Consider the following 72,089-nt stretch of genomic DNA (forward strand, 5'->3'; position numbering starts at 1 on the left):
ACTATAACGGGAGTGCGGAACCCGACCAGCGAGAGAAGAAAAAACTATAGATGAGATAGTTTCGTTGCTCTGGTCGTCTCTTTGTAGCTCTAGTTATAGGTGGTGATCAGGTACTTAAGCTCATAGAAACGGAATGTTACTGAGAGAAGGTAAGGCACTACCATTACTTCGCCTTGTGCTATAGAGTTCAAAGAGCCGGACGTAGGTAGCTCTATAAATACATCACCAGCGTAAGTTCTTTCTCTCGAGTTCTGCATGCTCGAGTGAAGGAGTTGGGAAGTCAAAAGATGCTCCGAAGGAAGATTCCCACCTTTGTTCAGCTATTGAGCTGAGCGCACTACACTAGGTCGAAGTCCGTTGCTTGTCATTTTCAAGGTGACTCGAGACATTGGTTCACACGTGGGTTCGAATCCCAAAAGCCGGATCGCTTACTAATCGCGAATATAGTTACTCGCTCGATTTCTAGGAATTAGAGTTGATCAAAAGGAGTTGCTTGTTTGTTACTCGCTTCCTCGGAACCAGAACTTAACCGGATGTCGGCGACCGGACCCCAATCGTTGAACTCGCTTTACCCACCGATAGGAACTTTGATTAGTTGGTTTAATAGAATATTGATTTCTATTTCTTGTTGCATCACATCGTTCGCTTGCGGCTGAAGTGGAGATACGGCGGTAGATCCGGAAACCAAGCAAGGGATAACATTTCTTAACATCCACACCCATACCGCCTATCTAGGGGGCTTCATGGATAGATGCGGGCTTTCTTTGTGCATATGGTTTAATGATTCATACATACCTTCTCTTCTCGATGAATATCCCTATTCTGGATCTATTGCCTTAGTTCATAGCATAGGTTTCGCTTGAGGTGGAGCGCTAAGAAAGAGAAAGCGTTATCGCTATACGAAAGGAAGGGGAAGATGCCTACTTAACCGTATATCTGCCTTTGTGGCTGAGCACAAGAAATGACACTCTACCTAGTAATAAGCATAACAATAGCAGCACGATTACCTTGACTTTCCTTCTTAGGACTAGAGAGATAGTTTCTACTCTGGTCCCGGCACTTGTCCTATCATACCTTCTCTTGTGGCTTTAGACTGTGTATATACTTGACCTTGCCAAGCGAAGCCCTATTGGAATCCGAGTCGGGGTCATTGTTGTTACAGTTTCCCCTTTTGGTAAAGGTTGGGTTGAAGGGATTGGGATTGGCTTATCGAGATGTGCGTGTATCTCATATCGTTCTAGTGACTCCGCTTTCTGACCAGGGAACTGCTATCTCAAGGATAGTCAAGTCCCGGATTCGAAAGTCGACATGATACGCTTGATTGGTCTGGCATCGCCGGTTTCGCGAGATCACTTATGCTATTTCGAGAACAGAACCTGGCCCATGGGGAAGAAGTAGTAGCCAATGCCGAAACTACTTGCTTGCTTTTACTTTCATGCCAACAAGTGCTTTCGACTCGAGAACGAGTACATACGCTTTCTCCGATGCTTGCTCTTGTTACGAGCTTCTACCCGCCCGAGCACTAATACGCTTTCTTTCCTCGAACAAGTACCTTTCCTTCTCTCGAGAATGCCAACTGCTTCCTTCCAACAATCCAATACGAATACGAATGATTCCCCGGAGTAGAGTAGAAATGAATTCATTCACATCTGCTAGAAACCGAGCCGAGCTATGAACCGATCTAAGAGCGGACAAGCAAGCCTATTCCTATTGTTTTGGGTGGCAGATTCCATATGTTATTTCTCATTGCGAATACAGATTCTTCTTGTACCGTAGTAGCTTTCTGACTTGACTCGATAACAGCTTTCGCTTCCCCAATCCAAGAGATTCGTTTCCACACTTAAGATCCGCGATTCGATTCGTGCCGGTGCCGGCAAGAGATCCTGTTCTGTTGGGCAAGGGATTTGATAGCTATCAAGCCAGCCGCGTTAAAGCACTCGCATCTGTTTTCTTGCTGGGATGGACTAGTGCCGGAGCAAGCTTTCGGGGTTCCCAGGTGGATGGATCAAGACTGCTCTTCTCTGCGAGGAACGATCCTGTGCAATACTAGAGTGCTCCTGTGCAAATTCTAGGCCAAATGAGAAATATCTCGTAGACAACGGAAAGGAGAGGCCCTTCAACGAACGGACCTTTCTACTCAAGGCACAGCTCCTAAAACATATAGGATAAATCATACCAGTCCGGGCCGGGCCATGGTGAGAACCACGAACTATAGACTTTCAACCGGAGAATCTCCTCTGTTCTGCTCATGTCTTTTCATTGCTTAGCTTTTCCATTCATATCCTTCATCCAAAAGAAAAGGAATCTCCCTTTGTTAGAAGAAAGCGGGTTGTTGTTTTCGAGGATATGGTTATAGTTCTTTAGGAAGAAGACAGCTCACTTCCCATCATCATATTCGAATTCGAAGGATCCCGCACTTTGTAGCCTTTACTTCTCAACTACTTCTCTGCTCTTCTTGGCTCTTTTAAGACTGCTCAATACTGCTGCTCTACACAGCTCTTATCTCCAAAACCGAGGAATTCTTTGCTATTCTTTTCCGACCTTTCCTCGATTGATCGACCAGGATTGGGAATTAGCGACTAGTTATTTGAGGAAAGTAGTCAACAAAAAGCACTTGACTTGGATATACCCACAACTCCAATCAAATAAATGAGATCACATCCCTTCCCACCCCGTCTTTCAACGAAGGAAGCTTTACCGATTCCAATACCGGATATGCGAGATAGTGATCTACGGGGCTACTACTACATTGACTTATCTTGCTAGGGACCTTTCGACTCAAGGAAATCCCAACACCCATTCTATACTCACTCTTTCGGGGAGAGCCCATAAACCGGATACGAACCTATATCTGTACCTTTACAAAAGATAGCCCTAAGCCGGAAAGGAGGATTACGAATTCATGTATCCCCTAATTCGAATATCGAAAGCTCAAGGAAAGGTTTGCTTCTAGTGAAACTGAATGGTTAAGGAGGGCGGGCAAAGGAGGTATATGTAGAGGTAGCAAGTGTAAGGTAGGAAGCTCAAGCTCAAGGTGTTGAGGCAAGTGAAAGGGAATGTATAGGTAGCTGGTAGAGTCATGACAGTATTCTAGTAGGTAGGGATTTGTGTTGGTAAAGCTTAGCAGAGGTATCCATGATTGTAGGGATAGTCATTGGAAAGCCTGCTTCTTTCTAGTAATCTATATAGGACTAGTCATACTTCCTTATTGGAATCCCTATTTCTTGTTTGTTATTCTAGTTGGATTCCTCCCCCCATGAGCATGAGATCAGATCCATTTCCATTGCACGTGTGTGAAGACTTGTGATAGTTCTTGGCATGCATGTGTTTGTATTGCTTTTGATTGTCCACTTGTGGTGTGGTACATGGATAAGCATCAGAAAGGATGGGTTCTCGTAATATCTTCCCTTGTTTCTTAGGATTTGAGTTTGCTTGACGGGTTCATAGGTTGAGGTGGAAAGGCCTATTTGCTTGCCGGAGATAGAAAGGAGGCTAGGGAAAGGGAATTCTCTCGAGCAAGGGATTGAGTGAGATATGCGGCAAGCAAAGAAAGATGGAACCCGCAACCCGGAAACTACGAAGCCTATCTAGCTTATACGATCACGAAATGAGAGAAGGAGAACGAGAACATCCACGGAAGATAGTGATTCCAGATGGCGAGGGTTCTTTCCCTATCAATCTGCCTGACCCATCAAGCTATTCAGCGACAATCCAGCCAGACTACTTTAAAGGGTGCCACTAGACTACGACAGAAACATAGCCCTATGACAAGGATACCCATCATTCCTATTCAAGGACTGGTCCAATTCTCTTCATTCACCATATTTAAGGGGATGCTTGGGGGCCCATGACATCCTTCCTAAACAGGAGCTATTGATCCAACACCTGAGCCATATTTATTGCGAGGAGCAATCCGGTTGCTAAAAGAGGAAGAGCTTCTAAGTTCGAGTCGGGATCCCGAGATCAAGGGGTTTCCACTTATGCCCGGACCGGAAGTAGCATATATGAATTAAAGGGAGATCTAATCAACCGAGCTGGGTGAGGATTCTCGAGATTATGTATTGGTCATTGGCTACGGTGAATATAATTAGGTTCGCTGATCATCCAATATGACCCGCATCAGGTCGCGCATTAATTAAGTGGTGGGCTATACAAGTGGGAAAGTACGGGCAGTTGCATGTTTCCTTTGTTTCAAAACAATGTGAAAAAGGCGGGTGTGATGAAGTTGGGAGGAGGGGGCAAGGTATATAGAATGTGAACAATGGGTGGAAATCGGAGAATAGTGCCAGAACTGCCGTTGCACAAATATGAGAAATCAAGGGTTGTGGATGGTGGAAAATATCGAGTTGTTCTAGTTCCTGGCCTTGGTGGTTGGCCCATGCCCGAGGGATACTATGGCGCATCTCTTTCTGCGGGAACTAAACAAGTTGCCAATAATAATAGATATCCCATAATACTTTAGGGCAAATCCGGACGGGATATTCCTCGATTACAATCGTTAGCACTTGTCATGTCTGAGTCTACGGCATATGTGGATATCAACGATGGTGTTGAGAAAATAAAAGCACTGTTTCACACTGATCAATATCAGCCTCTTAGCCGTGTCGTAAATGAAGGAACCTTTTGATTGAACAAGCAACCCGTCTGAACTCCCTTTTGAGAGTAATCTTGAAGACAGCAATGAGCCCAGTTCTGGCTATTCCTGATTACAACAAGTCTTTTGTGATATAAACTTATGCTGCCAAACTTGTATTGGTGCTTGCAACAGGGACAACGGCTTATCGCATCACCATAATAAGACAATTCTCATGAGTTTTCCCTTTATTAGATTGGTTTTTCAAGTGGAATCTCCCAATAGGGAGCTCATTCCCCTTCTAGTAGGTGTGTTTTCCAGTTAGTGCCCTCTTTTTATTTTCCCGGATGGACCTCATCATTTACAGATTGACAGATTGAATGAATATGGAACTTGCTTTCCAGAACAGTCAACTAATGGATCTTACTCCCCCTCAAGTTCAAGTTGGAGTATCTCTTTCTTATAGTATAGTTACGATTCGCATTCGTCTGTCCTCGCTATGACTAGAGGCCTAGAAACAGTATTGGCTGTCGCCACTGCGTTTGGCTGCCTCCTTGTCTTTCAATCTCCCCATTGGTATCAGTATAATATAGATATTGCAATCAATCGATCTATATTTTACTCCCAATCGGATTATGAAGTATGCTTTCTCTAGATTGACGAATAGTGGAACGTACCTATGGTCTACCTAAAAATACAAGAAATCCAATGAAACCTGGGAACAAAACTCACTTTTTCAGCCGCTGCTACATTACTTGAATCGAGTCAAATCTTGTAAATGAAAGTATATGATACTGTCTGTTCGTTCTGTTAGCCGCCGAGATAGATGAAATATTATGATTGGAAGTGAGATTGGAAAGGGATACGTACTCGAAACCTGTTCATGCTAAACTACGAGATGCATGGCGTTTTCCCGCCTCTTTGTCACCGGTAATGCCTGTTGTTTTCTAAAAACATAGCTCAAAAGAGGGACATAGTTAGAAGGATTGCTGAAGAGAATTCCTGCTCTGGAATGGAATGAGAAGAAAGCTCGTATTTTCATGCTTGATGCTCCTCTTCGAGAGGGATCCACTGATTCTATAGATAATTGGGCACTTGGAGGGAGCTTTCTCTTGGCCAGTCTTTGGCCATTGGCAACGCTTACCTAACTTCTCGGTAGTACTATTCTCGACGAGTATTCCAACGCTACGCTATGTTGAGTTGATACCATCCTGGATTAGCCCCATCATAGGCTGTGTAAGGGATGCCATCCCTATTGACTGGAGGATTTGCATCAATTTCCTCAACATTTCGTGTCCCTGTTGCAATCGACTAGACCAGGACTCGCTTAACAACCACCCCGGAGCAGAAGTGGAGAATGCATTGTTCGCCCTAAAAGAATTATCGTCCAGTAAAGATAAACAGCTTGACCGAATCAACTGAAAGAAAATGGTAACTTAGCTCAGTTGATAGAGCGCCCCTCTTTTTAGGGGCTGCGTGTGGTGGAGTATTTTTTGTTAAAACCAATTGCACAAAAGTACCCCCATTTTAGAGCGGACGCGACAAGAGACCCTACCGATGATATTTCTAGGGGAGGTATTTAGGACACTCTCATGAGAGAGATGCTATTTTCCTTTCACTTTCAAACGTCCAATCGAGCCCAATGTAACCCAAGTGTCACAAAGACCACATGTATTCACCGCATTATCTATAAGGGGGGCGCGCCGATACAGACAGCTAGCTTAGTTTGGTCATAGGAACAATAGTAACGAACGTTCCTTCCGAACTAACCACGCGTGGGTCTTAAGGCGTGAATCGGTGACCTTCTGGTTGTGATTGAGATATTGACTTATTAAGAAGACGTTGTGCATCCGGCAGGAATCGAACCTACACTGTATGATTAACCCTTTTTTCCTTTCCTGGTTTGCAGGTTCCGTCATCATTCCACCATGGAAGCTCCCGGACCACCTTTTCAAGCCAGATAGCTAGCGATCACTCTGCAATGATCCCTGTTTTTCGTTCTATTGAAATCCTGCGTCGAGCCGATGTTTCATTGATCGATACCGGGCACATCCATCACATCAACTATGGAACTTTTCATACGCGTTTTCAAGTTGCATTTCGTGCTCTTTTTCGTCGCCAGCTAAATCAATCAATTTGACAAGATCGTGCATCAATCAGTGCCCGAGGGAGCAGAACACTGCAGGCCGCAATGAACATGCCCGCCGCATCTCGGATAATTGCTCCAGTTGCGCCAATTCCAGTATCCGGACAGAAAGCAGCATCCACGTTCACTTTTACTGTTCATAATATGGTAAATTCCGAGGTGAAGGATGCCTGCTCAGGTCATGATATTACTGATCCAAACTATGCTACACCAAATCTGAATCCTGACTAGTTAGCGAATCGTGTGCTCTGTGCGAATGTCTTTATTAGTCTATTTAAGCCCAAAGGATCTTCGAATACCGACTGGTCGTCCCAATCCAATCTCCCATCTGCTTATTCCAATAAAGCCTATTCCTAATGATATTTCTGTTCTTCCATCAAGAGGAGATAGTTATCGATAAAGCTAAACTAAACCTGTTGACATAGAATGCAATCGAAATAGAGACAAGTAGGCGAAAAAAAGACCGAAAACAATAATAAACTTCTACTCCCTAGGTGGTTATTTGCCGCATAAGACAGCGGTGGAAGCTGAAGGAAAGAGTGGGCTTTGAATCTAGGTATGCTTTCTAAGGATTGCGCTGCGCCTAGCCTACCTTTACGAACATACCTCTGTCTTTCAAACAAAGCCCTGTGTGTGGAACTACTTATATTTGTTTTCTAATTGCTTTTATCGGGCCATCGAGAAGTCAGTCAGCGGTTGGCTTGAGTCCTCAAGTTGGTCTGTAAGACTTAGCAGGTATTGCTTCCGAGCTTAACACAAGGCAGAACCGGGCTTCGAATAACAGAATACACAAGAAGAGGAATTCATCTTTGGATTCGATCGACACCGTGGCTCAACTGCCCGTGAACCAGGGGATGATGATCGCGGTAAAGGTACATATTCCTTTCCTTACAAAAACGAACCATTTATCCAATCTGCAGCTGTACGCTGAGAAGGAAGGGGCAGCAGACCCGACCGTTGCTCGTACTCGGTTTTCACGGAGGATTTCTCATATATTGGATTCACCATATTCAGTAGCTCTCCTTGGCTCTATAAACCATTGCTTTCTAACTTAACTACTTATTGCTCCAGGTGCCGTAACTTCTAGGCGAGATTTGGCTTATCCGTCCTACCACATTTGACTCTAGCGTATTGTTAGTTTTCTAACTTAGATTGCCACATCCATGAATCTTATATGGACTTGGTGCAGCCCCTTGTGCATGCCTGTTAGTTCTGTTCTATATGAATGGGTAATCAAGTCGGTATTATTATATCATTCATGCAATTTCGATTACTAGTGTATCCTTGATCAACAAACCAGAGATCTAAAATACTTCCTCAAGAAAGAGTGTTTACCAATTCTATATAGATTCGAAACTTGTGATAGAAGCCCACATACCCACTCTTCTATCCCACTTCAACCAGAATCCCGGTTAAAGTGGCCTCGTGATAGATCACTACACCATCCATGTTCTATTAGCCCATAACTAGGAATTCCACATTCTAAAGATGACCTCATTAGTGGTGAATACAGTAGTCATTCTTGTTATCAGAAAATTTGAGACCTATTACGTACTTCCCCCATTCTTTATTAGCTACTCGTGTGAATAATAAGTTAGTATATCTCATTGCATTTAGTTGTAGTTCGGGTGGGAGTTTATCTAGCTCATCTAGAATATGAAGCTTGATAAGATCAAATATAACTACTCTTTGCCCTTCACTAGTATCCGTCTGCTTGACGAAATCAATTAATCCGGCGTCTGTTGAATCAAAGTTCTCCGAGATTTCCCGGAGACATTCGTTTTTGACAGCATCCGCGTCTCCCACGTAGGCACATAATTGCTCATAGAGCGGTTTAGTGAATTCATCGTTTTTGAAACTCTCAAATTGCTCGTCAATTCTAAAATCTTTTATTGTTTCGGCATATTGCCGAATATGTTCCTGACACTCAGCCGTTCGGCTGAGGTCAATACTTAAATCGCTCCCACCCCCTTGGTTAACGCTATCACTATCACTATCAGATGATAGCATTAGATGAACGTGTGGGGCTTTGTACGTTTCCTCCCCCGAACGGGAAGGACTTTCCAGTTCCGTCCCTCCCATGGGAGCACAGCGCTCACGTCCATTCCAGGTTTCTTCCAAAATTGCCCTCAAAATATGATAAGCAGATTGCGAAAGTGATATAATCCATTCGATTAGAAGTTCCCTAGCTTGATCGGACGCGAAAAAAGAGGGATCAACTTGTAAAAAAACGGTTGCTACCACAACAGCCGCTAGAGTGAAAAGAAGCCTCCAAATGCAATAATAGTTTCCCCTTCCCCTTTTTGGGGAAGAGGTTGAGGAGGAGGCTCCTCTCACCATGGTCCCCCTAGGGAAAGTGGAATTGGTTTTTTTGATTCGGGATTTAGTTTCCACCGTCATCGCTTTCTGTTCAATGATCACTGTTTTCATGATCGAATGACAAAAAAAGTAAACTATTTCTATAGTATCCCTAGATGGGATGGGATAAGTGATTCTTTTATAGGATTCCCATGGGATCGTAGAATCACCTAAGGATGGTATAGGTATTTGTGATCGATCAGCTTCCAGTATGACCGAAGACTTTCTATCTGCATTCAGAATAACCACACAATCAGGTTGTTGGTTCAGCCCAAAATGGATCTTCTTCTTTCTTGAACGGAATTTTTTTTTATTTGCAAAAGAATTGGTCAAAAACGCCCCGATCTTCCATTGAGAATCATCGAAACAATGAGAATTCACATTTCTTAAATAGCTTCTTAAATAGCTCGCCATTTCTTCCATTATCTCCAAATAAAATAAATGATTGGTCTTTAAAAAGAAGGAACGGCCTTTTTGACGACTGGGAGATCCTATAAAATGAAGAGCGTTTCGTAAACAAATCAGTGTCTTGTCTGAATCGAGAATAGCAATTCCATTTCTTGAACCACGGATATAGACTTTGAAATGGTGATCAGCTACCCGACGGCCGAGATGTGCATTCGTACAAAGTAATTTAGTACATACTATCGAAACCCCCAGTACCGAGAGCCACGATACGGAAAACCTTCCAGAGACGCCGCCGCCGCCGATCCCATCTCGGGGGATCCAGGAGATCGCCTCCGGCACCCTGCCGGAGAGGGGATTCATCTCCCGGAGGACTCTACGCTGCCATGGTCGCCTCCGGAGTGATGAGTGAGTAGTCTACCCCTGGACTATGGGTCCATAGCAGTAGCTAGATGGTTGTCTTCTCCCCATTGTGCTTCATTATCGGATCTTGTGAGCTGCCTAACATGATCAAGATCATCTATCTGTAATTCTATATGTTGCGTTTGTTGGGATCCGATGAATAGAGAATACTTGTTATGTTGATTATCAAAGTTATATCTATGTGTTGTTTATGATCTTGCATGCTCTCCGTTACTAGTAGATGCTCTGGCCAAGTAGATGCTTGTAACTCCAAGAGGGAATATTTATGCTCGATAGTGGGTTCATGCCTGCATTGACACACAGGACGATGTGAAAGTTCTAAGGTTGTGTTGTGCTGTTGCCACTAGGGATAAAACATTGATGCTATGTCTAAGGATGTAGTTGTTGATTACATTACGCACCATACTTAATGCAATTGTCTGTTGCTTTGCAACTTAATACTGGAGGGGGTTCGGATGATAACCTGAAGGTGGACTTTTTAGGCATAGATGCATGCTGGATGGCGGTCTATGTACTTTGTCGTAATGCCCAATTAAATCTCACTATACTCATCATGATATGTATGTGCATGGTCATGCCCTCTTTATTTGTCAATTGCCCAACTGTAATTTGTTCACCCAACATGCTGTTTATCTTATGGGAGAGACACCTCTAGTGAACTGTGGACCCCGGTCCAATTCTCTATACTGAAATACAATCTACTGCAATACTTGTTCTACTGTTTTCTGCAAACAATCATCTTCCACACAATACGGTTAATCCTTTGTTACAGCAAGCCGGTGAGATTGACAACCTCACTGTTTCGTTGGGGCAAAGTACTTTGGTTGTGTTGTGCAGGTTCCACGTTGGCGCCGGAATCCCTAGTGTTGCGCCGCACTACATCCCGCCGCCATCAACCTTCAACGTGCTTCTTGGCTCCTACTGGTTCGATAACCTTGGTTTCATACTGAGGGAAACTTGCCGCTGTACGCATCACACCTTCCTCTTGGGGTTCCCAACGGACGCGTGTTGAACGCGTATCAGTCGACGAAGTTTCTTCTTCTCCTGATTCGGTTGACGATGTATAGCTTGAAAAATCGGAATCGACCGCCGACGATCCCGACGAAATCGGAATTTCGACACGATACGATCCTTCCTTCTCGACGCGAAAGCGAAACCTTCCGAACGTCATCTCCATAGGCTCCGCCAGATACGCATATGCATCCAAACGGGAGGGTGGGTGAGGAACAAAATCGACAGGACCATCAGCGATCTGTTTACCTTGATCCATTGCGTTGCTTGCGGTTGATGATGTCGAAGATCTTGAACGTGCCATCGAGATCAGATCCTTACGCCTCTAGTCCCCACAGACGGCGCCAATTGACAAGGTATTAACTTGTCAATGCCTATGGATTGTAGGCTAGGGTTTAGTTAGAAGTAGAGGGCAAGTAGATCTTGAAGGTTTCAGCCGAAAAGTACTCGACGATTATGAAAACTAGGGTTTGTAAACAATGATTCGATGCCTTCCTCGTCCCTCGGCTCCGCCTAAAGGGGGAGCCGAGGGATTCGTGCTGTACAAGTTACAGAGTCCGGGATGGTTTCTAACTCATCCCGCAAGATTACAAATAACACTTCCTATTACAACTCTAGCTTTCCTTAATAACATCTTGGGCTTCCGAATCTTCTTATTCTTCGGGTAGTGGGCCTTCAGTAAACCCCGGGTACTATCTTCGGCAGGCCCATTTGGGATGCCTATGTCACCGGGCGTCTTCAACCTTCGTACATTCCCATAAAACTTATGAGTTTATGTAGTCTCACTAGATTATATTCTATCATCTTGCAATAAAGTCTTAGATATCACATATATCTCATACCTTGCTTATTTCTGAAAAGAAAATTTCCAGCTCCTTATATTTCAAACTGATTTGAACTTCAAGTTTCACGGAGACAAGATGACTTTAGGTACTAATTGAAACCATAGCTCTTTGAATCAACAATATGAGGTTTACTAAAAGTTTGCAATAGGACTTAATTATTTCTTGATTCTTTAACAATACGATACCAGTCCGTAAAGTTTCTTGTCATACTTAACAGTATTTCTATCTCAATTACAAGACTAGCGCATGGTAGAAAACGGATGTCAATACTACAAAATTAATTCAAAATACTACTCAGACTATGTTCATGATAATTAGTTCATGTTTTAATCTAATTACTAATGAACTCTCACTTAATACAACATCCCTCATAATTGTTAAGTGGTACATGATCCAAATCCAGTACACCAAAACCGATCATCACGTGAGATGATGTAGCTTCAATGGTGAACATCAACATATTGATCATATCATCCATATGACTCGTGTTCAACCTTTCGGTTTCCTGTGTTTCGAGGCCATGTCTGTACATGCTAGGCTCGCCAAGCAAACCCAAGTATTCTGCGTATGCAACATGGCTTACACCCATTGTACGTGAACGTAGAGTCTATCACATCCGATCATCACGAGATGCTTCCAAACGACGAACTGTAGCAACGGTGCATACGAGGGGAGAACACTTTATTATCTTGATATTAATGTGAGGGATCATCTTATAATACTACCGTCGCGATCTAAGCAAAATAAGATGCATAAAGGATTAACATCACATGCAGTTCATAATGTGATATGATATGGCCCCTTTAGTCTTTACGCCTTTGATCTTCATCTCCAAAGCACGGACATGATCTCCATCATCAACGGGCATGATCTCCATCATCGTCGGTGTAGCGTCAAGGTTCATGGCGCCGTCTTCATGGTTGTTCACCTCATATAGCAACTATTACAACTACTTTGAAATAATACTACAACATGAAATATAAAGACAACCGTAAGGCTCCTGCTGGTTGCCACAATACAATAATGATCATCTCATACATATTCATCATCACATCATGGCCATATCACATCACCAAACCCTGCAAAAACAAGTTACACGCCTCTAATTTGGTTTGCATATTTTACGTGGTTTAGGGTTTTCGAGCAAGATCCAATCTACCTACGAACATGAACCACAACGGTGATACTAGTGTTGTCAATAGAAAGAGTAAATTGAATCTTCACTATGGTGGGAGAGACAGACACCCGCAAAGCCACTTATGCAATACAAGTTGCATGTCGAGCGTGGAGCAAATCTCATGAACGCGGTCATGTAAAGTTAGCCCGGGCCGCTTCATGCCACCATGCCGCAAGATGCAAAGTACACGAACTAAAGACAACAAAGCATCAACGCCCACAAAACAATTGTGTTCTACTCGTGCAACCAATCTATGCATAGACACGGCTCTGATACCACTGATGGGATTCGTAGCATAGAAAACAAAAATTTTCCTACCGCAAGAACGAAAACCAAGCCAAGAAGCAATCTAGTAGATGGGAGCAACGACAAGATCACGAGACTAACCCTTGAAGATTTCCAAAGCCTACGAGATTAGATCTCGTTGTTGCTGTAGTCGATCACTTGCCGCTTTCGAAAGCACGTAGAAGATCTTGACGGTGCCACAGTCGGGCAACACCTCCGTACTCGGTCACACGTTCGGTGTTGATGACAACCTCCTTCTCCCCGTTCCAGCGGGCAGCGGAAGTAGTAGATCCTCCTCGGAATCCCGGCAGCACGCCGGCGTGGTGGCGGTGGTGGTGGAGATCTCCGGCAGGGTTTCGCCAAAGCGTATGCGGGAGAAGTGGAGGAGGAGGGCGGCTAGGGTTTGGGGAGAGGGGCGCCGGCTTGGGCAGCCTTGAGGGGTGCGGCCAACTTGGTGGAAAGAAGTAGCCGGCCCCCTCCCCTTGTCCCTCATTATATAGGTGGAATCCCTAGGGTTTGCCCCAAGTCTTCGAATAAGACCCCAATTAAAAAATTCCCATATGGACGAAACCTAGAGGGACAGGGACTCTCCCCTTCCCCCTTTTCTTTGGCCGGCCAAGGAGGTGGAGTCCACCATGGACTCCACCCTCCCACTTGGTTGGCTGGTTAGGGTTGGTGGAGTCCCTACGGGACTCCTCCTTCCATAGTGATTTATTCTGGATAATTCTGGAAACCACCTTCCATAAATTCACCGGATCATTTCCAAAACTTGGAAAGTGACTTCCTATATATGAATCTTATTCTCCGGACCATTCCGGACCTCCTCTTGATGTCCTGGATCCCATCCGAGACTCCGAACAAAACTTCGAACTCCATTCCATATTCCATATCTACTTAAAACGACATCAAACCTTAAGTGTGTCACCCTACGGTTCGTGAACTATGCAGACATGGTTGAGACTTCTCTCTGACCAATAACCAATAGCGGGATCTGGAGATCCATAATGGCTCCCACATATTCAACGATAACTTAGTGATCGATTGAACCATTTACATACGATACCGATTCCTTTTGTCACGCGATATTTTACTTGTCCGAGGATCGATCATCGGTATCACGATACCTTGTTCAACCTCGTCTCTGACAAGTACTCTTTACTCGTACCGTGGCATATCATCTCTTGTGAACCATTCACATGCTTGCAAGCTAATCAGACGACATTCCACCGAGAGGGCCCAGAGTATATCTATCCGTCATCAGGATGGACAATATCCCACTCTTGATCCATATGCCTCAACTCATACTTTCTGAATACTTAATCCCACCTTTATAACCACCCATTTACGCAGTGGCGTTTGATGTAATCAAAGTACCCTTCCGGCATAAGTGATTTACATAATCTCATGGTCGAAGGACTAGGTACCTATGTATTGAAAGCTTATAGCAAATGAACTTAATAACGTGATCTTATGCTACGCTTAATTTGGATGTGTCCATTACATCATTCATGAATGACATAACCTTGTTATTAATAACATCCAATGTTCATGATCACGAAACCATGATCATCTATTAATCAACAAGCTAGTATACAAGAGGCTTACTAGGGACTCCTTGTTGTTTACATAACACACATGTATCAATGTTTCGGTTAATACAATTTTAGCATGGTATGCAAACATTATAATAAACACAAAGATATATTATAATAACTATTTTATTATTGCCTCTTGGGTATATCTCCAACACATATATCATAAGTGCAAGAGAGCAAGAAACCACGAAATATTCTATGAGTTTAAACACGCCGGAACAAACCAAACTCAACAATGTGCCTCCTCCCTTGGCAACAAGTTTGTGTTTCAGATATGTCATACGTCCGGACACATCACTCGCCATTCAAAATTCGGAAACGGAATATCAATTTCACATTCAATCCATTTCACTTCCTAGGTAATGCCAACAGCTGGGAAGCTCCTACCTGATGTGTGATGCGTCAAAACGTCGACGTTCCGCACATGACACAGTGATCTGCACCGACACACTTTAGCCAACATGATTGAAGAGGAATGTGCAGCAAGAGTAAGATGAATGTTGGGTTTGGTGTTGGATATTAGATTATCTAAAGGACTTTCATCGGTTGCAGAAAAGGCAAGATTGTTGGTGAAGATGTACCCATAATATTTTAGGTATTTTCTTTATCTAATAATAAGTTATAAATTAATGTTCTATTATTTGTAAATTCACACAAAGAACCATATTGTAAGAAAATGTATACGAAAAAATTGTAGGTACATCTGTGCATTATTACTATCGCTGCATATTCCAGTTTACAACTGATGTTAAGTTTTACACGCTTAGTTCGTGTCCATGCTTATTGGAGCTTATCTTTGGGAAGTGACATGAGTGGAAGACGTAAGTATCTGAATCTTTTCTTTCTTATACATGTGGATTATGTTTTTATGTACATCGATAATTTTTTTTACAAGCATCATATTTATCACAACGCCGAGTGATAGGGCGCAAAAGACACAATATTAAAATATTTTTATTTTCAGGAGCAAACATAATTACCATAATTAACATAATTACACGGGCATTCAACTAGTCAATAGTAATTGCAAGGTACTCTCACGCTAGCGACATGGACATCACGCGACCACTAACACCATGCACTAAGCCACTAACTAACCATGACCTCTTCTACCAAGAATCTCTCCAGGAACCACACGAATAGGCTAATTAAATACTTGACCAGCCAGTAATAAGACTAGCCACAATGGGAGTATCATAAGTAGTATCATGCATACCATGTTGGCAAAAATCTGATGTGGCGCATCAATTAATGAGGTGAGAGATGAGAGTAGTATCATAATATGATACCGTATCATAGCACGTAAAACTAGAAAACTTCATGGCAAACAAATCATGTACACAAATTTGCATTGAGATGCTACAAAATATTAAATATGACGATACTATGATACTAACTTATGATACTATGCATTGTGGGGTTAGTATCATAAACTAGTATCATGTGCATGATACTAGTGTATGATACTTCCCATTGTGACTAGTCTAATACTCACATGACTTATCTATGCATGCAACTAATTAACTATCCTACACAGACATGCACACATGTATAATTAAAACAATGTAGATACAACAAAAATCAAGATCAAAACCTAACTATTTGGACAGTGAGAATAAGCCCTAGACCTCCAAATATCGTTGGAAAAACTGTGTTGCACCGGAGCGAATGGGAAATGGAACCCTGCGACGCTTCGAGTGTTGGTTCATAGTAACACTTTAATTTGATGACAAGCTAAACCCAAGACTTGTGATACTCAATAAAAATCCACATTTGTCTGGTATACCTCACACAACTCTTCTTCCTAGGAAAAACTTTACACATTGGCATCGCAATCTTAATCTTGGAATTTAGTACTAATCAGTTTTATGATCTTAAGGAAACACCACACATGCTTCTAAATACAAGGCATAAAAGGCAATGCCCGCGAAGTAATCTCCATATAAATCCGATGTTCTATAGAATTCAGACGTGCGGGTAAGTTTGGTCGGAGCCACACACCTTCCCAAGATATGATATATCCAAGAAACAATGACGCGACGGTGACTAATTAGAGGACGCTTAAAAATCATCTTATCTCCCTTTATGATGGATAGCTCTTCCGGATTGCTTTTGCGTACGGTTTATGTTGGCCAGCACAATGCAGAAAGCTTCCAACTTCTAACCATTACGTCCTTTAAATAGCGAGCAAAACACCTATGAAAATCGCACTTCCTGTTCTCTATCACTCTTGTGTCCAGTGTAGCCATAGTCCAAGGAAATTACCTCTCCGGCCATGGCAACCACCCTAGCCACCGACGTCCGACTCTCGATCGCGCACCAGACCCGCTTTGGCCTCCGCCTTGCCTCCGCCATCTCCTCCAACCCAGAGTATGCAGCCGTTAACGCCGCCTACTCTCCACTCTCCCTCCACGTTGGGCTCAGCCTCCTCGCCGCCGGTGCGGGGGGCGCCACCCGTGAGCAGCTTGTCGCCACTCTCTGGACAGGGGAGGTAGGCGAGGAGGCGGAGGGCCTCCATGCCCTTGCTGAGCAGGTGGTGCAGCTTGTGCTCGCTGACGCGTCCTGCGTCGGCGGCCCACGTGTCGCCTTCGCCAATGGTGTCTTTGTCGACACGTCACTCGCTCTGAAACCTTCCTTCCAGGAGCTCGCTGTTGGCAGGTACAAGGCAAACGTGCAGTCCACCAACTTTCAAACTAAGGTGATCCTTTCCCGGACCCTACATTATTGTATAGCTAGTTCTTGAAAGGATGTCCATTTTTTCACGTATTGGTTGTATTGTGCTGACTCGGACTAGCAACATTTGAAGTGCAATGCATGTTTCTCTTAGTATATATAGTGTATAAAAATTATACTAATATAAGTCTGCTAATTAATGAAAATATTCCTTGTCCTATAAATTACCAATGGAAAAAAGGATTAATCATTAGCCATATAATACTCTCATCCTTTCTCATGAATAATGCGCACATGCTTTTCATGATGAGTCTTTGACACAAAAAAATTACAACCGTATCTCGATTATGTCGTACAAAATTTAGTATCATTGAATTTGTATTGCAAACCACTTTCTAATGATATCAACGTTTATCAAATAATACTCATATACTTTGATTAACTATTTGTCAAAGATAAATCTAGAAACAAGCATGAAACTAATTTATAGGAACGGGTGGCATGGGTGGTTTATTAACATGTACTTTAGCTCTTACTTTTAGTAAGATTGTTTGTAGTATTTAACTCATACTTTTTAAATAGAATCTAAATTTCCTGTAGAAACATATATACTTTAACATATTCCAAAATATTTCAACCATTTTGTATTTCTAAGTTTGCTATTATTTATATCTGATGGATTTCAAGTTTGGGAGCTTAATTTTGCACTATTATATAGCTATGTATTTTGGCTTTATTTTTTCCTATAAGGGACATTTTATTGACTTAAACATCATATCAAGGTGATACAATATTGCCGCTGTTGTGGTAAATATTGATGCAGTAGAATGGACAGAACGTTGGCCTATCAAAGAGTTCAAGCTTAAGCCATTTATTTCCTTGTCTAGATATGTTCATCTTGTAACAGACTTATTAAGTAATTTACATAGCTTCTCTGTGTGGTGTACTTCTGCTCTTGTCAACTTATGGTAAAATTTGCTCTGTTACGTTTAACTTTGTGGAGATAGTTTACACTTTGGATCTAGAATTGTGAATGATGTCTGCTTATCTATTAATCTGCCTGATTTTGAGTATAGTATGCTCGTAGTTTTTTTTAGCAAGTTTAATTTCTGATGTGTCATTCCAAAGCTAGGGGATCTAGTGGTGTTTATAATCTTAGGCTCTCAGCGTGGTAGGTATGTTAGATCATTAGGAATGTTGACTAAGGCCTTTCAAAAATGTTATGTTTGAATAATCCACCTATTTTCAATGGTACTTATGTGGTCTCTGTTCCTTATGTGGTTTCCATTTATTGCCATTTAAGGGAATTTCGTCCCTAAGAGATATAACACAATATACCATAATGTTCATGGTTATGAAAATATTAGTACTATTAGTATACTCGAGATGTAATGATGACCATTTAGTATGTTTATCTGGACTGTCTTAATTTTAAGCTATATATGAAATATAAGTGAACCTTTTCTATTAAATGTATGTGAAAATTTATACATAAATGATTTATGATAACTCAGTAAGTTTTTTTTGATTCTCAGTGCCATTATTACCATTTATTCATTTATTTAATCATATTTAAACTTGGTGTCTATCCTTTTTCATTACATAATCTTATATTTTGTTTGTTTTGTCATTCTAGAAACTACAACTAGTAAGTATCATAATGTTGCCTTTTCTAACCACTGATGTACATTGCATTGGTTCAGCCTGCTGAAGCTGCTCGTCAAGTTAACTCATGGGTAGAGAAAGTCACATCAGGTCTCATCAAAGATATCCTCCCTGAAGGGTCTGTTGACAATGCAACTAAACTGGTTCTTGGTAATGCCCTTTATTTCAAAGGAGCTTGGCCTGAGAAGTTTGACCCATCTAAGACAAAGGACGATGTGTTCCACCTTCTTGATGGGAGCTCAGTTCAAACACCATTCATGTCCACCACAAATAAGCAATTCATTTCATCTACTGGAAACTTGAAGATACTTAAGCTTCCGTACCAGCAAGGTGGGGACAGCAGGCAATTTTCCATGTACATTCTTCTTCCAGAAGCACGTGACGGTCTTTGGAGCTTGGTTAATCGGTTGAACACCGAACCAGAGTTAATAGAGAACCATATCCCATCAGTGAAGGTTGAAGTCGGGCAGTTCAAGCTCCCTAAGTTCAAGATATCATTTGGATTTGAAGCATCCAAATTTCTCCAATGTTTGGGTCTTCAACTGCCATTCAGCCGAGGAGCAGATCTTTCAGAGATGGTGTATTCTCCAGTGGTACAAAACCTGCACATCTCATCTATTCACCACAAATCATTTGTCGAAGTAAACGAAGAAGGAACTGAGGCTGCCGCGGCAACTACCATAGAGATGGTGCCTCAGTCAATGCCCTTGACGACAGATTTTGTTGCTGATCATCCTTTCCTCTTCCTTATCCGCGAAGACAACACCGGTGTGGTGTTGTTCGTTGGTCATGTGGTCAACCCCCTCCCGTCTTTATAAGGTGTTTCCTCTGAATCTCATACCTAGGCAGCGACCTCTTCTTTCACATATAAGAGTGAAGTATGTAATAAGTGAAGGGTTTCAACATTCCATCATGCTGCCCAGGCAATAAATCCAATATATGTTCTTGTTTCGAAATATGAAATTTGTGAAACGACAATAATCCAGAATTTCTATGGAGCTTAGTAGTTTAAGGGCGCTGGTCGTGCCTTCATTTTTTCTGAAAAAGGAATGGAAAGGTCCACTCTGTAAGAAACTCCCTAGCTAGAGTTTCTTGGACAAATGAACGGAGGGAGGGAAGCTGGTAGCTAAGCCATGTCTCTACGATAAGATAGGGCAAGTTCTAACCATATTCGGAGAGCTCAAATGTATTGACACTTGAAAGTAAAATGGGCGTTTACATAATACTTCTTGTGTGAAGCGAAACTTGTCGCTCTGGTATTTTTTCTAAAAACACACTTACGTCGAGTCGTAGATTCCGATACTGGGGAATATAGCTCCCCTTTTAGTTCGGCGTGGACCGCAGAACACGACAAGCTCGATCGACGAACGAGACGAAAACCACATTCACACATATTCATAAGTTTTGTACACAGGCTCAGGCCGCATTGTGCGAAGCCTCATGCAACTACGGTGTATATGGTGGATCTCAATTAATCCATGATTTTTCTAGTTCCTTCCCTCGTAAGAGCATCTTCAGCCGTCTGCCCCACAAGGTCTCCAGAACGCCTTTTTTTCATCCGAATGCCCCCGGCTTTTCGTTTTCGTCCGGATTAGGCCTTTCATCTGTCCGGAGAGCCCAGGCCATCCCCGGGTTCCCGAGGCCCGGCCGGGGACTCCGGACGAAACAAAAACGCGCGAAACGTCTAGCGGGCCCACGTTATCGGCGACACAACCGGTAGTTCCCTCCATTAATTTCGTTTTCCCTCCAAATTGCGCCGCATAGAAGCATTTTCCCCGCCGAAATTCAGAGCTACCGCCATTCTTCCCCCACAGTTGCAGCTCCTCCTCTTCCCTTCCACCACCATGCCGCCGATGGCGCGCCGACGGCGAGGAAGCCCCGGGCATGTCTAACGCGGCGTGGGCGGCGGATCAGGAACGGCGGCAACACGAAACTCGCGCCCGGGCGGAGAGGGAGAAGAAGTGCAACGCGAAGAGGGTGGCGGCGGCGGCGGTGGAGGAACAAGCGAGGCTGGTCTCCATCAATTTCGGCCGCCCGCACATCGCCCAATTCCCCGGGGCATGGCCTACCCAAGGTATGGTCAGATCTCCTTCCTTCTCGCCGGCGTCGCCGGCCACGGCCATGTAACATGACACCTACGCCGCGGCCGGCTTGGCCGGTTTACGCCGTCGCCGACGGCGTACGACAGTGCGATGTACGAGGGCATCTCGCCTGCCCTGAGGCGTGGGACGCTTCCCTTCTCCAACCCCAGGATGCCGCCGCCAAATGAGCCTGTGATGCACGAGATGATCACGTCGGGCTACATGGCTACCGCGGCGAGCCCGAGCTTCACACAAGAGGAGGCAAGGGCGGCAGATGTCGTCGCGTCGTGGGGCAGCTTCAACTCCAACCTCGACTAGGGGGATCACCACGCTGACGAGAACGACGATACCCAATACATCGATGGAGAAGATGAGGAGGCGTACGTCGACCTGGACGTCGACGAAGAGGAAGCACCCGAAGCCCCGGAGGCGCCGTCCAAGGGGAAGAAGAAGAGAGGGAAGAAGAACTCGCCGCCAGCCGAGCCGCAGATCAAATGGACGGGCAAAGAAGAGGAGTGCCTCGCCGAAGCTTGGATGATGATGTCTATGAACGGCATCACCGGCGCAAATCAGAGCTACGACACGTATTGGCAGCGGGTCAAGGTGGCGTTCGACGAGCGCAAACTCGTCGACCCGTACTTCAACACGACGGTGATGGATCGCGCCGGCAAGGCAATGGGCACCCATTGAGGGATTGTCCAGGCGGCGTGCAGCAAGTGGCATGGCGTATAGGAGGAGATCGAGAAACATGTCGTGAGCGGCGAGGACTTTGAAGAAAAGGTATACTCACTCGCCGTGGTTCCTCCGTCGACCGTACATCGCCTATCGCCGACCTGTTTTTGCAGATGCAGCGGGCGCTCGACTTGTACGCGGAAGACAATGGCGGCCAGATGTTCAAGTCCTCAAAGTGTTCGCCCACATCTCGGAGTGCGACAAGTGGAAGGCGGTGCGCAAGAATCTCGCCAACAACAAGGGCGAGCAGTACAACCCCGACGCTCCAGCCCCTGCCGCGTCGGCGGGCCGTCCCGAGCTCGGCCAGAAGAAGCTCAAAGAGCAGAAGAAGGCCGGCCATTCAGCCGACAGGTTGCAGGCGTCCTTCGACAAGTGTTGGGCCGACGCGAGGGCGCACGCCGCCGGGAGGGACGACAAGCACGACGTGCGGTGGAAGGCGATGCTCGCCAACCAGGGCGTCCGGATTGCCTTGCTCAAGGAAACAGCGGCGGCGAAGAAGAGGAACACCGACCTGGCGTTCCTAATCGGCGGCAACAACGCCAACATGGACGAGGAGACGAGGGCTTGGTACGACGCCCATCGGCAAGACAACCTCCGGCCACCGTCGGCTCCTTCGTCCTCCGCTTCGACGTCTACTCCCGCCGCTTCGACAACTGCAGACGGTGATGCTTCTCCTGACGCCACGCCAGACGCCGATGCATCGCCCGATACCGCGCCAGACGCCGTTGCTCAGGACGGGACCGCCGATGAGCCTGTAGTCGTCTAGTTTCAATCGCCGGAATGTGGCTGATCCGATCGCCGGACATTGGCGATTCTTTTGTGTAGCGGGAAGACAATATTTTGAATCTACCGCCGCTAATGGGTGAAAGCGGGGGTGCGGCTGGGAAAATGTTGCCCCCCACGCCCTTTTTACATCCAATCCAGCGTTTTTTAAATCCTGATTTTCGCCGGGGGCCGTCGAAGCTAGGGATGCTCTAAGAGCATGTCTAACAGGCCCCTTACTTTTCTGCCCCATATTTCGCGATTATTTCGCCCCGTATAAAAAAGTGCTCGTCGATACACCGTTCCGTCTAGCAGACCCCGTATTTCACCCCGTAAATTCGTAAATTTAAAACCCGGGAAACTTGTTCATTCATAGTTCGTCGATCATACATACGGATCAACGTATATACATACAAAATACGCGATCCTAAATGGATCACGACTTCTAGTCGGAGAGGTCGACGATGTACGCGTCCGCCTCCGCCGCCACCTCCCGCAACTGCGCCTCCTTCACGGCGGCGATGGCCTCCGCCTCCTCTTCCTCCTCCGCCCTCTTCTTCTCGGCGTCGTCCTTAAGGGACTCTTCTATCGCCTTTAAGAAGTCGGGGTCCTCCTCCTCCTCCTCCTCGCCGGCGAGCGGAGCTCCTCCGCCGCTGGAGCTCCCGATGGTCGCGTTCCAAGCCGCCTTCGCCCGGCGTTGGCGTTCCCATTCGGCGCGCCACTTGTCGAACTCGGGGCCGCTCATCGGCTGAGCAGCGGATCCTCCTTGTACCCGCGACCGCCCGCCGCGAACTCAACGAGCTTCGGCGGGACGTACGCGGCGCCGGCGTACCTGCAGGCAGCACGGCGGCTCCCGGCGGTGGATCTCTTGCATTGGAGACGCCACGCATCCTCCACGTTGTCCGGCGAGCGGGCTCGCTTTGATCTGCTCGCCGGCGAGGCGGTACTGCGGCGGCGTGCGTCCCGGAGCTGGGGTGAAATGCGGCGCTAGGGAGTGAGGGATTTCTCGCCGGAGCTAACTAGGGAGGCGGCGGCGCACTTCGGAGCTAGGGTTGCGAGTGAGGGGTTAACCCCTCACTCGCACCTTCGCCCGGTATAAGTAGGGGGCTTCGGGGCGGATTTCCTAGGCCCCGTATTCCGCCGAAACGGGCCGACCCGAATACGGGGCCTGCTAGACGGCCCAAACCGCGCCTGCCCCGTATCCCGCCGGAATTTTACGGGGTGGGCGGGTTATAAGGGGCATGTTAGACATGCTCTAAGACTTGTTCTTCTCTAATGCCCCCTCCTTCTCCATGCAGCCTAGGCCTCCTTTTATAATGGCAAGGGGACACCACAGGGCGCTGTATGGATACGTTGCTAGGGCAAGACACGTGACCGAACGTGGAGCGCGAGATCCACCTAGCGGGCTACATGGTTAGAGCTATGGCCTAGCTGGTTGGTTCCGGGAGGACTAGCTTTGTCGTGGTTTTGCAGGTCCTGCCATGGTCATAAGGCTCCTTCTCGGAGGCAGTTGTAATCGGGTGGGAGCCTTGCACAAGAAGGCCTTCGCTAGGCCTTCCCGGGCCTCGTTTCCTTGATCATTGATTTCCTTCTCCGCTCCTCAGGGTCGTTAGGCCCTTTCCCGTAGGCCTGTTTACCCTCGGTTTCCACAGGAATGATAGTAGTCTACGGGTAAGGTGCTGCCCGACGGAGTGTTGCCGGGGTGGTGCCTCGCCCTCCCAGCAAGGGTTGTTTTCTCTCTGGAGCGGACGTTTCCTCGTGGTCCCGCCTATTTGCGGGGGCATCTTGTATTTTTGTCGTTTCGGGTGCCGTCAGACTTGTGGCTGGTAGTTAAGTCCCACACCTTGATTGGGTGAGTGGTGCACCACTGCCTATTTAAGGGGCTAGGGAGAGGCCATGCCGTCCATCCCAAGTCCCTATCTTCTCCTTTCTTCTCCCAGTCTTTAGAGACCTTAGTTCTGTCGGAGCTGGTCGGAGGGCTCATCCATGCTCTAGAGAAGTTGCAGCTCCCGGCGCTGGAGGCCCGCCACGGCGGGTCATAGAGGTCACCATGGTTCGTAGATGCCCGCCTTTTCCATGTCATGGAACCCTAGGACTCTTGGTCGGATCTCACCGGCTTCGATTGCTAAGTGAATGTGTACTGTGACTAGATAGCGCCGCTGCGGCTCCCCGAGATGTTCGCTCAGTCCTTCGATGGCCGCCGCCGTCCCTGTAAGATGATTATTCGCCCCATCGGTTGCTGCAACACCATCTGGTGGTCGAGGGTCTTCACCGACGACATGTGTATGATGATGGAAAAGCATGTGTCTTGGAAGAGGCTGGGCGCGCTTCTCCTATACACATTGCATCTAGAGGGGAGACATCCTCTTCTCCGCCTACGATGGAGGAGAGGAGCTCTCTTTCATTGTGTTCAACAGAAACCAGCGCCACGTTGAGTACTTCCATGAAGAAGGACTTTGACTCCGTTAGTGAAGATCTTATTGTTTGTTAACGACATCCCCGCCTCGCGAGGGCCCCCCGCTGGTCCTGCGTAGAGTAGCAAAGCAGGTAGTATGGATAATGCAAGAAATGGGGTGTCCTTTTCCTAGTTACTAAGCTTTGTACTTGCTCTTTATCTTATGAAAAGAGTACTTAACTGGTAGTCGACCGCGTAGGACTACCTTTTTCTTCACTTCTGTTTGTCCGCAACAGATGGACCCGCAACAATCGGGGGGCCGCCCCCGGGTGTACGCGTTGAGAATCTAACATATCAACGAGACTCTCCATTCACGAAGCAGCCTAGATGAACAATAAGAAAAATGAGTGCGGGAAAGACCACTCATTCGTATTCATCCATAAGGATAGCTTCTGGATACACTGCTTGTGCTATGGGACCAAGACGGCGCACAAGGATTCTCATTACACGGGGGACAACTCCCGAGTAGACTGCTCAATTGGCAGCCCAACTGCCAAAAGAGACGAACACCACTCTCTTCGTATAATGCATCGTCTACAAGAGTTTGATGGTGCCATGCAAAATACAACTCGTTGTCTTCGTCCTCGGTCCATGTAGAATTTCTTGTACTTCATTTGTAACAAAAATCAAGTAAGTCACAACTTTTTTTACTCAAATTTTACATGAAGAAAAAGAGGGGAAAATCACATGTTTCCCTCTTTTTAGGGTGCAGTCGGAGGTGCCGGCGATCCATCTCCGGCTGCAGCTTCAACAGAGACTGGCCATGCATCCTCCAACTCCGTCCAGAGATCCCGCACGCAGACCAAATCCGTCGTGGGCGGCGGGGGCGGCGGTGCCAACCTCAGGCGCGCACGAGAAGGGGGGGGGGGGGGGGGGGGGAGCCCCTACGCCACATTTGTGGGGGCCGGCGGCGGGTTGCCGTGGTCACTGGAGGTGACACCGGCTCTGGGTGGCGACGAATCGAGCCCGGCGGTGGTCGATTTGGGACAAATTGGGGCAATTGCCGGTGAAAACCCAATCTCCTCGTTCATTGCGGCGATAGCGAGAAGCGGCAACATACAGACAGGTGGGCTGGAGGGCGGCGCAGGGACCGGCTGGCGGAGTGGGGGTATGCGACGCCGACGAGAATGGGTGCGGCATGGGAGGAGGCGGAAGTTTTTCTCTAGAGTGGCACTCGACTCCTATATTTACTCCTCCCCTGTCGGTTTACTCCTCCTAGTCCTAAAATTTTTACTCATCTAACCGTTTAGGTAAAACATATTCAAGAGGTGAATAATACTAAATATTTTCATCTAATTGCAAATGGAAAACACCGAAGGAAAACATATTTTAACTAGAACAAGAGGAAGGAACCATAGTGGATGATGAAAATTTATAAGAAGTTGTTTGGAGAGCCAGCTGCTTCTACCCTAACACTGAGTTAGGAGTATACACACGATATTCCGCAATTAACCCAAGAGGAGAATAATATCCTTGTTGCTGAATTCACCGAGAAGGAAGTCAAGGATGCTATTTTTCAGATGGAGTTAAATAAATCTCCAGGACTGGTTTTCCAGCTGAGTTCTACCAAACCTTTTGGTAAGTTATCAAGGGTGATTTAATGTCAATGTTCAATCAACTACATTCAGTGGAATTACAGTTATTCAAATTGAACTTTGGTGTTATTACCCTATTGCCTAAAAAGGAGAATGTGGTTCAAATCCAGCAGTATAGACCAATCTGTCTTCTCAATGTTTGTTTTAAAATATTCACGAAAGTTGCTATTATTATAGCTAATACTGTTGCTGAAACAGTTATTAGCCCTACACAGTCGGCATTCATGCCAGGACGACATATTCTTGAAGGAGTAGTTGTCTTACATGAAACCATTCATGAACTTCATCGGAAGAAATTGGATGGGATGATATTTAAAATTGATTTTAAGAAAGCCTATGATAAAGTAAAATGGCCTTTTCTTCAAGAAGTTATGCGCATAATGGTGTCAACTCATCGAACAATTTCTTAGGGGATGAGGTGTAGGGATCAAGGTCAATGATGATACTGGTCATTATTTTCAAACAAGGAAAGGTCTTCGACAGGGTGACCCGCTGTCACCTATGTTGTTTAACATTATTGCAGATATGTTGGCTATCCTAATAGCAAGAGCGAAGGAGGATGGTCAGATAGGAAGCCTTATCCCTCATTTAGTTGACGGAGGAATTTCTATATTGCAATATGCCGATGACACGATACTTTTCATGGAACATGACTTTGAGAAGGCTGTAAATATGAAAATAATATTGTGTTTCTTTGAAGAATTGTCAGGACTGAAAATTAACTTTCACAAGAGTGAGATTTTCTGTTTTGGTAAGACCAAAGAGGAAGAGGAGCAGTATAAACAACTATTTGGTTGTGAATCTGGTTCTTTGCCTTTCAGATATTTGGGTATCCTGATCCATTATAGAAAGTTAAATAACTCTGAATGGAATCCTATGGAAGGTAGATTTGAGAGAAAACTAGGGTGTTTGGCTGGAAAATTATTATCATATGGGGATCGCCTTGTATTGATTAACTCTGTTCTTACTAGTTTATCAATGTTTATGCTATCCTTCTTTTATTTACCTAAAGGCGTGAGGAAGAGATTAGATTTTTTCGATCACGTTTCTTTTGGCAATATGATGAAAATAAAAAGAAATATAGGTTAACTAAGTGGAACCTGATTTGCAGACCTAAGGGCCAAAGTGGTCTTGGAATTGAAGTCCTGGAGATTAAAAATTCTTGACTACTTAGTAAATGGTTATTTAAGCTTGTTTGTGAAGAAGGGCTATGGCAACAACTATTAAAAAATAAGTACGTTTCGCAGAAAACCTTGGCTGAAGTTGAAAGTAAGCCTACTGATTCACCCTTCTGGAAAGGACTAATGAAAGTTAAAGGGGCTTTTTTAGTAGAGGTAAATTTAAGGTAGGCTCCGGAGAATGAGTGCGTTTTTGGAAAGATAGATGGTAAGGTGATCAGACCCTTGTGTCTCAGTATCCCCAGTTATATAACATAGTCAATCATAAGCAAGATGCAGTGGCAAATGTTATGATTTCAACTCCGTTAAATATTGGTTTTCGGAGAAGGCTGATTGGTGATCAATGGGATCAATGGATACATCTATGCCAAAGATTAATGGAGATAAATTTAAATGATGATCAAGATAAGTTTGTTTGGGACCTAACATCTTCAGGGAAATTTACTGTTAAATCTATGTATGGTGACATGTTAAATGTGCATACAAGATATATTCGTAAATATCTTTGGAAAATAAAAATTCCACTGAAAATTAAAATTTTTATGTGGTTCCTCAGTAAGAAAGTCCTCTTGACCCGCGATAATCTAGCAAAAAGGAATTGGAATGGAAATACGAAATGCTCTTTCTGTGATGATGAGAAATCAGTTGAACAATTGTTTATTTCTTGTCCTTTTGCTAGGCTTATTTGGCAGGTGGTTTTTGCTGCATATAATATTCCACCTCCATCCAATGTCACAAATATGTTTGAGAATTGGCTTATTGGAACTGACAAAACTGGTAAAGCTAGGATTCACATTGGTGTCTCGGCTTTATGTTGGTCAATTTGGAATTGCAGAAATGATATTGTTTTTAATACTCCCTCTGATCCAAATTAATTAACTTCACTTTGTCTAGATACAGATGTACCTGGATGCGTTTGTTGTCTAGATACATCCATATCTAGACAAAGTGGAGTCAATTAATTTGGATCGGAGGGAGTAGAAAGAACTCTACTAATTTCTTGCAGGTTATCCACACTATGGTTCACTGGATCCAGCTTTGGCGTTTCTTGCTTCCGGAGGACCAGCGGGAGTGCATGGTTTCTGGATGCAACCACCTTTAAATGGTTGCCTGGGATATTTTCTACCAGGCTACTTGACAGCCTATTAAGAGATTACATGATGCCTAGTTTCCTTAGCAATTTTCTCTTTTTTCGGTGGTTGATTTTTGTATTAATCCTCATTGATCCCTCAATTGTAAACTTTGAATATTCAGTTTATTAATAAAAGGTTGTGTGCATCAACCGATGCAGAGACCGGGGCTCACCCCATTTCGAAAAAAAAACCATTTAGGAGTTCGGTTAGGTGCATGTTTCTCAATTTTTCACTCCTCTAAGCACTTATTGGGAATCGGTTAGAGATGCCCTAACAGCCGCACCTTGAAGAACGGCTACTAAACGATCTTGTCTACCCCAGCAAAACATTAGCCAATTCTCCGAGCTAATAAATAGCCCCTTGGTTCCTTCTTTGTGCGTCAGAGAACTGGTTAACCACAATAAAGGTTTCTCCCGTCTTTTTTTCCAACAGTAGCCATACCATCAGTCCCCACATACTTAAGATTACAAAACCACCGAAAACGAACACGCAAAATACCAGCAGGGGTTTAATGACTCCCTTGTGCTGGACACAATAGAAAATAACGCTTGCCACCATGAAGAGCGTGAAGTCGCATGAAAAGCACAAAACCAACAAATAACTAGATTCCCAACCTTGCAAAAAAAACTAGATTCCCAAAAGAGAGTTGAAGTAAGCACCACACAAAAAAAAAATTGAAAAACAACATCTAAAAAAGTTCTAAAGGATCAATACCATGTTCTATGTTAGTGAATGACTTCATCGGTACATGGTCTAATGGGGTGGCCCCGTTAAGGCTAGTCTAGTACTTCAGGAGCAGTGATATAGATTTTCATTTTATTCCAGGCCAGGACGTTTTACCCAACAAATTATTCTTGGTTTTGGAGAACAATCGGTGAAACCGGATAGATACCATCTGAGGGTTCCTGGACGAACGTTTGCACCCCGTGGTTTGGGATAGAAAGATCAACCTTGGTGTCAACCAAATGAAACAATCCTCGACTAGGCTGGTCCATTATTGGTCCCTGTCATGGACGATGGGCATGTATAAGGGGATTTTCTCCATCAGTCAGTGTATGTGATCAACAAGAATTGTGATACGAACGCTGTCTTCGTCAACCTCCGAGTTCCCGTCTTGTGGAACCGCAGAATGCGTCTATGTTTTCCACCCTGCATACCAACTAGCGATGGACGGAGCATGTGTGTGTCTGCGTGTGTGGCTTTAAAGGATGGACGACGATCTAGGCAGTGGTAGGCGGGATGTGCGTCGTTCGATCGACACAAGTCAGGAGCATGTGTGTCCTGGCTGTGTGTTGCCGACACCTGTTTAAGGAGGGCATGCTTTAGATTTTCCATTTTTTCTCAGCACTTTTGTTTTATTTTCGTTCGCTCTTTTGGTTTTTTTAATGCAACCAAGGGAGTTCAAAAAAAAAACTTCACTTTTAGGTAGGTGTTCTGTCGCTCTTATATATTTTCACCTACTTTTTTTTTTGAAACGGATGCAAAAGCCGCAGAACGCCTCAATATATCTTCACCTATAACAACCAGTAAAGCTCTACCGTTCCATTCGCTCACAAGGAAAACTCTCACGTACCTACCTATTTATCCTTTCACACTTCCTGCTGTGAAATAGGTGGCAAATACCCAAGCATAATCCAGAGAGAAAAGAATGAAGAGCGTCTAGGGATAGGAGACACCGGAAAAGAAGCACATGTTGGTAAGCGACTTTGCCGAGCTAATGCTCCTCAGCGAGGAGGATTCGCTCGGAAGGGGGCGAGTGGCTATCATCCATAAACTAGATCACATCACCGGGCAGTGGCTATCACGTCGAGCAGTGGAGCTAGCAACTTGTATCCGTTGCGTTATTTCTCATGGAAGCGGATAACGCAACGACCCTTACTGACAAGAGATTGCAGCGGCCGCAGGAGGCACAGCAGCAGGAGCCAATCCATTTGCAGTGGCGTGTGCCACTTCGGTTAGATGGATTCAAGCTGCTTCACTTCATCCCAGTTCTGTAGCAGTTACTCTATAAGGTTACAGAACTCCACCGAATCAAACTACGAATTTCATGATCAGACTATAGATTGCATGATAGAAACATAAGATGATAAGACCTTGTTCGGTTAATCTCCTACCCAGGTGGATTAGAGTGGATTGGAGTGTATTGGGATGTATTTTGAATTGCAAGAAACTTAAACTACCTAAATCCATGTCAATCCCCTTTGTAACCATCTTGGTTTACGTGGTTTCTTCGGTGTCTATAGTGAATGAATGAGTGGAGGACTAGCACTTTTTTTTGGCATGAAAGTATTTATGTGGTGATCAAGGATTCAAGCCCAAGGTTTATTGATGCTCATATTCGGCTAGGGCCGGGGCAGCCATTGTTTCATGTGACGGTGGTAATACGGGATGTGTGCCGGTCCATCGACACAAGTCAGGAATGCGTGTGCGTCTCCTGGCTGTGTGCTGCGGACACCTGTTTAAGGAGGGCATACTTTTTGATTTTCTTGTTTTTGTCTGCTCTTCTGCTTTCTTTTTGGGATGTAATCTGCTGGCAGGGTCTTCTAGCCCTACTTGTGTTCAATGCGATCAAGTGAGTTAAAAGAAACTTCACTCTGAAGTAGGTGTACTCTTTCCCTACATATACGACATAATCTTCACCTATAACAAGCAACAAAGATCTACATATCGTTCAATTCACTCACAAGGAAAACTCTCACCTCCCAACTTTCTCTTCCATGCTACGAAATAGGTGCCAATTACCCAAACATAAGACATGCCAATATAGAGCAACGAACACAGAGTATGTAGGGATAGGAGACACCAGAAAAGAAGCACGCACTGGTGAACGATTTTGCGGAGCTTGCCTACGGAACTTCCTACGAATGATGAAGGCACGCCGTGGAGTAGCGACGCTAGCCTTGCAGGGCAAAGACCAAATTAGCATATTAGCACCTCGTCTTTTCCGGTTATTCATCGGGATTCGCGCTAACGGAAGCAAGTCATCTGTCATGTCTCGTTCAATAACTAGATCATATCACCAGGCAGTGGCCACCGCAAGGAGGATCAGCAGCAGCTGTCAGCCTAACAGCAGTGGTGTGACGCCCCGAAACCGGTACCATGAGGATCCCAGCGAACCCGCCGAAATCCGCACGATATCGATTCTAGGAGACGCACCACCAAGCGCCTCGTACACGCCGAAGCATGCACGCGATGCGGATGGAATTAATCACGAGCAGTAACATTACAACAGGTCTACAACAGAGCCCACAAGATACATATATATTACAACAACGACTCCAACGAGTCAAGATACAAATATACAACTCAAGATCTAAATCATACAGAAGATCAAATACGTCCGAGTACGGACAAGATACAAATTGGACTAAGAATCCTGAAGATAACCAGTGGCGTCCATAACCCTGCCAAGACCAAGCCGGAAGGGTAACCTTGCTAGCGTCGTCTTCATCGAACATATCTTCATACCTGCCCGATTATGTCCCGTAGAAGCAGCAATAAGTACGGGTTCGTACTTAACAAGACTTCAAGACGTATAAGCATTCGTCAACCAGTCGTCCTTTGTACTTGAGGCACGCAGGGGACTTAGAGGACGCAAGAGGACGTCATAGGCAATATGGTGGGGTTAAGCGGCAGCGCGCAAGCACTAAAAACCTATAGAGACACTCTACAACGGTCGTCTAATCAGAGAAGATGAGAGAGCGCATAAGCTAGCAGTTCTATACTCTGCAAACATAACACAACCGATGCGTTCCCCCCTCGCAAGGAATTACTTACAAAGGCACTCACACGGTTGTCAAGTTTTAACCATTTATTATTAGAGTTGTGCTAACTTACTACGCAAGTTATTATGATTGAAACAGCAGGTGTAAGTTGTCTATGGTCGAGTCATACAGCTCCAAGTCGTCCATAACCGCGGACACGGCTTATCGATAAGATTTAACCCTGCAGGGGTGCCCAAATGTGCCCACACGCACGATCAACTCACTTGCGACAGGTGAATATCACGACTCGCACTCTCCTTCACGACAACAATGTACAGGAAGCCACCTAACTAAGTTGAACCCGTATCGAAGTCCGGCCGTATCTCCGAAGCGGACTTAGCTATTGCGAGGACGGCCTCAGAGGGTCAAAACACACACTGGGGCGAATGACCCGCTTCAGCATGCAATAAACGCACATGCCGTACATATACGTGCATACCAGAAACAAGGGATACAAGGCACCCAGGGGCTTCCCAAAGATAAAGAAGTAACAGGCTGGCATGCACGTAACAACAAATGGTAAAACATTGCAAACTAGTTGTGGCCACTGGACAAAGCTGTAGATTCCGGTAGTGGTCGAGGGGAGACCCAATAAACATACCCACTTGTGGTTAGAGCGCTCAGTCTCGGAACAGATAACAAGAACTCGGGTCCTAAGGATATTAGTGAGTCAAAGTTCCGATGCTTTCACAAATGGGCTCACAGATGCCTCTGCTTATCATTTAGTTGTTAACAATAAGTAAATCATGATTATCTCCAACAATATATCCATAGACCATGTGTCATGATTCCCCAACAGATAACCCGATAAGATAACAATAACGGTAACAAGATAAAACAACTCTAGCATGCACTACGACTCGCAATGCAGACCCGATAACCAAACAATAGCCGTAGGAGGTTGGTGGAGGCAATATGGACTGCTTGAGGTAACAAGTGGAAAGGACACGTGACAAGAATGCAACTTAAGGATAGCATGAGGGAGAAGGCAAAATAAAATAGGTGAGCGACTTCTGCAGAGGCAGAAGTATAAGGGAAAATGCTTGCCTGTTAAAACTTGCCGAGGAACATCCGGAGAACTCGATCACCACTTCGCGATCCTATCCGGGAAGAAGCAAAGCGCTAGAACAACCAATGGATGCACATCTTACTACTACGGCAAAAGAATCGGCATGATCAGGATATAATATGCATGACATGGCATGGCAACGATGATGCGATGCAACTTATCCATATTAAGCGGGATCGGAACCCCGGACAAACAAATTTAGAATTGAAGTTGCATTTCTACCGACAAAGTTAAATGTTGATTAGCATGGCAACACAAGCCATGGTGAGCTACATCAATTTTAAACGGAGCAGCAGCAGCTGCCAGCGTAACAGCAGTGGCTTGTGCAGGGGCGTCAGTTTCTCCATTTCTGGCAGATGCTGATGGATTCAAATTGATTCACTTCATCTCATTGGCTGTAGCAGTCACTCTATATATTTTAGAGGACCTCCAACGAATCAAACTGCGTGCTTCCTCCGTACAATTTTTTGAAGAAACTACAGACTGCTGTTATGTTGTATGATAGAATCACAAGGGAAAAACTACCCCCTGTAGCCTGTAGGTACTAGAAACTATGCTCCTAATAGGAAATTGCTAATAACTAACAACCACAGCTTGTACAATCAGTACTGAGAACGATCTTGCATTGATTTACTACCCCAGCATAACATTAGCGACCTCTCCGAGCTACTAAAATACCCCTTGATTAACTGTGCATCAGAGAGCTTAGTTAACCCCACAATAAACATAGTTTGCTCCCTCTTTTTTTTAAGAGTAGCTGTACCGCCCCCACACACTAACGGATTGCAAAACTAACAAAAGCGAATGTGCAGAATACCACCAGAGACTCCATCACTCCCTTGTGCTGGAAACTAGAAACTAACCCTTGACATTGTGACGAATAATGTTACACCATCATCGTAAGCTTTGGTTCGACATCAGCTGGAACAGGCAGATATTTCGGACTTCCAGACGGTTGTCATGGACAAACAAACTTGTGCCAACCTCCCCCGAGCATTCGTGCGTTGCCAATCCTCGGATGCATCTTGACTTCTCAGGTCCTGCTCCTCTCTGCCCTCATGAGTGCCACAGCCTAATTTCGGTTGGGAGATGCGCAGCAGCATATTTCTTGCAAATGGTCTGTTTCCAGACATAAAATGTTGCATTAGAACAACAGGTTAGCTGAAACCTTAACAGGTTCAAGAAAATATAGTGAACAAGGACTACATTTCCTATCTCAAACGTGTGCCCAGAAAAGATTTGGACTTACTACAGCATAGACATTGTTGACACCAACACTGCCCTTGCTTATTATTGACACATAAATGGGAACCTGGACTAAGGGGGCAACATGCTTCTCCTGCTCCCTAGTCATACATACATGCAGTTGGTGATAATATGTAGAAAGGCTTTGAGGGACCTCTGGATTCATCAGACTCAAGAGATCATGAAGTGCTTTAAGACCATGGTTGCATCCTGAATAAGGAGCAATTTCCACTGAAACTTTTTAACACGAATCAGAAAGAGGGAGCTTAATGAATACCAAGTTGTTTCATTCTACCAATGGCGTCTTGATATTCCATTATATGCTTCCTTCTTAACGCGGATTGTCAGAACCTTCAATGGTAGAAACGTCAATAATAAGGTCCAAATGAAAACATATGATTCAGAAAGTAATGTTAATGCAGATAGCCAGAGAGAATCAAAATGTAACCTGAATCCTCGGATGAGTATTTTGTACTTGTCTTTCTGTCCTCAGTGTCTTCTCCGGTACAGAATCCTTAACAGTGAAAATGACAATAATAAAATCTAATATAGTGTATTCTGTGCATATAATTCAGAACATAATGTTGACGCAGAAAGAGAATAAAATGTAACCTGAATCCACAGAGGAGTATTTTGTGGCTGCCTTTTTATCCTCAGTGTCCTCTTCTGTACAAAATGTCAACAGTGAAAACGATGACAATATAATCTTATGTGATATAAACTGTATTGTGAACACATAATTCAGAAACTAATGCTAATGGGGAAGAGAATTAAAATGCAACCTGAATCCTCGGGTGAATATTTATGACTGTCTTCGCTATTTTTCTAGGATGGCCTGAGTTGCCCATTTCATATGTAGGAAATCTTTAGCTTCCCCATGATCTTGTGGTGTCACCGCAGGAGCTATTCAAAATATCAACATAATCCACACCTCTTTGTTAAGCATTACAAGTAACTTTGATGCCGGAACAAAAAACAATTTTTTCACAATAATCAGAATCAAGGACCAGAGCCTCAAAACAGGAGCGAATGTGAACAACAATGAGTCCTTCTCTTCTATGTGATGTGCATTTATAAATACCTCCCGTCCACAGCGGAGGACTGTCTTATTCTTATGCTTGGAAACTTCATGGTTCTTGAGATCTGTCCTCCGAAATGATATATGAATTTGTTTTGTATGATATGTACAAAAAAATAGGGAAACATACATTGATATAAAGTTATAAACAGAACAATTTCATAGTTTCCTACAATAATGACCAGAACAAAAAAATAAGATAATGCAATGTAAAAACTATGTTCTATAGACCGGTCATAAAATGAATTAACAAATGGAACTTGAATACATAATTAAGATTGAAAATTACCAGTCCACAATTAACCTGGAAATTAGAACACACAATGTTAATCATCATCCTGAGCTTTGAAGTTCTTTCACTACAATGTTTCAGACCTACATAATTCACTGCTTATTTGGAATCCTAGAGTTTAACTAGAGACTTTGCTAGCACTAATGTTCCGAATGTATTCAATTCTGTGTGTTTGTGCAACACGAACAGAAGTACAATCAAGTTCATCCAACTAGTAATAAACTTACCCATAACAAATCCAACCAATCCTGCTCAGTTGAGACACTCAGTGGCCATGTGCCTACGGAAACACTTCATCATTTCATCCAAATGTAATACATGTCTCTTGCACAAGATTTCTTCATTTGGGATGCTAGTCCAGCCATGTGCTGAAATTTGAAGCTAATGTAAGTTGCACATTTTAAAAAAAGCAACTCTTAACATTAGCACAAGGGCAATCTCTCCTTCCTAGAGAGTACATATTGTTCTCCAGTTATGCGGGTAGTAACTATACTGTATTTTACTCTTTACCCATTTTCTACCGGTTGAGCTCTTGTTTCTTCTACATTCAAAAATAATAATATACGCACAGTCTTTCTACTGAAAACTGTACATATAGCACAGCAAAGCTGCAACCTTGCCACCCTACACTATGTTTATGCAGCAAGGAAGAAAAAATGCAAAAATAGCAGCACTGCCCAGTAAATGATGGAACAAAGCAAAGCAAGTAACTATGTTCTTATATGCTGACATCCAGCAACTTAGATTGTAACATTAAAGTGAACAGATGCACCTGATATGTCCTTTCCTTGCCGCAAGTAGAATGTGGGGAGAGAAGACAACTTACCATTGCAAAAACAATCGATGAGCTAAATGGCGATTTGGAGAAGGAATCTCAAAGGTACTGATACATATATATGTCGATTAAATGTATCACTTCCTTTGAAGTGGAAAAGTTCAATTTCTAGAGGATTTCAGTCTTTGGCAGGCATGGATTCATGATCTGCATGCAGTGGCTCGACATCATCCTCAGATGTTATTGCTTTTCGGCAATTTCTTATCATGTTTAACTTCCTCACTGCATTTTTCAACCTCCATTCAGGACTTTGATCCTTATATGAGGGAACAAAGCCCCTATCTTCTATATCATTGAGTAGTTTCTCTCCCTCCAGAATTCTGCCTGATGCATAGATGGCTCCAGCTATTGTGGTGTATGTTGTAAGGTTCGGTTGAAGTTGCTTAGATTTCATCTCTTCATAAAGATCTAATGCATCAGAAACACACTGATTCTTGCACAGACCTGTGATTAGAACATTATAGGTGACAACATCAATCTTCAATCCATACAACTCCATTGACCTTTTGAGGTCCAAAGCATCAACAATCTTGCCTTCTTTACACAGACCATGCATTAGGGTAGTGAAAGTAGCAATGGTTGGCACCAATCCTGCACGTATTATGCTACAGAAAACTATGATACCCTCTTCAACCTTTCCACATTTACTAAGACCTCTAACAATTGAGCTTTCAGCAACTTCAGCTGGCACAACACCAAGAGCTGCCATTTCCTCTTTAAGCCTGAATGCTCCATTGATGTCCCCAATCCTGCATTTTGCATTGATTAAGGCAATATAGTGTGTATGCTTTGGTTCAAGCCCACTTTCAACCATGTCACGTAAAACATCACAACTCTGCTGCAACCAGTTTTTCCTGATTAATCCATTTATCATGGCACTGTATGCTCTGCTGCTAGGTGACATATATAACCGCTTCATACAGTTGAAAAGCTGTAAAGCATTAGGCATCCTAGATTTTTCACTACATGCAGCTATGAGTAAGTCAAAATCTAACTTATCAGGATAAATGCCTTCTAAGACCATCTTTTCCAAGAACTTGACTGCAATTTCAATCATTCCCTGTTTGGTAAGTCCAAGCATAAGCAAACGATATGTCACATTGTTTGGCCTAATCCCTTTCCTTACCATATCTTTGTAGAGATAAATAGATCTTGATAAATGTCCCTTCTTGATGTGCCCATGCATAAGAATATTATAACTAGCCGGGTTTGGAGAAACCTCATTACGATGCATATCAAAAATCATCATATCTACTTTATGTATCATTCCTGCCTTTAGGTACCCATTTATCATTGAGTTGTAGGCAATACAATCAGCATACATGCCTTCCTTGCATATGATCTCCTGGAACAGGTAAGAAGCAACCTTAAGTTGGCCTTCCTTGATCAAACCATTCAACAAACATGTATATGTAACAATATCTGGGACAAACCCTTTCTGCAACATCATCTGCAACAAGATGACCGCGGGTACAATTTTACCTTTTCTGCAAAAACCACTAAGAAGAATCGTGTAGGTATGGATGTCAGGTAGAAAGTTACTTGTAACCATTTTCTCACATAAATCCAGAGCTTCATCTAGTGTCCCATCTTTGCAGATCCCTAGAAGTAATGCATTAAAGGTTTTCTGATCAATGGCAGAAGGTATGTCAACAAGGCAGGCCATGAACTCCTTTGCTTGTACCAAGTGGCCTCCCTTGCATAATCCTCTAAGCAAATTCCTATATGTGTAAACATTTGGAGAACATCCATATCTACCCATATTATCATACACTGAGAATGCCTCATGCATGTTACCTTTGGTGCAGTAGTAGTCTATTATACAGTTGAAAGCGGCGACATCAAATGATATCTGCATCCTAGACATGTATTGTTTGAATTTCTCAGCCTGTGCAATCATTCCTTTTCCATACAACGAGCATAATAACGTATTATGGATGAATGAATTGGCAGTTAGGCCCCTTCGATAGATGTCCACAAAATACTTCAGTGCTTCTCTGACATATCCAGCCTTACAACAATAGCAAACTAGAGTTGTATAAAGCACCTCATTAGGCAAAACTCCAGTTTTTTGCATCCTTGGCAAAATCTCTTTTGTTTCATCCAGCTTACCCATCTTGCACATACCATTAATCAATGCTGAGTAAGTAATAACATCTGGATCAATCCCATCAACAAGCATGCACTTCAATATTTGTTTGGCCTTAGAAACCACTCCTAGCTGACAGAAACCATCAATCAGAATAGTATACATAGTCCTATTGATTGTTGTACCTCTTGCTTTCAGAACTTCAATAAGATTCATTGCATGTCCCAGCATGGAAGCTTTGCAATAACCATTCAGCATGGCACTGTAAGTTAATTCACTTGGTTTTACACCAGCAACTTGCATTTCACATAGAACTCTTAAAGCTTCATCAGTGGTCCCATTTCGGCAATACCCATCAATCAAGGTAGTGTAAGTAGCTAGACTTGGTTTCAGGCTCTGTTTCAGCATTTCGTTGAAGATATAGATAGCAAGTTTCATCTTACCTTCATCAAAGAAACCTTTGATCAAAGTATTATATGTACATTCATCAGGTGATAAGTTATCTTCCCTCATTCTTTTGAGCAAAAGGTAGGCACGTGCACTCCTCTTCATTCTACATAACTTATCTATCATGATGTTGTAAGTATATACATCTGGCTCTACACAATTCTTCTCCATATCTTCGAAGACACACATGGCAGCCTTGAACCTTCCCTTCTTAACATACCAGTAAAGTATTGTATTATAAGTAACCACATTTGCTAAGGAGCAACTCTTGATATTTTGTAGCATAAGATTAGCACTTTTAAGGTTACCCTCAAGGCACAGAGAATTCAGCACAATATTGCAAGTAATGACATCCAAAGGGAACTTCCTGGCCAGACTTTCTTTTAAGAAGAGCCAAACATGTTTTGATTCCCCAACTTCCACAAGAGCATTAAGGATAGCATTGCAAGAACGAGCTGAAGCCTTAAATCCGCATGCATCCATCAATAAAATCACCTTACTTGCATCAACAACTTTCTTTTCCTTCAGATATGCGTTGATAAGAAGGTCAAAAACCATGGGACTGGAATCACAACGCGAGATGGTTCGCAAAAGAGCGCTCAATATAGCACTGCAAGAGAAGCCTCCTACAGCAAGATGCTTCAACACTGATATTGCTTGTGGATGCATTTGAGCTTGGATGAGGATATGAGCAGTCATGCAGTAAATATGGGTAATTCGCTCTAAGCCTGATTGTTGCACAATAGAACCCAGTATCTTCAAGGCTAGTTTTCCATGAACCCTGTCAAGCTTCCCAAATTTGTACGCCATGTGATTCAAGGTCTCCCAGTGATGCATAGTTAGGACACTGATAATGCTACTCTCAACTCCGTGAGCTGAAAGAGATAGCCAAAATCAATAGAGCGGAATCGATGCAACATCGAAAGGGCCAAAACTACAGAGGTGTCAAATACCACTAGACTACTAGTATTGCACATGAGAAGCAACCAACAACAGTCAAACAGGTTAAAAATGCACCTAACAGGCATTTCCACAAGCATGTTCAGTGCGCTCCACTAATCAGGTTCACTCTTATTGGTTCGCACCGCAGTTAATTGGATTGCTTGAGAAGGTTTTACCTGTGGTGGTGGCGCCAATCCTGGTGTGCGCAGTCTGCCTGGAGCGGGAGGGGAGCCGGGAGGAGTAGAGCGCGTGGGTGGCCGCCATCTTGGAGTCGAGGATCCTGCGGCGGTAGGACGAGGACGCCAGAGACGACGACATGGTTAAGTGCTCGGTAGGCGCGCGGGGCGGCGCGCAACGCTGAGGAGGAGCAGCTAGCTAGGCGGCGTAGCCGGTGTGGGAGGAGCAAGAAAAGCTGGGCTGGTTCGTCCTTGAACCTGAGCCTAGGCGGCGCAATTGGGGGGATGGCGGAGTCGGAGAGGGAGATGGACGGCCGTGGGGCAGGCAGAGGGAATGATTGTGGTGTGCGGACGGCCGTGACCAGCGGCGAGGCTGTACGAGAGAGATCAAGAGGCGGCGGTGGTGTGTCGGGAGGTTAGGGACGAGCAGGACATCAACTCATGTGAGTTTTTTTGTTTTTGTTTTTTTACAACGTAGACGCGCATGTACACTCACCTTTAGGGCATCTCCAACCGGGCGACCCATCCCGCGCCCGCGCGTCCAGATGGGTCTAGCCGGACAAAAACCCGGCCCAGCGCGCGGATCCATCCCTAAAACGGATGCCCGCGGCGTCCGGATCGACGCAAACCCGGCCCAAATCTTGGCCGGGTTTGCGTGGTCGCGGACGCGAAAGGCTGGTCGCTCGCGTCCGCCCCTTGTCCGCCCCTGGCCCGCGTGTCATAGGCATAAATAATATTTGTCATTAAAAAGAACTCATTACATTTTTTTAGGTACTACTTCTATCCTAAATACGTACGGGGCCGGCGGCCTCGCCGGCGACTCCCTCGCCGGCCCGCCGTCGGGGCCGTGGATTTCACTCGACGCGGGCGGCCTGTACGCGTGAGGATTCCACTCCAGCTTACTACGGGCTGGGTGGCGCGTCGGCGAAGGCGCGGGCGTCGGCGTCGGCGCGGGCGGCGGCGCGGGCCTGGGCAGCTTGGAAGGAGGCCGTCATCCTCCTCCTTTCCGTCCGCGCACCTCGGCGCGCGCCGCGCTCCGCCTCTGCGGCGGAATCATCCGCTTCCCGCATAGCTCCACCTCTGCAGCGGCGCGTTCCACGGCGGCGCGCGCCTCAACGCGGACGAGGGCGGGGGCACGGGCCTCGTGGATCTCTGCCGCCGGCGCATGCGCTCTTGCCGGCGCGCTCCGCCGACTCAGCATCCTCCCGGCGCGCCGCTCGGGGACGGCATCTGGATGAGGTGACGGGCTGCTCGCATAGCGAGCAGCTCGTTCTTCGGCCGAGGAGGTCGCCTAGCGGCGGCGGCGGCCCGCCGTATGCCCTCGTGCTCCTTCGTCACGCGCGTGAGGTCGAGGAGTCGCTCCTCGATGGCGGCGTTGATGTTCGCCGCCGCGAGGTCCTCCTCGTTGACGGGCTCCTCCGCGGCGGCCGCCCCCTCCTCCGCGGCCTCGTACCGGCCCGTCCGCGGTCTCGTGCCGACCCTCCGCGGCCGCCTCCACCATCTCCGCGTCGCCGGCCTTCTTTGCCGCCGCCTCGGCAGCGACGCGGAGCGCCTCGTCGTCGGCGACCCACCGGGAGTCCGCGCGCTCCTCCTCCACCGTCCGCGGGAACCTGGCCCGGGCGGCGAGGGAGAGCTTGGCCCACGTGGACTGCAGGGTGCGCGGCATGGCGACGGAGAAGGTGGAGTGGCCGCCGGAGAAGGTGGAGTGGGAGAGGAAGGTGAGATGCGGTCTGTGAGACCGCCGCCGTCTTTTATAGCCGGCGGTCTGGCGGGAAACTTGGGCGCGAGCGCGCGCCAATGGTGTTTTCGCGCGCGCGGGAACCTTGCCGCGCGCGGGATCTTTCCCGCACGTTCCACCGCCCACCATGGCTGTCCCGTCGAGGCCTGCCATGGCGCAGCGCCGCGCAAGGAAGACGAACCACGTGGCGTCTCTTTGGGTCGCCGTGTTGGGCGCAGCGCGCGACCCAAACGGACACGCGGACGCGGGGCGCTGTCCGCGTGTCCTGGCGGCGACCCAAACGGCCCAAAACGGACGGCCCAGCGCGTCCGTTTGGGTCGCCCGGTTAGAGATGCCCTTAGGAACACTCACCCTTACAAAGGTATACACGCACACTATACCTCTACAAGTACCTTCGAGTTCGAAAGACTGAACCGATAGATCGAATCTTGAAATTAACGAGGTTACCACAGTCGTCTTATTGTCAATAGGAACATCGCCTCCCACTGAATAAACTCACAGGAGAATTAGGGCATCTCCAGCGGCGCGACGCAAACGGACGTTGAGCGACCGTTTGCGACCGTCGTGACCGAAAATGCGTCTGGCCCCTCCTACAGCGGCGATAAATAGTGACCGGGCCGTCCACGGCGACGCAAACCTGGCCCAAATATGCGACAGGTTTGCGTCTCCACGGACGTTGCGCGGATGCGCCGAGCGTCCTCCTTTTCCTAACCAGTCCCGCAAGTCAGGGACAACGAAATCGACCGCTTCGATTTGCTTCTTTTCTTCTTTTTTGCTGCCCTAGTGCGACACCACCACCCCAACCCCAGCCGCCGCCGTCCCGCCGCAGCGCCGCAATACTCGCCGTCCGGCTCAGTTGTCGCCGCGCGGGAGAGCAAGATCGTACTCGGGATTGGCTCTGGCGCGAACCTGTAGGCTGTTTTGGGGCCAAACACTGCCGGTTGCGCCGCCCTTCCGCGCCGCCCACGACCTGTTCGGTCAAATGCGTCGGTAGGTTTCTTCTCATGTTTTCACGCTATTGTGCGCGGCCATTGATCCACAATTCGTACCCACGCAGATGGACATGTGGAAGATGTTGCAGAAGTTCCACGCCGAGGTCGTTGACTCCTCTTCCGACGAGGAGTCCGATCAGTCGACGCAGACATTGGCAACTACTGCGGCCTCTATGATCCATGAGTTCACTTCAAATGAGGGGCCGGTGCACCGGGGCTCTGTCAAGGGCCGCTCAAAAAACCAGCCGCGCAACAGAGTGCAAGGGCAGCTCCGGCTCCACAAGGACTACTTCCACCTCACCGATCCGGTGTTCAAGGAAAAAATGTTCCGGCGCCGGTACAGGATGTCAAGGGAGCTGTTCTTGGTCATTCTCCGGAGCGTCAGAAACTACGACCCGTACTTCCAATGCAGGCCTGATGCAATAGGTGCGCCAGGCTTCACCTCCTGCCAAAAATGCTCCGCCGCTATTCGCATGCTATCATATGGAATGGCTGCTGATATATTCGATGAGTATCTTCGAATGGGTAAGAGCACCTTCCTTGAGTCCATGTACCGGTTTTGCCGAGCCGTGATTGTCGTGTTCGGACAACATTACTGTAACGAGCCAACTGTTGAGGATACAAGGCGGCTGTTGTCTATCAACGAGTCTAGAGGGTTCCCAGGAATGATTGGCAGCATAGATTACATGCACTGGGAGTGGAAGAACTGTCCATTTGGATGGCAGGGTCTGTACAACGGGCATGCGGAAGGACGTATTGTCATTCTTGAAGGTGTCATATCTAAAGATTTATGGATTTGGCATTCATTCTTTGGCATGGCCGGTTCCAACATGACATCAATGTGTTGCACCGATCACCGGTTTTCAACCGGCTCATGCAAGGCAAAGCTCCCCGGGTGAGCTATGAGATCAATGGAAATGAATATGACAAGCCATATTATCTTGCTGATGGCATCTACCCTGACTGGGCCACATTGGTGAAGACTGTATGTAATCCAAACTCCGAGAAGACGAGGAGGTTTGCCAAGATGCAAGAGGCTTGCAGGAAAGATGTGGATCGTGGATTTGGTGTGCTCCAAGCTCGGTGGGCAATTGTCCGTCACCCGGCAAGAACATGGTCGCTGAAGACCATGCATGAGGTGATGGCATGCTGCATGATCATGCACAACATGATCGTTGAGAACGAGCGTCCTGATGGCCGCAATGAGAACCACTGGGGCTTTCAAGGTGAGCTAGTTGCGCCACTCCCTGGGGCTTTATCTTGGGAGAACTATCTGCATATGAATGTAGAAATTACTGACGAGAACGTGTGCAAACGGCTGCAGGCGGATCTGATTGACCATCTGTGGGCATTGACTGGCCATGAAGACCATGCGTAGAGGAATACCATCTTATTTTCATGTAGACTTTTTAAAATTTGGATGTAATAAGGACTATGACTTAATTGAATCTCTTTATTTTGTTGTTTTCAAACTTCATATTTCATGCCGACGCGGAAATGCGGCGGACCGCTGGAGGCACCCCCAGGCGCAAACGGACGTGCGGAGAAAAACAGTCTTTCTCGCGTCCACCGCACGCAAACGGACGCTCGCGGACACCGATTTGCGTCGCGCCTAGCCTAATGTTTTTTCCCTTTGGTTAATGGGTAGAGTCCGCAAGCTTAAATTCTTTCCAGCCTCCTGCTTCTCTACATGACTAAAATTTAACTGTTGTAGAAAAAAAAATCATCCGCTTTTACTTCATTGGTTCACTCAAAATAAGAAAATAATAAGACTAGCTGATACGAAGCTTGCTAAGGACTTCACCAGAGACCTCGCCGAAGACTTTGTAGCAAAAACTTTATAGTGCGCGAGAGATCAAGAGGCAGCGGTGGTGTGTCTGGAGGTTAGGAACTAACACGACGTCAACTCGCGGGAGAAGTAGCCTATGGTTTTTCCCTTTTGTTAATGGGTAGAGTTTTTTTTTTTGGGAAACATAGTATAATTACAGACACTCACATATACGCGCACATACTCACCCTTATGAAAGCACGCACATCCTACCCCTATGAACACCTCTAAGAGAGTGCGTTGAAGAAATTGATCCGGTGGGTCTCAAGATTGACAAAGTCACCACAAACGTCTCGCTATTGATGGGAACGTGGAAAATTCCGCCTTTATGAGATATCAAAGTGTTAAATCTAGGATTTAAACTCTGATGGTGGGCTAGAAGTGCACCTCCTAACCATTCAACCACATGTTGGTTTTTTTATTAACGGGTAGGGCTGATAATCCTTCGCAGGATTAAATTCTGCTTAAATTCTTTCCAGCCTCTTTCTTCCCTAGGTGACACGGTCCATTTTGTTCCAAAATTAACTGCCGCAGAAAAAATCTTCCGCTTTTGCTTCATTGATTCACCTAAAATAAATAAATATATATATAATAAGACCAGCTGATACGAAACTTGCTAGAGACCTCATGAGAGACCTCGTCAGAGACTTTTTAGCAAAAACTTTTCACTACTGCAGCTGAACCGACCTCACCAGAGACCTTGTAAAATTTTTTTTTTACGAAAATAGCAAACATTTACAGCAAACCATTTATATTATTGTAGCATCCTTATAACATCGTCAACTACTTTGTAACACAAATGACCTTTGCAGCTAAAGTAGAACGCCTTTGCAGCTCGACGAAACACATTTCTTTGGTGTCCAAATGTAATTTTGTGGGCGATATATTCAATATATTTCTTTGTTTTATTGTTCTATCTAATGATATTCCTGGTGAGAATCCATTATTTTCTGTATACGCCCCAATTTCGCTTCTTATGGAGTATTTATCATAAAATGAGAACAACACATTATAGTCTCGGACGCAACAACACTAAGCAAGATCATCATCGTACTTACATGGCAAAACTCGCCATAGTTTAAAGAAACTGGCTGGTATTAGGCGAGCATGGTCAAATAAGTCAGCCAAATACTGATTTAATAATTCTAAGTATTCACGCCCTCAGTATTTGGCTGGTATTACGCGAGGATGGTCAAGTCACGCCAGGACGCACGATCGAGTTTATCAAGCATTCGACGCTCCTCTTCCTTTTCCTCTTTGCCCGGTGTCGATTTGGGAAGCCGGGGCGGCGGCCCTGGAAGGTGGGAGTCATGATGGTTGGCGGGCGAGCCAATGACTCTGGTGATGGCCAGTGACCACGGCCGTGGGGGCGGCGTGGTGGTCGGCGAGTTGAGTGCTGTGGGGTGTAGATGACGGTGATTTTGCCAAAGGGAAACCTTTGCCCCTCGGGCCACGGCGGCGGCGTCCGCGGACGGCGTTCCCTTGTTGAAGGCGCCGTGAGGCCAATCTCCGTCACTCTACTTCGTCCGGGTGAAAACCCAAGATCCTCGGATCGGGCGGTGACGGCACTCCGGTGTCGTACTCTTCTTGAAGACACCGTCTTGGAGCCCACAGCGCGAGGCTCACCGTTGATTGTGACGGAGGTGATTCTTCGGCGATCTTCGGCAAGGCTTGCTCCGTGCCCTTCCCTTGTCGAGCTTCTTTGGCGCTGCTGTTCGGTTTGTGAGCAACGTGGGTCGGTCCCCGGTGGTGGTCGGCTTCCGGTGGCGTTTCTGCGACGGTAGAGTGCTGTTGAGGCGCGCGTGAAAAATGGCTCACTCTCGAGTGAGCTCCGGCCCGACACTGTAGACTCCAGTTCTACCCCGAGTCCTCGTAGGCGCTTTGGCTGAGCTTGTTGGTCCAATTCTGGCTGTAGTTTCTTCGGTAGTGCGTGTGGGTGTGTGGTGTCGTTTTGTAAGCTGGGTTCAGCACTTTGTATCGTTCTCGCCGTTGGTGGCTTTGTTAATTCAAAGTCGGGCACTTGAGTGCCTTTTATCTAAAAAAGTTTATCAAGCATCAGAGTTATTAAATCTTATAGGCTGCTATACACACTACCCGTCACCGGCGAGCTCAACCCTAAACGTGGGCACGTGCTCAGGCTTCCGGCAAGCATCGTAGCTTACTTTGATCAAAATTTAATTAAAATTTTGATCGGGTTTACAGTGTGTCCAGATTTGATGAAAATCTTAGGTCCGTCGCTGCTACCAATCTACTAGAATATGAAACTGTAGTTCTAGAAAAGATTATGAAATTGTATAGGTGCGGCAAACTCCACGACTGTAAGCCGTCGGACACTTGGAAAATCAGAAGACTACCTCATGTGATTATTTGGTGTTTCCACTTTGCAAAGTTTATTCCACGCGGTAGTTTTTTTTTAAAATGACACGGTAGAATTTCTGGCATGTAATATTGCTGCAGTTGGATTTCTGGAGGGGTAGAGGACACAACTCTCTGGTGCTGGATGAAGTTAGGCTGGTACTACACGTGTGCGTGGCCAAATACTAAGTGTGTGCGAGCGATCCTGGGATCTGCAACGAGATGTTCTAGACGATAGTGTCGAATGACCAATTCTTGCAGACATCCGAACATGAAAAAGACTCTTCGTCTAGTTCCCGATGTCATTCAAGCCCACGAACCCGAACTCCTGATATTTTAGCTTCCCATCCGAAGAACATGTTCAGAGCAATGATAGTGAATTTTTTACCTTTTCCTTTGTCTTTGCGAAATTTACTGTTAGCTGAGAACTTTTCATTCGTTGTATGCTAGTAACTTTTATATCCTGGCAGTAGGTGCACATGTACATGTTTTATTGGACGAAGCCTATTTATTATTTTTCCCGTGACCATTAGCAGGGAGCATGCGGTTTCATTCATATGGTCAATTTAATCCTCTTGTGTATTCCTGGCTCTAGTGTTTTTGAAGCATCCAAGTTAAAGTCACTCGGTTTGGTACCATCTTATAAATCTTAACTTTTCAATGCAACAGTAGAAAAACAATCTGAATTCATTCCACCTAAAAACCAGATCTGGCCTTACCAACAAGATCCTTAGTGTGGCAAGCAAGTATGTGAACATAGATCATCCTATTTCAAGACAACAATTTGTGGTACATCAAGAAGAACAAGAAAAATAAACCATCCGAACAAGAAGTTACCACAAACTAAAAAAATCACCGTGCATGCGCTAAACAAGCAACCAAAACTCGTCGCAATACCACACATGTCTAAGCACATTGAAGCCTATGACCTTGGATTCGAGCCTTACATCCATTGTTGTCCTTGCCGAGTAGCTTGAACCCGGGAAAAAATGTGTTCGAATCGATGTCGTTGAAGGCCTCGATTTCCTGCTCTTCTGTCGTTCTCGCGGTGGTTTTCGATTTGCCGGCTACAGTACAACCACCGGTGGCGAGAAGGGTGAGGAGAGGGCGGGTGAGAAAGGCGGAGAGTGAGAGGGGGAGAGGGTGGTGAGGGGATTTATGGCGCGCTTTTTCGATTCGTCGTGGCCTCTCTCGCTCTTTTCGACGCGTGCATGTTTTTTCCCACATTGCGCTCTGCATGCGGAAGAATGGTGGAATCGAGTGTGCCTCGCAGGCTTACTTTTGGGTACATCTGGTCTGCTTAAATAAACATGCTATGCATGAATTTTTTCGAGTTATCTACCAAAAGCACGAATTTCGGTACAGCTCAAGCGAGAAAGGACTTCGCAAGCAACCAACCATGCTCCTAATCTTCAAGCAGGCCACGAAAGCAGAGAAGGCTGATGCACACGGTGCAAGTGACAAGAACAGGGGCAGCACTAATGATGTACATATACTTATGTGTACGTACTGTGTTTCTACTGGGAAGCACTCTGTCAGCCACCTCCGTAGGGGTCCAGTGCACCGCTGGTCTCGGACAACACAGCATCCGCTTCAATGCGTGGATTCACTCGTGCTCGGAAGCGACGAGCAGCGCCATAGTCATGGTGGGAGTACACAACTCGCGGACCGACCCAACATGCTGCTGGACTGATCAGCTCATCGCGACACTGGGAGAGGGAACAGTTCACCATCCAATACGCGAAAGGTTTATCCATGAATTCCCAATGCCTCCCAAGCCCATGACCCAGCCTGGCTACTAACATTTCCATCTCACGTTCAATGGTCAGGTTCAAAACATGGGAGTGAATTTCTTCTCACTTCATTCCTCCATTGTCCTGAAGGAATCGGTGTATGATGCATTTTTATACCAGCAGCGGATGCTCACCAAGTTTTATTGGATGAACACTACTTATTAATTGTCTCGTGGCAGTTGGCAGGGAGCAAGTGGTTCCACTGAAGGTTACTTTAATTATCTAGTAGTGAAATTCTGGTGCTAGAGTTTATGAAGTTTAGATGTCAATTCCACTGCTCAAGTTTATAAACCATTTTTTCCAACCATGCACGAAAGTTGCATGTAATATATTACTGCACAAAAGAGAGGCCATGTCAGCCAAAGTACAAGAGGCGGACTACAACGAAGAGAGGGGAAGAGAGTCGAACGACAAAAAAAAAAAAAAAAAAAAACATAAGGGAACCTTCCCTGACGACCGCTACCTGAAACCAGGAACAAATAAGCCAAGAACCTACAAATATGCAGATAATAATAGGAAACAACCCCGATTAGCGAATGCCCATTGCTGAGCCTCCAATTTGATCTTGTCGATGCTATGCTGAATGGGTTTATAATTATTTTTAAACACTCTTCCATTCCATTCCTCTCCTCCCATCCCTTGTCTGATGACTAAAATGCAGTCCAAGTGATGACGTGATGGAGTCGCAGCAGGGACATGGCCTACTTAGATGACATCCGTGCTAGTTTACAAATAACACAAAGGAAAAACAAAGCGTAACTGATATATGACAAGATTAAAAACTAACTCTATACACATGTCACTTTGCCGTAAACACCTCTTTACCAATCAATTAGCGATTCTATAATCCTCCCGCGTAATAATAACCAATCAGGCTGGTGCCAGTGCATCACCTGTTATAGCCTTGCCACGTCAGTTTTTACCCTCACTCTCACCCTACTCTCACCCCACTCTCACCCCACGGTGCCAGTGCACGGGCTATAGTGCCAGCTCTCACTTCTCTCTCCTCCATATCACCATTTCTTTTTCAGATTAAGACATTCAAAATAATACCAGAAAATTACCCCTCCCTCTCGCCCCGACCCGCCAGCGCCACCGCCTCGCTCTCGCCCCCCTCTAGCCCCCCTCTCGGCGCCAGCGCGGGCGGCATCCGGGCGGTAGCGGGCGCTACCGCCGGGCGGTGGATCCACCGCCTCACGCTGCCGTCTCGCCTCCCTACTGCCTCCCTATCGCCTCCCGGCGGGCGGTACCGCCCGCGCTGCCGCCCGCATTGGCACCAGCCTCAGCAAGTTTACGCTGGAGTGGAGCCCATGAGCACCAGATCACCATTGCCATATCACGGGAAGTAGAAGTTCCAAAGTGTGCTTTATAGACCGACTTTGAAGGTAAAGCTCCTTTAGGATCCCAAGGCCAAGTTCAAGAGTCCTCCACGTCCGGGAATAAAACCAATACAGCTAATGCAGGCAATATCATTTATGTAGAATGGTATCTTGTTCTACTACAATAAGTTCTACCACGACAAGATTTGTCCAATGAGGGAGGGGCAATGATGGAGGCTGTGTCTTCGGCTCGCTCTAGAGCTTGTAGTTGTCTTCAGTTGGTCCAACAAACTATTTATAATTTTTATTTTTTTTATAATTTCTTGTAGTACCATTGAAGATTATAAATAGATTCAGATTTGGATGTATCTACTAGACATATTTTATGCATAGATACGTCTGAATCTGCGACAAGAATTATGCATGTAACGAAGGGAATAGATGATTGCCCGACTGCTGGCTCATGCATTATCCCGATCGGTGGCGCATGCATGTTATCATGATTCCTTCGTTTCATGGTGTGCGCAACCATCCTAGAGAGGGAGGGGACCAGCGGACAAGTATAGAGCACCTGGTGGCTAGAGATGACGACATGGTTAAGTGCTCGTCATGCATTGGGCTTGTGCAGTCAAAGGAGCTTGGGGTTGGCGGTGGCGGTGGCTTTGGGACACGTAGTAGGCGGGGAAGGTGAGCAACATAGGCACGCTGTGGCACCGCAGAGAGAGGAGCGGCTTCAGATCGACTCTTTTTCTCTATTTCTTGTTTTTATTATAGAGATCTCCTTAGTCGACTTGTGCAGTAGTGATTCCCTTAGTTTGATCAAAATTATCTAATAAGAGGAAGGCCTCATCAAATATCTAAACTGATTTTCTATCAAGAAAACAAAAATTATATAGGATATACATAAAAGGCTATGCTCGAAAGCGGGGAGCTCAGCTTTAAATTAATAAAGCCCCACCAAAAAATTTATGCACAAAAACAACTAAAAAAAGTAATAGCATACCCTCATTCTACTTGGGAGAAAACAACAAATTATTTCTACTGTTCTGAAAACCTCATTCTACTGTCAGAGAGGAGTTATGCTATATGCTGCACGACGCATGATCTATTTGCTCCACAAGAGGGTCGAAAGGAGGCCCACCTGTCAGCACCAAATCAAGTGTGGAGGGGACGGCGGACAAAAGGGTCAAAGTATCGACCATCGACGGAACCATACACACCATGATGTGCTCGCAGAGAATGATCTCAAACCATCCACCGTGTTTTCTTTTATCCTTAGTAAATGATGTAAAATATGAACCATGTGATGCCCATTTCTGCAATTTCAGAGGCTACGAAACTGATCAGCACTGCTTGGGCCAAAGAATGATCATCAATGATCAACCACATGCACCAATGACCGAACTATATATCCAACCATGAGGTAGAATCAAGCTGGATTATCCTATCGTTTTCAATTATGATGCAAAATTGAGCGGAACTATTGACAAAACAGGCCATACGATAATTGCTAAATTGATAACATTTGCATAATGACCAGGCCAGGCTACTATTAGCATACTGTTAGCAATAATAGATGAATTCGTGCCTTGATCTCCATGAGCCGCAGCGAGCCTGCTGGCTGCGCACGATGCACATCGGCCCAGCAGGCAGCAGCCTTCGTGACCGCCCCCATGGCGATCTCCACCCCTATCGGATCCGCATGCTGCAAAGAGGGACCAAAATCAGGCCTCCCTACCCAGTTCGGGAGTGGGTAGATCGCTCGACGGAGGCCATGAATCAGGTCGTGCCGCCCGCCGGACTTGAGGTATGTTAGAGCAAGAGCTCGGGGAAACCGTCGGTAACATCAACTCCATGTTGGATAATTAGGCATAATTTTCATGATTAATTTCAGAATATTAAACATGACGACAACAACTACTAACATGTAAAATTCGAACATACTAGATGCATTAATCAACATGAATAATAGCAGGGCAAGCAACAGAATATCCATCGCTAAATAGATCGAGGTATGTCGCACCGTATTGATCTGGTGGAGGTGACGGTGAAGGTGTAGCAGATGATATCGCAGCAGTAACGTTGTTGATGACAACCTTGTTGATGACAGGTCGAAGTAGATGGCGTTGAAGACAACGATAGGCAGCACCGCCCGACTTGAACGGAAGACGACCCGTGATGAAGAGCTTGAGCAGTCGCGCATAGCGCTTCCCAAAAACCTAATTCACCGTCTCCCGTACAAGATCGCAAGGGCATGCGGTTCCGGAGACCTGCTCTCCCGTTCGCCGACGCACACCGACGGGCGGGATGGAGTAGGGTATGATGACGGAGCAAGCATAGAGAGGTGGCAAACCCTAACTCGTGTATCAAATATGTTTCTGCGGTAGCCGGGCAAGAGATTATATAGGCTCGGGAAACCCTAGGCAATGTGGGTCACACCCACATCGCACGCACGTTCCGAGTCGGTTACAGATAGCCCACGGCCCAGGAACGACCCGAACCGACTAACTGCGACACGTCCGTCTAGGACTCTGTTTGTTTTCCTGAACTGCAAAAAGAAAGGAAAGTCTCGGCTCGAGGCTCAACTCACTCACCACGAGCTCGACGACATGACATGTCGTGTCGAGTCGAGTCGAATCGAGACGAGCGAGCGAGGAGAAAAAGCGCGTGTGAACCAATCCTCTTCTCACTCACTTACTAGTGGTGGAACAACTAACCTTATAAGGTGGTCTAACTTCCTCCCAACTTTTAACGTGGGACTAAAATTTCCACCTTTTGCCACTCCCTACTGAGCTTCCATCAATTTGGGCTCAAACTCACATGGACTACCACTATATAGGCTTTGAGATTTATAGGAAAAATCTGAAATCTAATATGGGCCACAAAATTTGGTCTAATATTTCAACAATCCATCGCGGTAGCTTCAGATTAGGGCCGGCACCACGAAAGGGTCGTGGCGACGATGGCGTTCTCGCGGACGATCACCAATGGGAGGGCCGTCCGACGGTGATCTGCTCTATGCCACCCTACGAGACCCTCTGCTCTGCTGCCGTCACCGGGGAAGGCCCTTGGTTGCTGCCGCCGCCCCTCTTATAGGTCTGGGTCGCGACTTCGTGGCTGCGCGATGCGCCTAGCGAGTTGATGCCTGCGACTCGCTAATGCCTGGCGAGATACAGCCCGGGGCTTGGCCCAATTCATATGATTTGGCGGAAGGTAAAATTGAGAGGAACTTCGTGCCTTTTAAGTAGTAGAGATATACTCAAACACCGGCAGCAACGATGCAAACTAGGCGCTGCTCCGATAGAGCCGTCTCAACGTCTCCTTGATTTTGGCGCCCTGTACCAAGTAGCCTTGTCGTCATACGCGCGACAAGTATGGCCGATGCGGTGGCCGGAACTGGAGGACGCCGTAGTCTGGGAGGCTAATCTTGGCGACGTAGCTCGCCAGCTGAGCACCAGCCTCGTCGCCTGCTCTGTGGACTCTGAGCCGATGCATGTTCTCGGAAGCGCATACCGCTGGGGCGCCGAGCTCGTACCAAAGCCCCTGGAGCACCGCGGCCTCCGCGTCGAGCAGCCGTTTCCTTTTGCAGCCTCCGTCGTAGGAGTCCAGTGCACGGCTGGTTTCGGACACAGCTTCATCCACTTCAGGTGGGTGGATTTGTAGCGCCCCAGCGGTGCTAGTTCACGACTCGGGGACTGACCGAACGTGGTGCTGGAGTGAGAAACTCAGCGTGACACTGGAGAAGGAACAAGGCTGCATACAGCACGCGAACGGTTAATCTTTGAACTCCCGAGGACTCCCAAGCCCACGACCTTGGCTTCTAGTAATATTTTCCACCTCACGTCCAATGGCCAGGTTCAAACAATGCCTGTGAAATTCTCCTCTCCCTTCCTCTATTTTGCAGACTGTACAACCTATTATTGTGTGATAGCATCATGTTCCTTGAACCCTGCTTTTTATAGCACACACATGGTGAATTCTCACCATCTTTTATTGGATGAAGCCTATTTAGTAATTATCTGGTTGCCATTGGAAGGAGCATGTGGCTCCACTGAGGGCCGATTCAATTGTGTACGCACTAGGGAAGACGGCAAGGTGCCAACAACCATATTCTGTGCCGACGGCAATTTATTGCGGCGGTCGGCACATAACCGGTTCCTTTTAGCCCACACGAAGGGTCATCGGCACAGTGGCTGGCGCGTGGCCCTAGGTGTTTCAGCATGATGGCGGCGGGGCTTGGGGGTGGGGTGGCGTTGCAGCGTCGGCACAGCTTGTAAGATCTTTTTTTTTTCGCCCATTTTCTCCCGCCATGCTTTCCCGTCCTTTCTCTCCCGATGTTTCTCCCCCGCCATGCTTTCCCACCCTTTCTCTCCCGCCATGTTTTCCCGTATTTTTTCTTCCACCCATTCTATCCCACCATGTTTGCCCGCCTTTTCAGCCCTCGCCTTCCTACATATAGCTAGCCATGTCTTGGGCAGTTCTCCTCCAAACTGTCCACCAACGAATCCTCTCAGCTCCGCTGTCGTTGAGATGACTCCTCGTCGCCGTAGCAACACAGGCTTCATCGACGTTCGCTTGCGGCATGGGGGGCATTTCGCGGATGAAATCACCGCCGCGAGAGCGCGTGTGTGGCTCGGCATCTTCAACACTAAGCAGGAGGCTGCCTGCGCATACACGCTGCGGCGTGGAGGTTTTCCCGGCCGCGCCACCAAATGAACTTTCCAGAGGTTAGGTCTCTGACGGAAGCCGAGAGTCTCTCTCCAGAGCCGCCACTTCGCTCAGAGGGGGATGCGCGGCGCTACCGCCAAGGGCAGAATTTGAGGCGTTGGTTACGAGGTGGATTGACGAAGACACTGACTTCACGGCCAAGAGCGAGCATAACAAGGCAAACCATGGCAGCAGAGGAACACACAATGTGGGAAGCCGCATCACCGAGCGATACATGAAACACATGGTACATATATACATGGAACAACTTGTATTCATTTTCCCTCATGTTCCTACTTGATATGCACAACATTGCTTTCGTCACGCAAGAGGTTGTACTCGAGGAGCCTCTTATCGATGTGTGAGGGTGGCAGAAGATGAAGCTGAAGACGCCCGATCTGAGCCAGCCTCAGCCCTCGCTTCCCCAGTACTTTAGCAAAGCCGAAGAGGTGATTGGCAAGTAATGCTCGACTGTCAAGGGTTTTCATCCGGAGGTAGATGGCCCCATTCAGCAGGAGACCGACGATATGGTGTTGATGGTGGCGGGGCGCGGCACGGAGCATGCCCGTATAAACATTCTTAGTGGGGTGATCAAGCCGAGGAAGACCCTCACCCAGATCAAGGCTACCTTCTCTGTCGGCGACCCCCCTATCGCGCCTCCTTGACACCGTTGTTCCGATGTAAGTTTTTCTCATTTTCCTGTTCTTTCCAACATTCATTCCTGAATGGCTAAGTTGACGAGACTCCTTATTTTTGAAATTGTAAGCTCAGTTTGAGGCGGCCTACGAGGCCACTTATGCGGATTATTTGGTGGTTCTAGACGAGTGGAACCCTCGGCACCAGGAGATGACGAGTGACGCAAGTTTCAATCTTAATGGTTGCAAAACATGAAAAGTCACTACAAACAGTTCGCAACTCCATAACGATTTTAGTTTGTCGGCATAAGTAAAAAATGTGTCATAGACACGTGATGCTGCCGGCTTGGAATTCCGTGGAGAATCTCGCGTCACAAATCGCTCGACTTACAGTAGGCATGTACGTTATGGATCCATGATGGTTAGGTCCAAGACAAAAGCCCATCCGGCCTGGTGCGTTGTGACGGTAATAACCGCACTAATGCATGTAAAATGCATACATGAACTTTGCACTTTATTGCAATATATTACCACATATTTGCATCTTATATAATGTTAATCTCATGTTTTATGATGTTTTAGGGGATTTCTAAACAATCTCACCTCCTCCGGTTCTAATTTTGTTTGGCGGGTAATGCTAATTTATAGTGTTTTTGACTTTCCAGGAGCTACGGGACTCGAAAAAGGGCAAGGGCACAGGCCACGCATCGGAAATTTCGAGACAAACAAAATGAGCTAAAGTGGGCCACCAGGAGGTCAACATGATGGGAAAGGGAGAGGGTGGTGCGGCCTCCCCCTCTGGCCGCGCCACTAGGGCTCTTACGGCCCTCGAGCGTCTGTTTCGTCCCATCTTTTCATGAACCAACTTGTTTTGCCCTAAAAAACTTTATATATACGACCCCGGGGGTTTCATCGAGGCGAAGGTGGTGTAGATCAAAAACACATAAACAAAGCGTCAGCAGGGCACCACCGGTGGAGATCGGAGGGGGGGGAATGCTGCCGAAATCGGCTCCGGTGGACTCCACCCCCTCCGGTGAAGGCATCAACACCACCTTCATCATCTTCATCAACATCTACATCAACTCTTCATCATCCCCCTCTGTAATCTCTTGGCAAACATGATGTATTATGCAATATATTGTTTTCACATGATCTATTGTATCTCTCTGTTGATGTTTGAGTAGTGAATGAATTGTTCATGGCAATTGTTATATAGTTTGTTTTTGGTTGCATACAAGTATTTTTTTTATCTTCTATGATGGTCTTATGTATTGATATATGAGTGCACACATATGTCAATGGGATGCATAAGGTTATCACCATTGCATGTTGACAGGATGAGGGATATATAGCGGGACCGACAGAAACCTTGTCCCAGTTCTTAGATGCATGTTAACGGGGGGGGGGGGGGGGTGTCCAGTTGTGGGGACCTTTAAACTTACAGCCGTGGTTGGACATTATTAGATGCATTTCTTAATAATTCCTTTGCTTGCACATTTTGATGTACTTAGGATCTATCACTAGGGGTGTACTTGCACATGTATATGGCTACACCTCTCTATGACTCCTCTCTAGAAGGAACAGCTGAAAGACTATTTTTGTGCTTCACTAATTATGACAACCACACAAATGAAATAGCAATTTGCCTGAACACACTTGCTCTCTTGAGTTACTCCACTTCACTTCACTTCACGTCATTGCATTTTACTTTATTGCACTTTACTTTTCTTTCATTTTACTTCTTGCATTTTAATTTCAGACTTGTAGTTGCATAGTAAAAACCTCTTTTCACACACACACACACACCATAGATCCTAGCTTTGCATAAAAGGCCATATAAGTGGGTTATAGGGCTTTAGAGAATTGTTAGTTTACCTTCAGCTCTTCGTGGGTTCAACACTCAAATACATATCGAATTGTACTTAGGTGATCCCCTGCACTTGAGGGTTATCAAGATACTTTTCTAGCACCGTTGCTAGGGGCCTAGCTGACATGGGCATACCCTTCGGGTACCCATTATTAGTATACCTGGCTCGGCCCAAGAGCAGAGGTTTATAGAACAGCAGCAAGTTTCCCTTAAGTGAATCACCCAAGGTTTATCAAACTCAGGGAGGTAGAGGTCAAAGATATCCCTCTCAAGCAATCCTGCAATTAAGATACAAGAAGTCTCTTGTGTCCCCAACACACCTAATACACTTGTCAGATGTATAGGTGCACTAGTTCGGCGAAGAGATAGTGAAATACAAGTAATATGGATGATTGTAAGTAGTAATTGCAATCTGAAATAAAAATGGCAGCAAGCAAACATGTAGCAGAACTTGTTGGAAACGGTGTTTCAATGCTTAGAAATAAGGCCTAGGGATCATACTTTCACTAGTGGACACTCTCAACAATGATCACATAACTGAATAAATAAATGCTACTTTTAAACACTCTCTTGTTGGATAACAAACACCATTCATTGTGTAGGGCTACAAAGCACACCTCAAGCCGGAGTAAACAAGCTCCACAACGTCCGGAGTTCATATTAAAGTAACCTCTAGAGTGCATAATAGACCGTTGCAATTTAGACCGAGTACTAACATAGCATACACACTGTCACCAATAGCTATGAAAGGGGGAATAGATCACATCAATACTATCATAGTAATAGTTAACTTCATAATCTACAAGAGATTACAATCATAACCTACACCAAGTACTACATGATACACACACTGTCAACTTTACATCATGGAGGAGGAATAGACTACTTTAATAACATCACTAGAGTGGCACATAGATTAATAGTGATACAAAGCTCATGATCACATAAAGATCACACCATGGGAGAGAGGGATGAACCACATAGCTACCGGTAGAGCCCTCAGACTCGGGGGAGAACTACTCCCTCCTCATCATGGGAGTCAGCAATGGTGATGAAGATGGCGGTGGTGTCGATGGAGATGACTCCGGGGGCAATTCCCCGTCCCGGCGGCGTGCCGGAATAGAGACTTCTGTCCCCCGAAACTTGTCTTCGCGATGGCGGCGGCTACAGAACTCTTCGTGGAATATCGTCGATTGTGTTAGGGTTTTCGCGATGGACATAATATATAGGCGAAAGGGCGGAGTCGGAGGAGTCCCGAGGGGCCCACCCCATAGGGCGGCGCGCCCCCCCTTCTTGGCCGCCCCAGCCTATGGTGTGGAGGCCGTGGGCCTCCCCCTGGCTTGCCCTTCTGGCTTCGTGTGTCCCTCGGAAAAATAGGAGGTTTGGCTTTTGTTTCGTCCAATTCCGAGAATATTTCCTGTGTAGAATTTCTAAAACCAAAAACAGCAGAAAACAGAAACTGGCGCTTCGGCATCTTGTTAATAGGTTAGTGCCGGAAAATACATCAAAATGATATAAAGTATGAATAAAACATGTGAGTATTGTCATAAAACTAGCATGGAACATAAGAAATTATAGATACGTTTGAGACGTATCAAGCATCCCCAAGCTTAGTTCCTACTCGCCCTCGAGTAGGTAAACGATAACAATGATAATTTCTGAAGTGACATGCTACTATCATAATCTTGATCAATACTATTGTAAAGCATATGAGATGGATGAAGTGATTCAAAGCAATGGTAAAGATAATGACTAAACAACTGAATCATATAGCAAAGACTTTTCATGAATATTACTTTCAAGACAAGCATCAATAAGTCTTGCATAAGAGTTAACTCATAAAGCAATAGATTCTTAATAGCAGGTTTTGAAGCAACACAAAGGAAGATTTAAGTTTCAGCAGTTGCTTTCAACTTTCAACATGTATATCTCATGGATAATTGTCAACACAAAGTAATATGATGAGTGCAAATAAGCAAGTATGTAAGAATCAATGCACACAGTTGACACAAGTGTTTGCTTCTAAGATGGAAAGAAGTAGGTAAACTGACTCAACATAAAGTAAAAGAAAGGCCCTTCGCAGAGGGAAGCAGGGATTACTCATGTGCTAGAGCTTTTTATTTTGAAAACATGGAAACAATTTTGTCAACGGTAGTAATAATTCATATGTGTTATGCATAAAACCTCCTACAAGTTGCAAGCCTCATGCATCGAATACTAATAGTGCTCGCACCTTGTCCTAATTAGCTCGGATTTCCATGGATTATCATTGCATTACATATGTTTCAACCAAGTGTCACAAAGGGGTACCTCTATGCCACCTGTACAAAGGTCCAAGGAGATAGATCGCATTTGATTTCTAGATTTTGATAGATCTCAACTTGAGGACATCCATACCGGGACAACATAGAAAACAGATAATGGACTCCTCTTTAATGCTTAAAGCATTCAACAGAAGATAGTATTCTCATAAGAGATTGAGGATTAATGTCCAAGCTGAAACTTCCACCATGATACATGGCTTTGGTTGGCGGCCCAATGTTCTTCTCTAACAATATGCATACTCAAACCATTTAATCATGGCAAATCACCCTTACTTCAGACAAGACGAACATGCATGGGAACTCACATGATATTCAACAAAAGTGTAACAGTTGATGGGGTCCCCAGAAACATGGTTACCGCTCAACAAGCAACTTATAAGAAATAAGATACATAAGCGACATATTCTTTACCACAATAGTTTTTAAGCTACTTTCCCATGAGCTATATATTGCAAAGACAAGGAATGAAATTTTTAATGGTAGCACGCAAGCAATTTACTTGGAATGGCAGAGAAATACCACATAGTAGGTAGTTATGGTGGACACGAATGGCATAAGTTTTGGCTCAAGGTTTTGGATGCACGAGAAGCATTCCCTCTTGATACGCGTACAGCACGCGTCCGTTGGGAACCCCAAGAGGAAGGTGTGATGCGTACAACAGCAAGTTTTCCCTCAGTAAGAAATCAAGGTTTATCGAACCAGTAGGAGCCAAGAAGCACGTTGAAGGTTGATGGCGGCAGAGTGTAGTGCGGCGCAACACTAGGGATTCCGGCGCCAACGTGGAACCTGCACAACACAACCAAAATACTTTGCCCCAACGTGAGAGAGAGGTTGTCAATCTCACCGGCTTGCTGTAACAAAGGATTAGATGCATAGTGTGGATGATGATGTTTGCAGGGAACAGTAAGAACGAGTATTGCAGTAGATTGTATTCGATGTAAAGAATGGACCGGGGTCCACAGTTCACTAGTGGTGTCTCTCCCATAAGAAATAGCATGTTGGGTGAACAAATTACAGTTGGGCAATTGGTAAATAAATATGGCATGACAATGCACATACATATTATGATGAGTAGTGTGAGATTTAATTGGGCATTATGACAAAGTACATAGACCGCTATCCAACATGCATCTATGCCTAAAAAGTCCACCTTCAGGTTAGCATCCGCACCCCTTCCAGTATTAAGTTGCAAACAACAGACAATTGCATTAAGTATGGTGCGTAATGTAATCAACACAAATATCCTTAGACAAAGCATTGATGTTTTATCCCTAGTGGCAACAGCACATCCACAACCTTAGAACTTTCTCACATCGTCCTGCATTTAATGGAGGCATGAACCCACTATCGAGCATAAATACTCCCTCTTGGAGTTACAAGTAACGACTTGGCCAGAGCCTCTACTAATAACGGAGAGCATGCAAGATCATAAACAACACATAGATGATAGATTGATAATCAACATAACATAGTATTCCATATTCATCGGATCCCAACAAACGCAACATGTAGCATTACAAATAGATGATCTTGATCATGTTAGGCAGCTCACAAGATCCGACAGTGATAGCACAATGAGGAGAAGACGACCATCTAGCTACTGCTATGGACCCATAGTCCAGGGGTGAACTACTCACACATCACTCCGGAGGCGACCATGGCGATGAAGAGTCCTCCGGGAGATGATTCCCCTCTCCGGCAGGGTGCCGGAGGCGATCTCCTGAATCCCCCGAGATGGGATTGGCGGCGGCGGCGTCTCTAGAAGGTTTTCCGTATCATGGCTCTCGGTACTGGGGTATTCTCGACGAAGGCTATATGTAGGCGGAAGGGTAGGTCAGGGGGCGTCACGAGGGGCCCACACGCTAGGGCCGCGCGGCCCAAGGCCTGGCCGCGCCGCCCTGGCGTGTCGCCGCCTCGTCGCCCCACTTCGTTTCCCTTTCGGACTTCTGGAAGCTTCGTGGAAAAATAAGACCCTGGGCGTTGATTTCGTCCAATTCCGAGAATATTTCCTTACTAGGATTTCTAAAACCAAAAACAGCAGAAAACAGCAACTAGCTCTTGGGCATCTTGTTAATAGGTTAGTCCCGGAAAATGCATAAATATGACATAAAGTGTGTATAAAACATGTGAGTATCATCAATAAAGTAGCATGGAACATAAGAAATTATCGATACGTTGGAGACGTATCAGCATCCCCAAGCTTAGTTCCTACTCGTCCCCGAGTAGGTAAACGATAACAAAGATAATTTCTGAAGTGACATGCTATCATCATCTTGATCAATACTATTTGTAAGCATATGTAATGAATGCAGCAATCCAAAGCAACAACTGAATCATATAGCAAAGACTTTTCATGAATAGTACTTTCGAGACAAGCATCAATAAGTCTTGCATAAGAGTTAACTCATAAAGCAATAAATTCAAAGTAAAGGCATTGAAGCAACACAAAGGAAGATTTAAGTTTCAGCGGTTGCTTTCAACTTTCAACATGCATATCTCATGGATAATTGTCAATGCAAAGTAATATGATGAATGCAAATATGCAAGTATGTAAGAATCAATGGACAGTTAACACAAGTGTTTGCTTCTAAGGTGGAAGGAAATGGGTAAACTGACTCAACATAAAAGTAGAAGAATGGCCCTTCGCGGAGGGAAGCATGGATTGCTATGTTTGTGCTAGAACTTTTATTTTGAAAACATAGAGAGAGCATAAAAGTAAAATTTTGAGAGGTGTTTGTTGTTGTCAACGAATGGTAGTGGGCACTCTAACCCCCTTGCCAGACAGACTTTCAACGAGCGGCTCCCATGAAATTTTTTTATTTTTGGGTGGCACTCCTTCCAACTTTGCTTTCACAAACCATGGCTAACCGAATCCTCGGGTGCCTGCCAACAATCTCATACCATGAAGGAGTGCATTTTTATTTTAGTTTTATTTAGATGACACTCCTCCCCACCTTTGCTTTCTCAAGCCATGGCTAACCGGATCCTCGGGTGCCGTCCAACAATCACATACCATGTAGGAGTGTCTATTTTTTTTGTAAAATTATGAAGGTTATTTAATTGGGGCTGGGAACACCATTGCCAGCTCTTTTTGCAAAATTATTGGATAAGCGGATGAAGCCACTAGTCCATTGGTGAAAGTTGCCCAACAAGATTGAAAGATACAACACCACATACTTCCTCATGAGCTATAAAACATTGACACAAATAAGAGATAATAAATTTTGAATTGTTTAAAGATAGCACTCAAGCAATTTACTTTGGAATGGCAGAAATTACCATGTAGTAGGTAGGTATGGTGGACACAAATGGCATAGTTATTGGCTCAAGGATTTGGATGCACGAGAAGTATTCCCTCTCAATACAAGGCTTAGGCTAGCAAGGTTATTTGAAGCAAACACAAGTATGAACCGGTACAGCAAAACTCACATAATAATATATTGCAAGCATTATAAAACTCTACACCATCCTCCTTGTTGCTCAAACCCTTACCAGAAAATATCTAGACTTTAGAGAGACCAATCATGCAAACCAAATTTTAGCAAGCTCTAGGTATTTCTTCACTAATAGGTGCAAAGTATATGATGCAAGAGCTTAAACATGAGCTATATGAGCACAACAATTGCCAAGTATCACATTATTCGGGATATTATGCCAATTACCACATGTAGCATTTTCTGTTTCCAACCATGTAACAATTAACGAAGCAGTTTCAACCTTCGTCATGAACATTAAGAATAAAGCTAAGAACATATGTGTTCATATGCAACAGCGGAGCGTGTCTCTCTCCCACACAAAGAATGCTAGGATCCAATTTTATTCAAAAAAACAAAAACAAAAACATACAGACGCTCCAAGTAAAGCACATAAGATGTGACGAAATAAAAATATAGTTTCACTAGAGGAACCTGATAATGTTGTCGATGAAGAAGGGGATGCCTTGGGCATCCCCAAGCTTAGATGCTTGAGTCTTCTTGAAATATGCAGGGATGAACCACGGGGGCATCCCAAAGCTTAGAGCTTTCACTCTCCTTGATCATATTGTATCATCCTCCTCTCTTGATCCTTGAAAACTTCCTCCACACCAAACTCAAAACAACTCATTAGAGGGTTAGTGCATAATCAAAAATTCACATGTTCAGAGGTGACATAATCATTCTTAACAATTCTGGATATTGCACAAATCTACTGAAAGTTAATGGAATAAAGAAATCCATCAAACATAGCAAAATAGGCAATGCGAAATAAAAGGCAGAATCTGTCAAAACAGAACAGTCCGTAAAGACGATTTTTTTAGGTGAACCAGACTTGATCAAATGAAAATGATCAAATTGAATGAAAGTTGCGTACATATCTGAGGATCACTCACGTAAATTGGCAGATTTTTCTGAGTTACCTACAGAGAATACTACTCAAATTCGTGACAGCAAGAAATCTGTTTCTGCGCAGTAATCCAAATCTAGTATGAGCCTTACTGTCAAAGACTTTACTTGGCACAACAATGCAATAAAATAAAGAAAAGGAGAGGTTTCTACAGTAGTAACAACTTCCAAGACTCAAATATAAAATAAAAGTGCAGAAGTAAAATCATGGGTTGTCTCCCATAAGCGCTTTTCTTTAACGCCTTTCAGCTAGGCGCAGAAAGTGTATATCAAGTAACATCAAAAGACGAAGCATCAACATCGTAATTTTCACAACTTGTCACAGTAGGTATCTTAGATGCTCCATTATCTATATGGGTATTAAGGGCTTTGTCAATTTTAGGCCTATAATAGTTTTTTGGTTTAGGCACCTTAAAGACATACATGAACTTTTGCTCCTTACCCACATAAGCTTTCTCCTTAAACTTAAGAGAAGAAAAAGTCGAACCCAAAGTTCCCATCGCTTCTTCAAGTTCATTAATCCTTTGGGTTTGATTATCATGAATAGCACAAGCTTCTAAGATGGCAATTCTCTCATTAATCCCACCTAGATATTTATCAAGTTTATCAGTGCTATTAAGTAACATCCCCAATTTAGTCTCAATACTTGGAAGATTTTGCTCTATGGTTTCCAACTTTTTCATGACATCTTCAAGAGAGATTTCAGTTTTAACTTCATTAACAGGTGGTATTCCAAATAGACTCTCAATAATGCAACTGGCTTCTAAATCAGGAGTGCCTAGGAAATTACCTCCCGCGAGACAATCAAGAACATACCTATTCCAGCCAGAGATACCAACATAAAAATTCCTGAGTAGGATAATAGTGGAGTGTTTCTTAGTGCACCTATTATGAGCATCACTAATTCTGTACCAAGCATCTTTTAAACATTCTCCTCCTTGTTGCTTAAACGAACGAACTTCAACTTCAGGATTACTCGTTTTAGCAATAGTAAATAAAACAAACTAGATAAAGTAAATGCAAGTAACTAATTTTTTTGTGTTTTTTTAATATGGAGAACGCAAACAAGATAGTAAATAAAGTAAAGCAAGTAACTAATTTTTTTGTATTTTGATATAATGCAGTAAACAAAATAGTAAATAAAAATAAAGCAAGACAAAAACAAAGTAAAGAGATTGGAAGTGGAGACTCCCCTTGCAGCGCGTCTTGATCTCCCCGGCAACGGCGCCAGAAAAAGAGGCTTGATACGCGTACAGCACGCGTCCGTTGGGAACCCCAAGAGGAAGGTGTGATGCGTACAGCAGCAAGTTTTTCCTCAGTAAGAAACCAAGGTTTATCGAACCAGTAGGAGCCAAGAAGCACATTGAAGGTTGATGGCGGCGGAGTGTAGTGCGGCGCAACACCAGGGATTCCGGTGCCAACGTGGAACCTGCACAACACAACCAAAATACTTTGCCCCAACGTGACAGTGAGGTTGTCAATCTCACCGGCTTGCTTTAATAAAGGATTAGATGTATAGTGTGGATGATGATGTTTGCAGAGAACAGTAAGAATGAGTATTGCAGTAGATTGTATTCGATGTAAAGAATGGACCGGGATCCACAGTTCACTAGTGGTGTCTCTCCCATAAGAAATAGCATGTTGGGTGAACAAATTACAGTTGGGCAATTGACAAATAAAGATGGCATGACAATGCACATACATATTATGATGAGTAGTGTGAGATTTAATTGGGCATTACGACAAAGTACATAGACCGCTATCCAGCATGCATCTATGCCTAAAAAGTCCACCTTCAGGTTAGCATCCACACCCAAACAACAGACAATTGCATTAAGTATGGTGCGTAATGTAATCAACACAAATATCCTTAGACAAAGCATTGATGTTTTATCCCTAGTGGCAAGAGCACATCCACAACCTTAGAACTTTCTGTCACTGTCCCAGATTTAATGGAGGCATGAACCCACTATCGAGCATAAATACTCCCTCTTGGAGTTACAAGTAACGACTTGGCCAGAGCCTCTACTAATAACGGAGAGCATGCAAGATCATAAACAACACATAGATGATAGATTGATAATCAACATAACATAGTATTCCATATTCATCGGATGCCAACAAACGCAACATGTAGCATTACAAATAGATGATCTTGATCATGTTAGGCAGCTCACAAGATCCGACAATGATAGCACAATGAGGAGAAGACGACCATCTAGCTACTGCTATGGACCCATAGTCCAGGGGTGAACTACTCACACATCACGCCGGATGCGACCATGGCGATGAAGAGTCCTCCGGGAGATGATTCCCCTCTCCGGCAGGGTGCCGGAGGCGATCTCCTGAATCCCCCAAGATGGGATTGGCGGCGACGGCGTCTCTGGAAGGTTTTCCGTATCGTGGCTCTCGGTGCTGGGGTATTCTCGACGAAGGCTATATGTAGGCGGAAGGGTAGGTGAGGGGGCATCACGAGGGGCCCACACGCTAGGGCCGCGCGGCCCAAGGCCTGGCCGCGCCGCCCTGGCGTGTCGCCGCCTCGTCGCCCCACTTCTTTTCCCTTTCGGACTTCTGGAAGCTTCGTGGAAAAATAAGACCCTGGGCGTTGATTTCGTCCAATTCCGAGAATATTTCCTTACTAGGATTTCTGAAACCAAAAATAGCAGAAAACAGCAACTGGCTCTTCGGCATCTTGTTAATAGGTTAGTGCCGGAAAATGAATAAATATGACATAAAGTGTGTATAAAACATGTGAGTATCATCTATAAAGTAGCATGGAACATAAGAAATTATCGATACGTTGGAGACGTATCACCTCTCAGTACAAGGCTTTGGCTAGCAAGGTTGTTTGAAGCAAACACAAGTATGAACCGGTAGAGCAAAACTTACATAAGAACATATTGCAAGCATTATAAGACTCTACACTGTCTTCCTTGTTGCTCAAACACTTTTACCAGAAAATATCTAGACTTTAGAGAGACCAATCATGCAAACCAAATTTCAACAAGCTCTACGATAGTTCTCCACTAATAGGTTTAAACCACATGATGCAAGAGCTTAAACATGATCTACTTGAGAGCTCAAAACAATTTCCAAGTATCAAATTATTCAAGACAACATACCAATTACCACATGAAGCATTTTCTGTTTCCAACCAAATAGCAATGAAGCGGCTTTCAACTTTTGCCATGAACATTAAATGTAAAACTAAGAACACCAGTGTTCATATGAACAAGCGGAGCGTGTCTCTCTCCCACACAAGAAATGCTAGGATCCGAATTTATTCAAACACAAACAAAAATAAAAACATACAGACGATCCAAGTAAAACACATAAGATGTGACGGAATAAAAATATAGTTTCACTAGAGGTGACCTGATAAGTTGTTGATGAAGAAGGGGATGCCTTGGGCATCCCCAAGATTAGATGCTTGAGTCTTCTTGAAATATGCAGGGATGATCCACGGGGGCATCCCCAAGCTTAGTCTTTTCACTCTTCTTGATCGTATTATATCATCCTCCTCTCCTGATCCTTGAAAACTTCCTCCACACCAAACTCAAAACAATCTCATTAGAGGGTTAGTGCATAATCAAAAATTCACATGTTCAGAGAGGACACAATCATTTCCAACACTTCTGGACATTACCCAAGGCTACTGAAAGTTAATGGAGTAAAGAAATCCACTCAACACAGTAAAAGAGGCAATGTGAAAAAAAGGCAGAATCTGTCAAAACAGAACAATCCGTAAAGACGTATTTTTTAAAGGCACTTAACATGCTCAGATGAAGAAGCTCAAATTGAATGAAAGTTGCGTACATATCTGAGGATCACTCATGAATTTTCGCAGATTTTTCTGAGTTTTCTACGGAGATACCTACTCAAATTCGTGACAGCTAGAAATCTGTTTCTGCGCAGAAATCCAAATCTAGTATCAACCTTACTATCAAAGACTTTACTTGGCACAACAATGCAATAAAATAAAGATAAGGAGAGGTTGCTACAGTAGTAACAACTTCCAAGACACAACAAAACAGTAGCAAAATAAAAACATGGGTTATCTCCCAAGAAGTGATTTCTTTATAGCCATTAAGATGGGCTCGGTAATTTTAATGATGCTCTCTCAAGAAATAAGAGTTGAACCAGAAGAGACCATCAAAAGCAAATAAGAAACACTTTTAAGTCTAACCCACTTCCTATGAAAAGAAATCTTGTAAATAAACAAGTCATGTACGCATAATGCAACAAGCACAGAAAGACAACACAAGCGCAACTTCAAGATTCTCAACATAAAGAGGGGAAACTTAATATTATTAAGATGCATATAACCATGTTTCCCTCTCTCATAATAACTTTCAGTAGCATCATTGATGAAATCCACAATATACCCATCACTTAAAACATTCTTATCATGGTTCATATGCATAAAAGTATCATTAATTTTGGCATAAGAAAAACTCTTTTTTTTTGAAGCATATACAGTAGGGAAGACCCCTACTGCTTCATTTTTCATTTATAAAGGCCAAGATGGCAGAATACATATGTTACAAGATAGCACCAGAGGTGTTCACAAAGTATCTAGCCATTGTTGCATTCCCTCCTTTAGACTAGGTTTAGCTCTATGCATAATAAGGGAGAAGGATTCTTTAAACATGGTAAAACACCTATCCTGGCTGATAATCTAAGAATCAAAAATAAACTTATTTCTGTGGTTCCAGATGCTCCAGCATCCAACAATCATGGATTCCTTAAAGTATATACTGTTGTGCCTTTGCTTTCCATCAATGAGCATATCTATCAGTGTATTATCTGTATCCCATTCGAAACCAAGCTTCCACCAAAACGTCTGACTAAAGTCACTTTGGAAGAAGAGATGGATCAGTCTTCGTGTGAACCATTTTGACAGAGCACACAGTCGCTATTTTCAACAAAGAAATTCTTTCTTGCCATTAAATCCTTTGTATTTAGTCTATCCAGCAAGAGAAGCCAAAAGAAAAAATCTTCTCATTAATAGTAATTGGAGCAGGATCATTATCAAGAATTTGAACATGGTAAACAAGTTGCATACTAAGGGAATGGTTTTTGGCAATCCCATAATAAGGATAATTATGACCTATGTCATAGCATTCTTTATAATAATTATCAAAGATTGGAGGCATAGTGTCATCATAAGAAATAGAATAGTTATCTTCCACAGTATGTTCATCTGTAACCATACCATCATTGCTACTAGAAGGAGATGTATCAAACATATAATCATCAGTAGCAAAAGGATTTTCAAACACCTCATCCCCATGCTTAGTGATACGTCTCAAACGTATCTATAATTTCTTATGTTCCATGCTACTTTTATGATGATACTCACATGTTTTATACACACTTTACATCATTTATACGCATTTTCCAGCACTAACCTATTAACGAGATGCCGAAGAGCCAGTTGATGTTTTCTGCTGTTTTTGGTTTCAGAAATCCTACAAAGGAAATATTCTTGGAATCGGACGAAATAAAAGCCATACTTCCTATTTTCCACGGAAGGTTCCAGAGCACCGAAGAGGGACCAGAGGGGAGCCAACGGGGCCCCACCCCACATGGCGGCGCGGCCAAGGGGGGGCGCCCCCCTATGGTGTGGGTCCCCCAGGACCCCTCCGAGGCTGCCCTTCCGCCTACTTAAAGCCTCCGTCGCGAAAACCCTAAAAACATAAGCCACGATACGAAAAACCTTCCAGAGCCGCCGCCATCGCGAAACTCCAATTCGGGGGACAGAAGTCTCTGTTCCGGCACGCCGCCGGGACGGGGAATTGCCGCCGGAGTCATCTCAATCGACACCACCTCCATCTTCATCGCCGTTGCTGTCTCCCATGATGAGGAGGGAGTAGTTCTCCCCCGAGGCTGAGGGCTCTACCGGTAGCTATGTGGTTCATCTCTCTCTCCCACCATGTGATCTTTATGTGATCATGAGCTTTGTATCACTATTAATCTATGTGCTACTCTAGTGATGTTATTAAAGTAGTCTATTCCTCCTCCATGATGTAAAGTTGACAGTGTGTGCATCATGTAGTACTTGGAGTAGGTTATGATTGTAATCTCTTGTAGATTATGAAGTTAACTATTACTATGATAGTATTGATGCGATCTATTCCCCCTTTCATAGCTATTGTTGACAGTGTGTATGCTATGTTAGTACTCGGTCTAAATTGCAACGGTCTATTATGCACTCTAGAGGTTACTTAAATATGAACTCCGGTTGTTGTGGAGCTTGTTTACTCCGGCTTGAGGTGTGCTTTTATAGCCCTACACAATGAATGGTGTTTGTTATCCAACAAGAGAGTGTAGAGTAGTTTTATTATGTGATCATTGTTGAGAGTGTCCACTAGTGAAAGTAGGATCCCTAGGCCTTGTTTCCAAATACCGAAACATCGTTTATTTACTGTTCTACTGCATGTTTACTTGATGCCATATTTATTTCAGATTGTTATTACCGCTCATATACATCCATATTACTTGTATTTCACTATCTCTTCGCCGAACTAGTGCACCTATACATCTGACAAGTGTATTAGGTGTGTTGGGGACACAAGAGACTTCTTGTATCGTAATTGCAGGGTTGCTTGAGAGGGATATCTTTGACCTCTACCTCCCTGAGTTCGATAAACCTTGGGTGATTCACTTAAGGGAAACTTGCTGCTGTTCTACAAACCTCTGCTCTTGGAGGCCCAACACTGTCTACATGAAAAGAAGCATGCGTAGACATCACTTAGGGCTTTCTATATCATTATGGGAAGAAGCATGGATAGTACTAATACTATGGCAATTATTAATATCATCATTTTCAGAATTAGTTTCCCAGAGATTTTCAATATCAAAAGTAGTGTGCTCTTCTAAATCATGATCACTAATGTAGGTAAATTGCAGAGGAAGATCATTGTACTCAGATTCATTATCATAATAATCATTAGGAGCAACATACTTACGGTTACATATCGTTATCTCATACACGCGGGGATATGCCGTTACCTATTTCTTTTTATTCCCCCTCTTCTTCTTCTTCTTCTTCGTTTCGTTCGTCTTCTTCTTCTTCTTTTCCTTCTCCTCGTTCCCTTCTTTAGGAGGAAGAGGCTTG

The 72,089-nt window shown here is 44.9% G+C and overlaps 4 protein-coding genes across 12 annotated transcripts; 1 reads left to right on the forward strand and 3 right to left on the reverse strand.

Annotated features, from left to right (window-relative positions):
* Positions 1–8,216: 8,216 nt before the first annotated feature.
* LOC127347184 (uncharacterized) lies at positions 8,217–9,749 on the reverse strand (the record flags this gene model as incomplete). The annotated part of the gene is made up of 1 exon (XM_051373400.2): positions 8,217–9,749. A coding segment is annotated over one exon (1,533 nt), but the record flags the coding sequence as incomplete, so codon positions are not given.
* A 7,294-nt stretch (positions 9,750–17,043) lies between these two features.
* LOC127293874 (serpin-Z2B-like) lies at positions 17,044–20,105 on the forward strand. The gene is made up of 2 exons (XM_051323563.2): positions 17,044–17,516; positions 19,195–20,105. Exons 1-2 carry the CDS (start codon positions 17,094–17,096, stop codon positions 19,972–19,974), a joined length of 1,203 nt encoding a protein of 400 aa, XP_051179523.1. The 5' UTR covers positions 17,044–17,093; the 3' UTR covers positions 19,975–20,105.
* A 14,414-nt stretch (positions 20,106–34,519) lies between these two features.
* On the reverse strand, positions 34,520–36,351 carry LOC127293875 (uncharacterized). 8 transcript variants are annotated; one of them, XM_051323578.2, is made up of 6 exons: positions 35,953–36,351; positions 35,783–35,836; positions 35,619–35,684; positions 35,466–35,500; positions 35,175–35,380; positions 34,520–35,044 (listed from the first exon to the last, which is right to left on the reverse strand). In XM_051323578.2, the coding sequence occupies exons 1-5, from the start codon at positions 36,016–36,018 to the stop codon at positions 35,362–35,364; spliced, it is 240 nt and encodes a 79-aa protein (XP_051179538.2). In that variant the 5' UTR covers positions 36,019–36,351; the 3' UTR covers positions 34,520–35,044; positions 35,175–35,361. The 8 variants fall into 8 exon arrangements, 5 of the variants coding, with proteins under 5 accessions (XP_051179538.2, XP_051179532.2, XP_051179529.2 ...); XM_051323572.2 differs by having other exon boundaries at positions 35,466–35,521; XM_051323569.2 differs by having other exon boundaries at positions 35,175–35,271; positions 35,448–35,521.
* A 419-nt stretch (positions 36,352–36,770) lies between these two features.
* On the reverse strand, positions 36,771–41,482 carry LOC139829658 (uncharacterized). Of its 2 annotated transcripts, XR_011742803.1 has the most exons (3): positions 41,030–41,482; positions 37,367–40,786; positions 36,771–36,908 (listed from the first exon to the last, which is right to left on the reverse strand). XR_011742803.1 is itself a non-coding variant. In XM_071818778.1 (2 exons), exons 1-2 carry the CDS (start codon positions 41,169–41,171, stop codon positions 37,494–37,496), a joined length of 3,435 nt encoding a protein of 1,144 aa, XP_071674879.1. In that variant the 5' UTR covers positions 41,172–41,482; the 3' UTR covers positions 37,242–37,493. The 2 variants fall into 2 exon arrangements, 1 of the variants encoding a protein (XP_071674879.1); XM_071818778.1 differs by lacking the exon at positions 36,771–36,908 and having other exon boundaries at positions 37,242–40,786.
* Positions 41,483–72,089: the final 30,607 nt, after the last annotated feature.

The sequence above is a fragment of the Lolium perenne genome, chromosome 4, assembly GCF_019359855.2.
Source record: "Lolium perenne isolate Kyuss_39 chromosome 4, Kyuss_2.0, whole genome shotgun sequence".
In the NCBI taxonomy this organism is placed as follows: domain Eukaryota; kingdom Viridiplantae; phylum Streptophyta; class Magnoliopsida; order Poales; family Poaceae; genus Lolium; species Lolium perenne.

Bases quoted from the DNA above. Each gene is read 5' to 3' on its own strand.
- LOC127293874 (XM_051323563.2), top strand. From the start codon at position 17,094: ATGGCAACCACCCTAGCCACCGACGTCCGACTCTCGATCGCGCACCAG. The intron at 17,517-19,194 runs GTGATCCTTTCC...GCATTGGTTCAG, and splicing joins CCACCAACTTTCAAACTAAG to CCTGCTGAAGCTGCTCGTCA.
- LOC127293875 (XM_051323584.2), bottom strand. From the start codon at position 36,018: ATGGGCAACTCAGGCCATCCTAGAAAAATAGCGAAGACAGTCATAAAT. The intron at 35,837-35,952 runs GTTGCATTTTAA...CATTTTGTACAG, and splicing joins ATATTCACCCGAGGATTCAG to AAGAGGACACTGAGGATAAA. The intron at 35,685-35,782 runs GTTACATTTTAT...TTCACTGTTAAG, and splicing joins ATACTCCTCTGTGGATTCAG to GATTCTGTACCGGAGAAGAC.
- LOC139829658 (XM_071818778.1), bottom strand. From the start codon at position 41,171: ATGTCGTCGTCTCTGGCGTCCTCGTCCTACCGCCGCAGGATCCTCGAC. The intron at 40,787-41,029 runs GTAAAACCTTCT...TATCTCTTTCAG, and splicing joins GATTGGCGCCACCACCACAG to CTCACGGAGTTGAGAGTAGC.